General features: G+C 40.7%; 2 protein-coding genes across 4 annotated transcripts; one reads left to right on the forward strand and one right to left on the reverse strand.

Moving 5' to 3' along the window:
• The first annotated feature begins 20,137 nt into the window (after nt 1–20,137).
• Nucleotides 20,138–44,088, forward strand: LOC117449883 (hyaluronidase-1). The gene is made up of 7 exons (XM_034087788.1): nt 20,138–20,216; nt 32,287–32,940; nt 34,626–34,874; nt 35,523–35,669; nt 35,947–36,033; nt 36,254–36,478; nt 42,571–44,088. The coding sequence occupies exons 2-7, from the start codon at nt 32,344–32,346 to the stop codon at nt 42,973–42,975; spliced, it is 1,710 nt and encodes a 569-aa protein (XP_033943679.1). The 5' UTR covers nt 20,138–20,216; nt 32,287–32,343; the 3' UTR covers nt 42,976–44,088.
• A 57-nt stretch (nt 44,089–44,145) lies between these two features.
• borcs6 (BLOC-1 related complex subunit 6) lies at nt 44,146–54,734 on the reverse strand. 3 transcript variants are annotated; one of them, XR_011643602.1, is made up of 8 exons: nt 54,572–54,734; nt 52,788–53,389; nt 52,304–52,490; nt 51,985–52,167; nt 47,866–48,029; nt 47,682–47,765; nt 45,531–47,381; nt 44,146–45,050 (listed from the first exon to the last, which is right to left on the reverse strand). XR_011643602.1 is itself a non-coding variant. In XM_034087233.2 (7 exons), the coding sequence occupies exons 1-7, from the start codon at nt 54,729–54,731 to the stop codon at nt 47,256–47,258; spliced, it is 1,500 nt and encodes a 499-aa protein (XP_033943124.1). In that variant the 5' UTR covers nt 54,732–54,734; the 3' UTR covers nt 44,146–47,255. The 3 variants fall into 3 exon arrangements, 2 of the variants coding, with proteins under 2 accessions (XP_033943124.1, XP_033943121.1); XM_034087233.2 differs by having other exon boundaries at nt 44,146–47,381; nt 52,794–53,389; XM_034087230.2 differs by having other exon boundaries at nt 44,146–47,381.
• Between the last annotated feature and the right edge of the window lie 12,795 nt (nt 54,735–67,529).

A 67,529-nucleotide genomic window follows, 5' to 3' on the forward strand; every position in this document is an offset into this window, starting at 1 on the left:
ATTCTTGTTTAAGAATATGAGCATGTCTACATGCTCAGCGGTGAGGCGGGTGCGGAGGCGATTCACAATCAGGCCAGCTGTAGAGACGACCCTCTCAGCTGGAATCTGGGCATAAGATGAGGTTTGAGTCTGCGTGATCTGCGTGTAGGGAGGGGCAGCAGCCATATCATTGGCTAGAACTAGCTAGATCTGATGGATTTGGACATAAACACGAGTGAAGTATAACCGGACGCGAGAGAGAGATCAGCACCTGCAGCTCTGCCCGCTGTGAGGGACCAGGTGAGCGGAGCAAAACACACCTTTAGACCTAACACATTTAGCTATGGCACTGTCGTATACATTGAATTATTCCATTTGATAATATGTAATCAACTTAGGCACCCCTCCCAAAAAAGAAAAAAAAAATGCATGGGAACACACACAAATCTTTCCAGCAGTAGCATACTGTATGCATGAAGCACATTGTTTACAACATAAGGGCGAAAAATATAAAGCTTTCAAAGTTTGAAACTCAAACAAGTTTCATACACAACTGCATTCATCAGCAAGTATATAAACACTTCACAACATAATCATTTAATTAAATGTTATGTTGTCTTAGATTCATTTGATCATTATATGTCCCCATCAGCCATCAGATGATGTGATGGGTGTTTTTTTTGTCATGGATGGTTCTGTGTGTCTGTTAGTTGATAGGTTGCTCAACCGCTTGGGACCAAACGAAAAATGTCAGCATCTTATACGATGGATTGCCCTACAATTTTGTACTGACATTCATAATCCTCAGAGGAGGGATCATACTGACCTTGGTGATATCGACTAACTTTTATTTCTAGCGCTTAGGTTGACATTGATCAAACATCTCAACCACTATCGGATGGAAAGCAATGGTGCAAATGTATGCTCATGTCCCCTCAGGATGAATTGTAACTGCTTTGGAGTGTCCATCATCAGGTCAAAGCTTTCATATGTCCAGTTCTTTGTTTTGTGAACAAAAACTTCAAATCTAAAGAAATTCCCATCGACCTTGGCTATTCTAGTGGTATTACATATCAGAGGGAAAACATGTCAGAACATGTATTTTGTTATCCTTGACATCAAAGTAAAGGTGTATCTGTGACAGTGCCACGTTTCTGACTGTTTGAAATAAACCAAAACTAAATTCCTAAAGTTCAAACTGCATTGTCCTCGCTTGGTTTAATGAATTAAACTCATGATGTAAAGTTGAAAAATCTCCTTCAGATTCACTCTAACATGCTCGGTCTAAGCAGCGTTAATCCTTTCTTTCAATCTGTCTGTCACTTTTTCAATTTAATTTCTCAGCTTGAATCGCTGCACTGGCAACCAGTGGAAACACTGCCAAAGTGGTTTACGAAATGTACTATTTCTGCCAGCCTTTCTTTCTCTCCCTCGCCATTTTCTCCTCTCCCTCCGGCTTACCCCCTGCCCCCCCCCCCCCTCCTCCTCCTCCTCCTCCTCCTCCTCCTCCTCCTCCTCCTCCTCCTCCTCCTCCTCCTCCTCCTCTGCCGTCCCATCATGAAGACAGCGTTGCGTTGCGGCTCTGTGCTCCTAAAGAGCTGAAACTTTTGGCCGGGGAAGCGGTGAAATGGAAAAATGTAATCGCATTAAGAGAAAAACCTTCTCTTTTCATTTGTAAATTCCTGGGACCCTCTTCCATTCACCACCCCCCCCTTCTTTTTTTTTCCCTCTCTCTCTCTCTCAGAAAAAAAATTAGAAAATCAGAAAACATCCGCCGAGACCAGGGGTACTCAAATACAAATCTTAAAAGGTCCAAACAAATTTTTTCAATAAGACAAAGGTCCGTTTATTACGGTCATTCAAACTTTTAAACAATTGTCTTAACACGAGGTTGCAAAAAAAAAAAAAATCTGTATGCAGCAGTTTTCATTGTTATTGTGGCAAAAAAGTATTTAGTCAGCCACCAATTGTGCAAGTTCTCCCACTTAAAACTACTTCAACTATGAGAGACAAAATGGGGGGAAAGAATCCAGGAAATCACATTGTAGGATTTTTAATGAATTAATTGGTAAATTCCTCGGTAAAATAAGTATTTGGTCACCTACAAACAAACAAGATTTCTGGCTCTCACAGACCTGTAACTTCTTCTTTAAGAGCCTCCTCTGTCCTCCACTTGTTAATTGTATTAATGGAACCTCTTTGAACTCGTTATCAGTATAAAAGACACCTGTCCACAACCTCAAACAGTCACACTCCAAACTCCACTATGGCCAAGACCAAAGAGCTGTCAAAGGACACCAGACACCAGAAACACAATTGTAGACCTGCACCAGGCTGGGAAGACTGAATATGCAATAGGTAAGCAGCTTGGTGTGAAGAAATCAACTGTGGGAGCAATTATTAGAAAATGGAAGACATACAAGACCACTGATAATCTCCCTCGATCTGGGGCTCCACGCAAGATCTCACCCCGTGGGGTCAAAATGATCACAAGAACGGTGAGCAAAAATCCCAGTAACACACTACGCCGCCAGGGACTCAAATCCTGCAGTGCCAGACGTGTCCCCCTGCTTAAGCCAGTACATGTCCAGGCCCGTCTGAAGTTTGCTAGAGAGCATTTAGATGATCCAGAAGAGGATTGGGAGAATGTCATATGGTCAGATGAAACCAAAATAGAACTTTTTTGGTATAAACTCAACTAGACGTGTTTGGAGGAGAAAGAATGCTGAGTTGCATCCAAAGAACACCATACCTACTGTGAAACATGGGGGTGGAAACATCATGCTTTGGGGCTGTTTTTATGCAAAGGGACCAGGACGACAGATCCGTGTAAAGGAAAGAATGAATGGGGCCATGTATCGTGAGATATTGAGTGACAACCTCCTTCCATCAGCAAGGGCATTGAAGATGAAACGTGGCTGTGTCTTTCAGCATGACAATGATCGCAAACACACCGCCCGGGCAACGAAGGAGTGGCTTCGTAAGAAGCATTTCAAGGTCCTGGAGTGGCCTAGCCAGTCTCCAGATCTCAACCCCATAGAAAATCTTTGGAGGGAGTTGAAAGTCCGTGTTGCCCAGCGACAGCCCCACAACATCACTGCTCTAGAGGAGATCTGCATGGAGGTATGGGCCAAAATACCAGCAACAGTGTGTGAAAACCTTGTGAAGACTTACAGAAAACGTTTGACCTCTGTCATTGCCAACAAAGGGTATATAACAAAGTATTGAGATGAACTTTTGTTATTGACCAAATACTTATTTTCCACCATAATTTGCAAATAAATTCTTTAAAAATCAGACAATGTGATTTTCTGAATTTTTTCTTTCTCATTCTGTCTCTCATAGTTGAGGTATACCTAGGATGAACATTACAGGCCTCTCTCATCTTTTTAAGTGGGAGAACTTTCACAATTAATGGCTGAATAAATACTTTTTTGCCCCACTGTAAGTGCTTTGTTAGTAATTATATCGCTCGAGGTGGAGTCGAAAGAGATAAGATATACTTTATTGATCCTAAGTTGGAAACATTTGCGTTACATCAGCATGTGTAACAGTTGTAAATATGCAATGGTGTTTATTTGTAAATCATTTAGTATAATCACACAAATTCTGTGTTTTATATTTAATAATTCTGTGTTCTTTATTTATTGATTGTTCAATACCTGACAAGGCCGGAGATGAAAAACTTGGGTCGCAGGTTCCTCAACAGTGCATTACAAGACATCTATTATTATGTGTGTATACCTCCACCATTAAACTGTCATATTCTGCACATTTCTTATACTATCTACATGCATCTTATAAGAGCATAATACATATGTATAATATCAGTTAAAATAAGTGCTTAAACATACAGTAGTTAACATTGCAGGAAAGCAATATATTAGTACTTTGTCAGGCTTAATATGTATACCCCCAAAGCTTTTTTCTTATTCAAAATAAGACCTTAACCTAAAGTATAGTTAATGTTTAAATAAAGTCTTATTAGTTTGTCTGTCTGTGTCTCCTATTAATATCTAATAATAAAAATAATACATTTCAATAACGTGCTTTAACCACCAGGTGTCCCTTTCTATCAGCTGTGCACCGTTATGGTGTACATATACCAATATACCGATTGGATCAAATATAAAAGTCAGCCGAATTAGTATTGATACTGCAAGGAGAAGTATTGTGTGAAGAGAAATTGAAGATTTTGTTTGGTTGCTGATATATTTATGATCCACGTGACACATCACATATTCAGTTTCGGCGGCAGTTATTCCTGTTTGTCTAGAAGTCCTCTCATCAGGGCTCTATAAATAGCAAACTACGGCAGATATGTAATATTTAATGCAGCCGAACCGTGTATTACAATGCCGTTATGTGATGACCTTCAAAGAGAAAAGCAAGCACACTCGGAATAAAGTATTATTTTATTTTAAAAAAATGTTTTCGGATTTCACATCAACAGGAAGTCCGGTTAACTATAATGTCTGTGCGCAACAATACCCCAACCCATAGATCCGCGGGTGAATATTAATCACCACATTAGACACATCCCTTCACATTTAAATTTACATTAAAGTATTTCGTGAGGCCTTCTAAAATGTTTTAAAATATAATTAGGGTTGTAGTGTGTACGGCACATCCATTAATTCCACAACCACACACATGGATTAACATCGATTTAATACATTAATGTCGCCTTTGTTTCTACTAAAAGAGGTGTCGACCAGCTGGGGCAACAAGAAAATCGGCGAAATCGAATGTGACTATTAAAAAATAAATAATTATTATATTAATATTGACAACAACAACCGACCGTCAGGGTAGCATTTGCCAGGGAGCGTTCTCATGGCGTCTATCAACGCTATGGGAGGTCTATGAAGGTCTATGGGACGCCCTGCCCGTTGAAAACTGACTTCCAAGGGCCCTGACCGTCCGTCAATATGTGACGGGTTGGGAGTGAGAACGTGTTGGCGAGAGAGACAGCCCTCTTGCTCGCTCACAGGAGTGTCAGCCTCACTCGCACGCGGAGTCTGTCTGCGCGCGCGTGAAAAGTTTCTGACAATTCGGGGCGGAGCCACTGGACTTTGATTGACAGCTGCCAGGAAGCCCGGAGTTGCCAGGTTTGATAAATGCCTGAACTACCAAGAGCCGAGGAGTGACAGCAGGAAGATCAGTTGGACGAGATTGAATGGTAAAGTTGTCCATAAAAAAACATTATATTCATAAAGTGGACAGCTAATATATATATATATATATATATATAAAAAAAAATGACACATTAATTCTAGGAGTGTAATACTTTTACAAACACTATAGTAATAATATGCATTCATTATGACAGTATCATACTATTACTAGGAGTGTTCTATAGTGTGTTCAAAAAACAACTACAGAAACACTATATATTATACTATATACTATTTAAAATAATATAGGAATACTACAAAGATCTAGATACATAGTATTACTATTGAAATATTATAGGGCTACTATAGCTAATAAAATGGCGCAACAGAAAAAACTATAGTAATACGATAGCTGGTGAAAAATACTACAGAATACTACAAACTTACTATAGGACACTATACAACTCTTATAGTATACTATAGTTCATTTATAGTTCATTTCGTAAGGGAGGTGCGTACAGCAGACAGTAGCTAGCAGTTTTTGACAGATACAGCCCACTCAAAAATATATTGTTTTATATAAAATTAATCGATATATTAGCTGTACACTTTACGAATATAATGTTTTTTTATGGACAACTTTACCATTCAATCTCGTTCAACTGATCTTCCTGCTGTCACTCCTCGGCTCTTGGTAGTTCAGGCATTTATCAAACCTGGCAACTCCAGGTTTCCTGGCAGCTGTCAATCAAAGTCCAGTGGCTCCGCCCTAAAGTGTCAGAAACTTTTCACGAGCGTGCAGACAGACCCCGTGAGGGGTTTAATCTGCGCGCGAGGGTCATTTTATGCGCGTGTAAAAGCACATTTTCCGCTCCTGAGTAGCTTGTTTTGCGCACTAGAATATTGACCAAAATCTGACTCCATAGAATGCTTCTCGTTTTGCGCCGTACCGCTCAAATGAAATCGCCGCCAGAGTTGGGTGTAACGTGTTACAAAGTAACGCGTTACTGTAATAATATTACTTTTGCCGGTAACGGAGTAGTGTAACACGCTACTTTTACAATTCAGTAATCACACTACAGTTACTAACATTGCCCCGACACGCGTTACTTCGTTACTTACTAAAATCATTCATAATCACACTGACAGACAAGAGGGGTTTCCGCCGCAGGTTTATATGTACGTAATCTACGCGACTTGCGCGTCCACATCTCCACGTGCAGTGCTGCATAAACATGGCTGAGTCAGCGATAACTTTCGAGGGGTGGAGGTATGCCCATTATTTTGAGTTTGTCCGAATAATAGACAGGAATGTGACGGTGAGGTGCAAACTGTGTCCAGGCCAGAAGCTGTTATCCACTGCTGTGAACACCACGTCAAACCTCAACAAACACCTGCAAAGCACACATGCTAAGGTGAAGCTAACGCACACGCTATTTGTTGTGTGTTTATATCACGGAGTCTGTTCTTCTTCTCTGTCATCCGGTTGTTGCCTGTTTTGAATGATGAATACACACTACCGCCGCATGCTGGTAAGGAGAGTTATTGCCACTCACAAATGCGCAGTTCGTACGTGCTCGGCGAGTAAAGTAACGAGTAAAGTAACGAGTTACTTTATGTAGAGAGTAACGAAGTAGTGTAATATATTACTTTTTTTTTAAAGTAATATGTAATATGTAATATATTAAAACAAATTTGTAACGACCCCATCTCTGATCGCCGCCAATCATATTTCCACGCTCGCGCCATGGCCGGGGTAGGGGTTACAAGACGTGCGTCTTGTGCTGCATTCACTTGCACTCGGACATTAGAGACTTTCTCTCATAAATGTCCGATGAGCCACAACTTTTCTTTCAAAACAAAGCTGCCAACTGGGGTGGCAGCTGGGGTAGGTGAAACTAGGCTACTAGCGTAACAGTACAGATGCAACTAGATGAGCTCTTAACTCTCGCTCTGACTTTTTTTTTTAAACACACGCATTTTTCCCACCTGCATTCCGCGAAGACCCGCCCTACTGTGCCTCTGATTCGCAGACTGTTGGTGGGGGGGAAAAAGGCTGACGGGATGCTGAATGTGATTGGACCAATGCGTTGACAGACACAGACAGTGGAACAGTCGTACATGCAGAGCGCTGTTTGCAGTGGACAGAGCGGAGAATTTTGACTCGTTGCGTTTTGGCGATGTCTCAAAGATAACACAGATGATACATATAATACAGATAATACATATGAAAAGTATAATTTGCTCAGAATCCAGAGACAGTTGTGGTTCGGTCCGGATCCGGACCAGAATCCGGACTTTGAGGATGCCTGGCCTAGACCAACACCCAGGGGCGGACTGGGGGGAAGAAAAAGTGGCCCGGGGATTAATTGACAGACAGGCCCACTTAATGCGCGGCATGTATCGGCCGGCCGGCGACGAAAGTATGTTACTTAACAAAAAACCCTATGCATTTTATGTTATTTTGGACAATTATTCATATAGTAATCACATTACCTGAGCCCTTGAGTTGCCTAGAGCAAAATAGTTACGGCATATATTTAGTGATTTTAATGTCAACAGATCATTGATGCAATAACATTTTGACCCAATTTGCCTGACTTGACACATGGAATCAAACTTTTTTTTTTAAATGTTGAAGTTAAATGCATCAATCTGGTGCACTTTGAGAGCAAAATTAGGGACTAAATCTATGGCAGTCAGTAGGGGCTTGGACTGTGAGCCGTAGGGTCGCCGGTTCAAGTCCCCGACCAGACCTATTTGGAGTGTGGACTTCTACTTGGAGAGGTCCCAGTTCACCTCCTGCCGTGGTGCCCTTGAGCAAGGCACCAGACAAAAACCTGCTAGCTAACTAGCCTAAACTCAGTAACAGAATGTGGGCAACACGTTCTTCTCCACAGCCGCGTGACCTCTGAGTCAGACATCACTTCCCCCTTTTCTATCCTACGGGTACAGCCGTACAGTCACTCCCCCTGAACCCTGTTGTAACAACATAATGAACTTTTTGGGGATGCAGCTTGGGATGTGAGGACATGGCTTAGAAAGGGCGTGTCGCCTTCTGTCCTGCCAGTGTTGGCAGGACATTAATTAAAATGTCGTACTCGGACTTCATTTTAAGGACATTTCGGCCAGGGGTGTAGAGCTATATTTGTTTAAGCACCGGATTGGCAAAACAGGAAAGTGTGTGCACCAGTCTGCCTTGATCTATGTATTCATGTCTGTGACTCTCACAGTATCTGCTGCCCGCAGCTGTTTTATAGAAGGAAAACCTCCTTCACTTCATGAAATCTCTGCAGCACCAGGAGGCAGCGGGAGGGTTAACTCAGCCTCTGAGAAGAGGAGCGCGCAGTGCCTTTCACGCACCGCCTTCACTGTGTTTACCTTCAGAATCATTAGAAAGGCTAAAGAGCGGTGTGGCTGACACCTCTACACACACACGATTTAAACGCAGACTTTTGTTCCTCCATGTTACGTTGTTATTGTTTCACTGAGCGGACCCGCACATTTTTTTCAAACGCTCCCCTTTTTGGTCCATCTGCGCGGTTTTGTGCCCTGCGATGATTCGGCTGTACCTTTAGTAATGAATATTAAATGTTATGAGGAAATCTTTCCACCAATAATTCCAATAAGTAATCCAAAATGTATTCACTTCAGGTTTACGAAAGTAACTGTAATCAGATTACTCGTAATTCAAATGTAACGCGGGCTGAATAGTTACTTGATTTTTGTATTCTGATTACGTAACACCGTTACATGTATTCCGTTACAACCCAACCCTGGCCACACCCCACTGGGCTGGGCTGGGCCGGAACACTTACAAATGTGGGTCGGTAGGATTTAGGTAAGCAAAAAAAAAAAAGGGAGTGGCCGGAACACTTACAAATGTGGGCCGGTAGGATTTAGGCAAAAAAAAAAGAATTTTTGATTTTTATAAACTTTTTTTTCCCGGTATTCCCAATGGCCAGTCCGCCCCTGCCAACACCCACACACACATGTAAGAACACACACTCACTCACTCACTCACTCACTCACTCACTCACTCACTCACTCACTCACTCACTCACTCACTCACTCACTCACTCACTCACTCACTCCCTTACTTTACTTGAGGATACACACACACACACACAGGGCCAGCCCTGACCAATTAGCTGCCCTAGGCAAGATTTTAGCTGGCGTGCCCCCCCCTCCCTCAAATACAAAATTAAAATCTATAATTGCACACAAAAACCGTTATTTAAAAAAAAGTCTCAAACGTGATCAACGTTTTGATCACAATTTATGTAAACACATATTTCCAAGGCACTCCTTTATAATTATTGGGATAAAACAGGTTTGAAATCATTCCAATGTATACTATAGGACAGTAAACCAGACCACTCTTCAAGAACTTGGAGTTTCAGGCTCTGCACTTTCCCTCCTCACCTCATACCTCAAAGACCGCACCTACAGGGTTACTTGGAGAGGGTCCGAGTCCGATCCTTGTCAATTAACTACAGGGGTCCCTCGGGGCTCTGTTCTTGGTCCCCTCCTCTTCTCCTTGTACACAAACTCGCTCGGATCTGTCATTAGCCCGCATGGTTTTTCATACCACTGCTACGCTGACGACACCCAATTAATTCTGTCCTTTCCCCGCTCAGAGACCCAGGTCGTCGCACGCATCTCTGCTTGTCTAGCTGACATCTCTCAGTGGATGTCTGCTCACCACCTCAAGCTCAACCTTGACAAGACTGAACTGCTTTTCCTTCCGGGAAAAGATTGTCCCACTCTTGACCTAACAATCAACATCGGCACCTCTGTTGTTTCCCCGACTCAGACTGCAAGGAATCTGGGTGTGATCCTAGATAACAACCTGTCCTTCACTGCAAACATCGCTGCTACAACCCGTTGCTGCAGATACACGCTTTACAACATCAGGAGGATACGTCCTTTAAAACACGTGGGTTTGCTATCCTGGCTCCAAAATGGTGGAATGAGCTCCCCATTGACATCAGGACAGCAGATAGCTTACACACCTTCCGGCGCAGACTGAAAACTCATCTCTTTCGACTCCACTTCGAGCGATACAACTATTAACAAAGCACTTATATACTAATAAAGGACTGGCTTACCTAAAGCCAGTTGAGTAGCACTTGAAATGTTTTTGCTCTATGAAACCTGATGTACTTATATGATTCTGTTTTCTTCAAGTTTGTATTTTGTTGGTCGAACGCACTTATTGTAAGTCGCTTTGGATAAAAGCGTCAGCTAAATGCAATGTAATGTAAAAAAATGTAACATCGTTTTAAACTGGAGAGATACAAAAATATGCATAAATAAAATAGTAAAATAAGATATGAATGAACAACAAAAATAAAATACGTTACATGTATTTGTTATTGGCTCTGGAGGGTTATTGGTTATGTTCACATACTTATTTAATTATTAAAATGTAAACCGATCTTTTTCATATGGATGTTTAGAGTTGTACCCCCAGATCTAGTCTCTAGTAATTCTGCTTAAAGTGCACCAGATTGAAGCATTTTACTTTAAAATGTTCAAACATTTCTTCCCGGTATGCCTGAGAAGGCAGATATGCTTGTTTTTCTCAACAAGAACTATTTTTGGGCTATATAAATAAACATTGATTGATTGATTGATTTTTAAATGGGGGGGGTTTCCTTTAAAAGTTGGACTGTTGCACTGTTGTAGCTTCAGTGGTCTCAGGTTACAGTTACATAGCAGTGAATATAAACAGACTGATTAATGTGAATATTACTGTAAACTAACCTGTGTAAAAGTTTCTCAAATAAATGTAATTTTTTTGGTGGAAGAAGCATGTATCATTTTTTTTACCCTGCCCCTCAAAGAATCGGAATTGAGAACCGTTAAGAACCGGAATCGAAAAGTAGAATCGGAATCGGAATCAGAATCGTGGAAATTCAAACGATACCCAACCCTATTTATGGGCGCTGTATGCAATATAGGCGTAGTTCTGTTAAGATAAGATAATCGGATGTACTTTGTTGATCCAAAATTGGGAAATTGTTTTGTTAAGAAATTTAAATAAAACTTTTTTTTTTTAAATAAAAAAAATAATATATTTTTTCTTTCCCCCAATTTTCGGCGCCCCCCATAGGTTGATGCGCCCTTAGCATTCACCTATACTGCCTATGCCAAGAGCCGGCCCTGCACACACGCGCACACACACACACACACACACACACACACACACACACACACAAATTCCTTTAATTTCCCCCCTAAACAGACAGAGATCAAAGACGTTCACTGACTCCTCCTCCGTCCCCTCCCTCCATCTTGCTTCCCCTCCTCTAACTCCCTTAATGTACCTTAACAGGTTTTCCTTCCTTCCTTCATCCTTATCTAAAGCCAGTTGAGTAGCACTTGAAATGTTTTTGCTCTATGAAACCTGATGTACTTATATGATTCTGTTTTCTTCAAATTTGTATTTTGTTGGTCAAACGCACTTATTGTAAGTCGCTTTGGATAAAAGCGTCAGCTAAATGCAATGTAATCCCTCCATGCTCTTCCTTCATCTTTTTTTCTCCTTCTTTTCTCTTTCTGTAACACAAAATTCCTCCTTTCTCAATTGCAATCTTTTCCTCATTTTTTCTATATTCCTCTTTCCTTCCCTTTTTTTTAGTTTCTTCAGTCTTATTAGAAGAAGCCTTGTTCCGGTTTCATGTCGTGTACACATCCACCTACCTCCGTGACAGGGACACACAAACACAGACAAACACACACACACACTTCATTCCAACATTACACCATTTCAACCTCTCTGTGGTTATTGACCTCTTTCTCCTAAACACACAGACATAAATACACACACTGCTTCCATGGGGACGAGCCACCTGAAGAGCTGAGGATTAACGGACCAGTTCAAACAGTGTCAAGGGCTGTTTCTCTCAGTCCCCTGTAGAAACCCCCTACAGTCACACTCACAAATAATACACGGATTGCATCTTATAGGAGTTTTCTTCCAAAATGAGACTTAACAAAAGTGAGATGTTCTGTAACGAAAGACTCTCCAACTGAAAATGTAGTTCACTGGGGATTGAGAGTTTGGGGTATTTCTCTACATCCTTTAAATCTGGAATCAGCAATGTTAATCTTATTCTTGAAATTATTAAAACGGAAAGCTTCCTGTTCCCTTGAAACCAACCTTGTATTCTAAGTTGGGGTCTTTATTTAAAAACGTTGGAATTTTTGAGGAACAAGCAGAACATATTCAGCAAGTGCCACTTTCTAAAATAAAACATGTTGCCATTTAAATGTGACTGTTGTCGGTGCAAGTTGTGAGTTGCTAGTTTCAGATACAAACACACAAGCTGCATTTTTTCCCCTCTGGTTTGTCTTTTCTTTTGTACGTCAGCTCTAAACTCTGCGGCTGGTGTCCCCTCTGAACCCGATGGTATCTATTGTGTGCAAAAAAGACCAGTTAGCTTCACATTCCTAGTGGATACTGTCACACTAAAAAGCACAATAGAGGTGCTTTCACACTGCAAATCTTTTAGTTCGGAGCCGCAACGTCAGCCAAACTGTAATATCACTCACTCTGGTGTGTGTGTGCGTGTGTGTGTGTGTGTGTGTGTGTGTGTGTGTGTGTGTGTGTGTGTGTGTGTGTGTGTGTGTGTGTGTGTGTGTGTGTGTGTGTGTGTGTGTGTGTGTGTGTGTGTGTGTGTGTGTGTGTGTGTGTGTGTGTGTGTGTGTGTGTGTGTGTTTGTCCCTGCTCTTTCATTGGCTTGCTCTGTCCCTCTCTCTCTGTCTGGCCATCAGAGGGAGCTCTCATGCAGCCTGATCACTCCAAACGACTCCACCTAAATGTTATTTCTATCACCATCAACTTGATGAACTCCTGCCATGTGTGTCTTTGCTGTCAGTTCTGCATAATGCATGTACAGTATATCTGAAGTAAAAAATGCCCAATTGAAGAAGAACACATTTTCCTAAACTGATCTGATATGAGAAGAGTCTACAACGCGCATTGACTTACTTTACATACTGCAGGAAGGAAATGGTTGAGCCCACATCCAATTATGCCTGGGCCAAGAATGACGTCCAACAGCTGTATTTAAGCCGTGCGATCACCTCAAACAATCACTACACGTTCAGTGCCTGCATATCCAGTTTGGAAATGTCACAGTCAAATCATTAGATTATTCCTCTGTATGCCTTTTGGAAACATTACATTACACCGATTCCAACATCGGTTGAGTTTTCACCAAAGATTGCAACTTACAATCTCTTTATTTGAATATCTACATGTGTTATGAATGCCCAAGTGACGAAGAAATTCAGGTTCCACCGATAGCTTTTCACTGTGATATGTGGTTTGATGCTTTTATTGCCCACAAAGGCAACCTGCATACCAGAACATTTAAAGACAAATGAATAAAGAGGTGGCTGCAGCATTGTTAAAGGCCAACATGAGAAATTGTCCAAAGGCAATTAATGTGTAAAAAAGGTGCTAGCAAGTTGAATACCTCCATATCTCCAAATCAATGCTTTGCACATTCCCTGTACAGCTCTTCTACTTTAAAGTCATCAACATGAATAGTACTTATTTTCTCTTTTAACTGTATAACATTTAGATCAATAAAGTATATCTTATCTCAGAGTTATTAATAAGTCAAGATTGGTTTGTTGTGAGTTGTCGACTGTTGGAGATATTGGCTGCATATATGTCTGTCTTATCTCTAACATGGTGATCAACCTTTGGAGATCAAAGCACTAAAATATACCTTTGGAAGACTCAACCACATTGTCACTTCCCATAAATCACACCTTGTTATGAGCGGTTTAATGTAGGGACTATTATTTTCTACCAAACTACACCCGCTAACCCATTGAGGCCATTATCTCACGTCGGCACAAGCACAACCTCAACCTCTCGTCCATTGTTTAGGATGATTCAAAGCTAATGAGCATGTTTTCAAGACGCTGGACACTGTGCACTCTGGGATGCTATAATAATTTGTAAAACCAGTATGACGTCACTCTTATTCCCTCTTGTCCAACTATCAGGAGTGTCCAATGTCAGATAAAATGTATTTGGGAGCAGGTTTTATCTCAGCAGCACAAACTGAGGCATCTGTGCAGCTTATCTGACAGCAATAACAGGAATCAAACATCCGGATCCCAGACACTGATATGTTGTCATCCGGCAATATGTGAATTGATTGAACTGTAAAAAACCTGCAAATATTCCTAGCTGCTCCATGCCTCCTAGCACCTTATCTTCCTCCTCCTTACTTAACCGTTTCCTGTCTCCTTATCTCCATTCCCCCCGTCCCCCGGTATGTCCTATTTCGATCCATATATGTCGGCTTTTGAGATCACCATCACAGCCATCATCCCCTTCCGGATCTGCTAAGCGGATAACCTTAGGGTATTGAAAGCATATAATCTGACTGGCGTGCAGAGTTGGGTGTAACGCGTATTTACAGTAACGCGTTACTTACTGTAATACTATTACTTTTGTCGGTAACGGAGTAGTGTAACGCGCTACTTTTATAATTCAGTAATCACACTACAGTTACTAACATTGCCCCGACACGCGTTACAGCGTTACTTACTAAAATCAGTCATAATCAAACCTCAACAAACACCTGCAAAGAACACATGCTAAGGTGAAGCTAACACACAGCTATTTGTTGTTTGTGTATATCACGTAGTCTGTTCTTCTTCTCTGTCTTCTGGTTGTTGCCTGTTTTGAATGACGAATACACACTACCGCCGCCTGCTGGTAAGGAGAGTTATTGCCACTCACGCATGCGCAATTCGTACGTGCTCGGCTGAAGTCTTTGCGGTGTGCTCCAGTCTGGTTCCAGTGCAACACATGGACAACACGCAGGAGAACACGCTGACGCAACAGAGTGAGCAGAGATAGACTGCGCAAAATATACAGATAGCAGGAGACAGAGGACAGCCACGGTCAGATAGGAAAACATTCGGGATCTGGATCAGTCTTATGCGACAATGGAAACTGAACTAAAGAGAACATTTGAAACTTTAGCAGTCTGCGTGATCTGCCTGCAGGGAGGGGCGGGCCGGCCCTGAGAGTAAAGTAACGAGTAAAGTAACGAGTTACTTTATGTAGAGAGTAACGAAGTAGTGTAATATATTACTTTTTTTTTAGTAACGACCCCATCTCTGCTGGCGTGCAGATGTGTGTTTAACCTAAAGGTATTGTTGGTAACCTATAATCCCTGTACTCCGGGATCCGTCTGCTCCACCTTCGAGGGGGCAGGAAACCTCCTCATGCCAAGATGACACAGATACCACAGGCTGTACGAGTAACAACACAACTACCCGTAACACAAAAGGCAACAAAAGCAGTGCCAAGAGGGATAACCACAAAGTAGACAGACTTAAACAGACACTGATGCAACACACAAGACACTCAATAACACATAATAGTTTACATACAAATACAGAAGTGTGATATGCTGTCAAACGTGACACACTGTATGTAATCACAAATGTTCTTGTAAGCAGTGACTTAATGGACGTCAACCCCGTCATTACTGAGGTGTCCTTGAGCAATACACAAAGCTGTTCAATGAATCAGAGTCAGCTATATTGGACAAAGGAGTACTATTATGTTCATATGTATGTGAAAAATGAGGTGAATTTTTAAATATCATAATAATGTTCGGGTGAAATTAAGTATTATAAAGTTTATAATACACATTAATATGTTATATTGTATACTTTTGTAATGTTATAGTTACACACTCGCCACCTTCACTCATACTCGTATTTTTGGTTTACCTCATTTGATTTGCAGAGACTGAGATTAATTGAACTGATTGCATTAGGTGGTTTCATTGTTTCGTGTTTTACATTTGTTTCATGTCCTGTCTGTTTTTTATGTATATACGATACGATATTACTTTATTTGTCAGATCAAGTCTGAAATTGTACTTGCGTCACAGCAGCTCCATGTCCAACATCAACAGACAAATATCCAGACACAATACATGAAACACAAACAACAAACATTTAACATAACAGCACAATCAGTGAGCGAAAAGCTGCTCAAAGAGCCTTCAGCGTGCATTTGATCTGGGATTTAGCTCTGTATTTACTGTGAGCATTGACTGATGCACAAAGGAGTGCTTCAGTCTGACTTTATTTATGCTATGTTTTTATACAGTTGTTGATGAGGCACTTTGTTCAACTCTGTTGTTTTTAAATGTGCTATAGAAATAAAATGGATTGGATTACTATAAGTACCTTAATAACAAAAAAAGTATAGATATTACAATAATATCATTGACGTTGATTATTTTGATACATTAAATCGTGTAGTTGAAAATTAGCAGGCAAGATCAGTCTTGCTAGATGTGTGAACATATAACAGGAATTGTCTTTCCTGCTATTTAAACAAATCTGATAAAAGTGCAATGTAAACCCAACAGATGCACAAAATGACCAAAGAGATAAATGCAATATATCTGTTGTGCAATGCAACAGCTACAAAAGCACTGATGCACATAGAGGGACACATTGTACAGTATATGACGACTGGAGGACTGAAAATAAAATGTGAGCACACAGGCGCAACACAAGCGCTGGCATTAAGACACGCAGGATCCATGTAAAGCCTGCTGCTCGGCATGTCGTGAATGCTTTTATCCAGAACTCCCCGTGGTGCAATGCATGTCTTTTGAGTTCAGGAAACCTCAGTGGGAATAAAATAAAAGGTTGGAAAATGTAAGATCCATGAGCATTAGTTGGATGCAGTTGCTGTGAGGAACGCTCTGAACTCCACAAACATACACACATCAAAAAGCCGACACACTCAGGGAATAATGTGAAGCTTGCCAATATTAAAAAAATGGTATAAGCGACTTTCAAAGTGTAATAAATCATTGCCATATTAATGTTGATACGCTGATATAAAAGAATGAGTCCATGACAAAGAGGATTGCCAGCCTTTATATTGCATTTTAAATTATACTAACTACATTTTAATGAATCTGCTGCAGAAAAGAATGGTCTTACTTTTAACAAACTAAAAAATAAAAGGCTACAAAAAGCACCAAGGGAATCTTTTAACAAGGAAGAATACATTCTAAGGAATAGACCAGCAGCGATGGAGAATAAAGGGGAATTTATAGAAAAAGCACGAGAGCACAGGTGCAATTCTTTGACCAGGTTATTAGCTTTTGTGTGCAGTGACAGCTCTAATGGAAAAAATGACAAGCAACTTAAAAGAGAGAGATGGAATGTGAAAGGTATGGAGCCTAAATACAGGACTGGGGTGGAAATATAGGAAGGAAAATACAAAAAGACAAAAACAATGAAGAAAAAGATGATGCAGTGAGGAATAGAATATAGGAAGAAATTATGCTGGTAGAGAGAATATAAATATGTGATTTGTTGCACAAAAGCCAGACATGGTGGAGCTACACTTTTCTATAGTGTCTGCACGTACACCAGTCTGCATGACAAATATAGCCCATATAAATATGTAAGCGCTGCCCAGTCATCCATTAAACCTGCAACATTGTTTAGCCTGAGTGATAGTGAGCTAAATGCATGACGGAAGTATTAAAATAACAGAATATAATAAAATAAGCTAGTATGGCAAGCTTATAATGGCAATTTAATATTCAGTTTTAACTTATCTAATGAAGAAAATCTAGATAGCAGTACACAATAGAAGAATGAGCATTTCGATTGGTAAACGGATTGCACATGAAAAAAGCTCACAGCAGCACCAAGAGAAACAATACATTGGGAAACTCTATACCGACACATATTATGCCAATTCTAGGTTCATATTAGTATTTTGTTCCTCCACAATCTGACATGTTTGCATATTCAAAAAGGTCTTTATTTTCTCATACTACCTCTTTTCACCCTCTGTCTGACACCAGAACCCAGTCTGCTCTGATTGGTTAGCTGATCGGCTCTGTTGTGATTGGTCAACAGCTGAGAGATGTGCATGCACAAAAATATATATATTACTAGAGGAAAGGGAAAACTTAAAAAAGCATAATAGGGTCTCTTTTAAGAGAGACAAGAAAATTCCGTGGAAAATTCAAAAATATCTTCCTACTAATCTAGATTTGTAAAATATACCTTCTCAAAATTGATATGCCAAATATTACATTACATGTTACTTGTTAGACGCTTTTATCCAAAGCGACTTACATACTCGATACTGTGGGCAATCCCCACAGGAGCAATTTGGGGTGAAGTGTCTTGCCCAGGGACACAACGGCATGCTGACTGCAGCGAGACTCCAACTTGCTCTTCCCCGATCTGAAGATCAGGGCACTGTCCCTCCTCAAATTAGGGACTAGTTTTATAGCAAAATCCCTTTCTTATGTTTTCCTGTTTTATCTTTAACTGAGCTTTTTTATATTTTATTAATTGCATGTTATTTTAGCAGGATTTGCTCACATTTCATAATCCTGCACTTGGGTGTTGACCATGGCAGGTACACTACCTCCCGCCAACAATCCTACATTTTAGGATCCTTCACATTTTAGAGGTACGAAAATAAACTTTGCGGAACTCTATATCTGTCTGACATTGATTTATAGGGTCTGAAAAACCAAAACTCTCTGGGGTAAACTACTGTGTGTATTTCGGAGGGAGTAGGAATGACTCAGCACACATTCTCCCATCAGTCAGCCACACCTGCTCCAAGCAATCCAATCAAATCTTAATATTAGATTTCAAATCCCATTTGGTTAGTCAACCCCTCACATATTCTATGTAAGTCAATACATCAAAGTACAGATGCTACATGCCGTTTCTACTCCTAAAACACTGACTAACAGAATGTATGAAAAATACTATAACTACATTATGGGTGGTTCAATTGGTCAAATGAAGAATGTAAAAAAAAAATGCAAACAATCTGAACATTTAGGATTTCCTACAATCAACTGTTAACCGACAATAGCCACACTCCTACAGTAAATTCTCAATTGGGGGGAGCACCCATCGCCAAGTGAGGTATTTCCGAGAATTCATCTGGACCTTTTAATCACCAACAGGTCAAAGTAACCGCTCGTGTAAATCCTCACGGGGGTGCTGGTGTGGTTCCAGCCTCCATAGTGTTGTGTAAACACTCGTGCTTTCAGCAGGCACATACATCATGTGTTAAGCAACAGAGTAAAAGGCAATCAAGTAGGTGGGCAGGAAATCAGGGAGGAACAAGAAGGAGAAGGTAAAAAGAAAGATAGGAAAGCGTAAAATGTATAGCGGTGTCACACCAACCCAGACGGTGCTTGGTGTTTTTAGTGGCTGCTGAGTCCTTGACAGAAAAGGTCAATATAGAACAACACAGAGTCAAGAGTGGAGGAAAAGAGATTAGGGAGAGAGGGATTTGGGAAGGAGCAGAGGAGCCAGAGGGGGAGGAGAACAAAAACAAGCAATGGCGGGATTAATAAAGAATAGAAAGATACAGGTCATTCAAATGTAACAGGATGAGGGAGGTACGAGAAGAAAGACACTGAGAGGTGTAGAGACTAAAGAGAAAAGAGACTAATGAAGAAGTAGAGGAGGGATAGAAGGAAGTGAGTGGGCGGAGGACAGGTGTGATCCTCCACAGCTCGGGTGTTTGTTTCGCCAAGAGCAGTAGCGGTGAAGCAGAGGATTATGGGATTATGGTCGGTGTCGATGTGAGTTGTCATGGCCGACACTGACCCTGCTTACCACCTCCCAGTAAGGAAGCTTAGCCTGGCTGTGAAGGCAAAGTCAGATACACACACACACACACCTGCCCACTTCACACCCTCAGCGCCTCTTCTCGCTTTTCTTTTATCCCTTTGTTCGTCTTCTCCTTCTTCCTCTTTCCCCACTGACACTTGTATCTGACTTTTAAATGCTCTTGTCTATTTCTGTCTCTATATCTCCCTCCATCTCGTTCTTTATCTCTGTCCTCCATATGTCAGGCTTCTTTTTGCTGCATGTTATACATGCACAGTTTATCCATGCCCGCACAAATCCAGCAGGATTCCTTGGTTTCTCTCTTTGGAAGAGTAACGAGTAAAACAGAAGAAAGAGGAATAAGAGATTGCCTTGTCAGGAGCAGTTACTCAAATAATGTCCAGACGGTGAGGAGTAAATACAGGAACAAGCCCGGCCTCGGTAAGTTTCTCTTGACTTGATATGGCGGTGGAACTTTCGTTATTTGATCAAATGTAATATAAGTAAAGTGATTTAGCCAGTGGTTTACGCAAAAAACATTAGAACAAGCAATATATAAATGACAAATATTGTATAATGAATAAAGTAGAGAAGATAAAATGCCAAATGAAAACATTGAATAGATTCACATCTGAATTAGATACATGATAACACAACAGCACAGATCTCCATATTTTGAATCAAATGCAATCACAATGTTTTATTCATGCCATCTGGTCAGGGACGAGCCTCATAATGAATCTGAATTTCCATTTTGTTTCAGGTCATTATTCTGTCTGAATCAATGAATACATATTCAGCCATTCAAAGGTCTGGAACCAGGCAGGAAGTTAACATATACACATACTTGTTAGGGAAACGTTTTCATTTTAAATCAGTGGCCTTAAGATATTGTTGGGTTTAGCAAAAAGTGTTTGCAAGTTCTTAAAAGAAGCATTATAGCCTGAACAGAATGGAATGAACAGCATCAAATAATATAATTGTTATTTTGATGGAGCTGTTCTGTGTTAAGTTAAAGGTTAGGTAAACCTATTTCTCAATGTGTTATGCTTTATCATAACCTTCCCATTTATGCATTATGCTATAATAAATTGCATTGACCGACATTGAATTTGAGTGGGCACAACTGCAGTCGTTATAAAATCTCTGCATTTTTGTTTATCTATTTAGGGGGCATTGCAAATTATTCAACAGGGACATTTAGCCCCATCAATGTTAATGTGCCAGGGTTAGCTCAACAGCTAATTTGCACCAATAGGGTACAAATAATTAAGACGTCTTTTCACTTTCTAAACGATAACCCTCAAATGCAAGGCAAGGAGTTTGATCTTATTTAAATAAATACTGTGAAACATTGACATGCAACACTGACTTCATGTCTGTGTTTTTATAGTTACTTTGAGTCACTGTTTGGAAAGGGCAACACAAACAGAAATCACAAAAATAATTAACTATGGCCCTAAAAGCAAAGTCAAATTAATGTCTTAGAAATTAAGAACTAAAAAACTGCTGTCATTAAAAATGCCATTAAAATAGAATTGTTTCTAATAATGGGGAACGTTTTCATATAAGGGTAACTGATATTGTGGATTTAAAACAAAAGATATATTTGAGTTAATCTTAAATCAAGAATGTAACTGTAACTGCATAAGTTTAACGTGTTTTATTCCTCACTCTCACCTCAGTGGTGTCAGTGGATGAACTGATGAACCTTTCTAGATAAAATCATGTGTCATAATTAACCCAGAATTGATCACAACTACATCCACAAAGGTTATCAAACATATCTGAGCTAAGCACTTCTGAACCTGCCATCACAGTTGTGAAGGCCAGCTTGACCTATTCTGTATGTTTTATACTATAGCATAATAATATATTGTGAAAAAAAGGACCACGGCAGAGAGTTGACAATTGTAAGAAATTGAAATTATGTAGAAAGAATTTAAGATATCTTATATACCCTGTCCAATGCCCTGCTATCGCTTTGGGGCAGGAGCTAACCCTAGCTGACATTGGGCGAGATTTCATTTCCTGGAGGCCATGATGATTCACAGCAAATGTCAGATGCTTTCTGTGGTTGTACCTGGCACTGGTCCAATTTGCTGGACAAAGAGAAATTATGACCTGACAGTGATGTGACGAGTGCTCGACTGACATCTCTATCTTTAGACTCCTTGGTGTAAAAATGGCAACAACCTGTGGCTCCTACAATTTACAATTCTTCCAGATGTTTTGATATCCATTTTCTGAGCAAACAGAAGCAACTATCGTCAGTGAGCATCAACAAACAGTACACACTGCAAACTCTTCACACACTCCTCAGGAAGACTGCTATATAATATATATTATTAACAATATAAAAGATAAGAGAAGTCTTGAGGATGTGAGGACTGCTTGTCTGCCATTAAACGTACTATAACCCCTAAACACTTAAACCAATGTACTATGTTTTGACTCGCGGTAGCATGGTTCTTTTCTGGGCATCAGACTGGAGTGACGCATTCATGGCTCTAATCTCAACCGATTCCACATCCTGATTGGACCCTTCCGTTGCTTTCTCTACAGAACTACAGCAACAGAACAAACTACAACGCAAACATTCAAAAGTAGAATATCAGTTATCTAGCCCCAATAAGGAGAAACTACTTCTTCCCTTCAGGCTTGTTTTTTAAACAAAACATGACCAAGTGCCCCTTTTTTCTTAAACGGTTTGAAACTAAAACACAGTTAGGTCTTTCAAAAAAACAAAGGTTTCACTTGACACATAACAGAAAAGGAGAACCAGTTTGTCTACAATGTAGCCAACCTCCAGTAGTCAATGTTAAAAATAGAAAGCAGCAGCCAAATGCGACCTTAAGCTCGCAGCTTCCCCTGCTATATTGGCACAGCGTGGCGGCTTTCATGGGAGATGAGCAGATACATGAGCTGTGAGATCAAAATGAACACAATAGACAATGAATTAACTGCAAATAGAAAGTACTATATACATATGCTTAATTTGAATCTTGGCTGAAGGACACCGTCAAAATAAACGTTATCTACAGAATGTTTGCGTTTCATAATGCATTATTCAGTGAATTGATTTTTAAAAGTGAACATCTTAGCGAGTGTGTAATATATAAACTGACCGGCTCCATAGTGTATAATGATTAAGGTTAAGGGTGTTTGCTGTGAGCTGCAGAGGCGGTGGGCTCGGGATCAGGATCAGCTCGCTCCAGACAGACGAGTAAACACAGACCAGAGGCTTTGTCTGAACAGATTAGTCAGCTGTTACGTTTACCACTCACCAGTGAGTGAGGGATCACAGACAGTATGATGCCATGGAAGTTATTGGAGTAAAACAAATAGCAGTTTCGGAACAGATTATAACTGGCAGGTGATGTTTGTAATATCTTTAAATTACACTCTTTATAAGGTAGGACAAAAAAATCATCAAACTCAATAAAAAATCTCTTTATATTTCACAGGTTTGGAATATTCAAACAATTTAAAGAAAACATTCTGCCCTATTTTTCTTTATGTTTTTTGGCACATTTTTTCATGGGAGACTGCCTGCAGACCTCCACTCTCAGGACAGTTCCGGTGCAGACCTCCACTCTCAGGACACCTCCACTGTCAGTACAGGAAGTGACGATTCTGACGCGTTTTTTCCCCGCCCACCGACGGACTCGTTTGATGGAAGTTTTCAAATCACAATGGAGACTCATCACGGAGGTGATGAGTCCGACCACCGTGCACTTTGGGTCGGCCTTGGTCAAGCCCTTTTGACCCCCCCAGCCTGGTTCTCGTAAAAGTTTTTTCGCTCAAATGACACCATGGAGATTATGTAATGGGAGTTGACAGGGACTCTGCCCGCCTCACTAGTGCTATTTTCGGACACTTTTTCCACTTTTCCCCGGTTTTATTATTTTTAGGTTATTTCACCCAGTTTCTACCGGGGACATTGCCCGGTCTCGGGTGTCCCCCCACGGCCTGTGTCCAGCCCCCCCCCCCCACCCCCCACACACTCCCCATATATTAACGGATTTTGACAATTGTTGTTGCATTTTTCTCCTCTCACTGATCGAATGGCAAACGCGACCCACTGTCGGAGGGCCTCCGCGCCGGCCGATATGAAGCGTGACCAAGACGCACCGTCCAGGGGTCCCACGGGTCCCGCAGCGGGGTGGAGGTTCCCAGCTGGAACCTCTCCACCTCCGCCGCGGTGCACCCGGCAAACACGGTTGTTTCTCGAACCTTCCACTGTTGTCTAGCGGGTGTAACTAAAATACAAGATGTCGTATTTATATATATAAATAAATATATCTATCTATATAGATATATATATATATATAGAAATAAGTGTCAGTGCTATTTTATGTTGTATTAGCGTGCATTTCCTGTTCGGAAAGTGGTGCTGTACTGAGAGTAAACAATACAAGGTGTCCCTATTTTTATATATATCTATATATACTTTATGTATATAATAAGTGTCAGTACGATTTTTTTTGTATTTGCGTGCATTTCCTGTTCTGAAAGTGGCGCTGCGGCTGTACTGATAGTAACTACAATATAAGATGTCCGTATATATGTGTATATATATATACATATATACATATGTATTATATTAAGTGTCACGATCCGATTTTATTTTGTATTTGCGTGCATTTTCTGTTTGGAAAGTGGCACTGTACTGATAGTGGTGATTTTATTTTGGAATTCTTAGCATGCACTTCCTGTACTGACAGTGGAGGTCATAGATATATATAAACACTAGATGGCTCATGGGAGATTTTCCAGCGTAGCTGACCGGCCGCCATCTTGCTACAGTCAACAGTTACTCTGATTCGCGTTATGGTAGCTGTTGTAAGGTGAGTGATCTGCACAAAAATACTCTTAACTCGCTGAAATCTTGACTGATTTACAAACGGTTTGGTTTATTATAAACATTATTAGCATTGGCTATGATACAGGATGCTTGGACATGTTGAAATTGCAGCTTTTCTTTGTGTATGTGGTTGTATTTATTAGCTGGCTAATAACAAGAGGCTGTCAGTGAGACCTAGTATTACAAAGTTCACCCAGCAACTTTACACCAGTGGGTTAGGCAGAACTGCTCTTTCTTTTCAACATAACTTAAGTTACACATGATTTCTTCCAAGTGGTTTGGCTTGTTAAAAACATCTTGCATTATGATACAGGAATTTGCTGGCTTTGTGTTTACAGAAGTACCTGACTATGCCGGACTTTTGTGCAGCCTACGGATGCTCCAATCGCCGCTGTCTGCAAACAAGAACCCGTGGGATCACCACATATGTTTATGTTTGCTCAGTCTAATAAACCCATAACATGGTTGTGAAAGAATACCAAAGCTGAGGCTGGACGATGATTGATTGTTAGTGTGCCATGTGTCACCGTGTGTCATATTGGTTTTGTGTTATACTGTATTTTATTTTATTGTGTGCAAGACACATTTAAAACAAATAACCTTGAACCTTGAAGCCCCATCTCTCCCCACCTGCTCCTGCTTCCTACATCCCCTCCACACCACACCAAGTTGTTCTTCTTAATAATAATAATACATTTATGTTGGGGGGCCGCCTTTCATAACACCCAAGGACACCTTACAGGGGCATAGGGGCAATATAGGGAACCATTTAAACAGTGGATTTTGTGATATATCAGCCGGGGTGAGTCAAGACAAACCACAAATGGACTACAGAAGGACACATGGTACAGTTTATATTATTCTTGGTCTTTTTTCAATAACATATTTCAAAGGTTCTGGATTTGTTTACAAATCTAGAAACTAAATACAAACTAGGATGATATGAAGATCTCATGTCAAAAATAATTGTGATAAATTAGACAGAACTGGCCTGTCTGTGAGCACATTTTATGTTGGTTTGGTTCTTCTGATAAAGGTGTGAATATCTAAATAATATACCAACATATGCTATTGTCATTAGTTGTGTCCCTGTTCTTCAAGCTAAGGCATTGCTCAATTAACAACTCTTGGTTTACAGAGTGGTAACATGAGACCGATTTTTATATATAAAATATAAATGTATTTTAATTTTATAATTTATTTATAATTTATTTTAAATATTGACAATATAATAAAATAAATGGAAATATATACACCGGCAAATATTTAATATAAATACCTTGTGTGTGTGTATAGCTATTGCTTTATCTGATTAATGTTATTTTCATATGAAAGTCCATGATTATAAATATGCAGTATCATAACTACATCTTTGATGTTTATAAAAAACCAAACCGTTTGAAAATCGGTTGAAAATTGAGCAAGCTATGGTTATTTAAATAGTAAACCATAATGTTATGAATGAGAGCACTGCCTGTAGCAAGATGGCGGCCAAGTGGCAACGTCGGTCTCCATTGGCCAGCAGCGCGGGTGAGCCATCTAGTGTTTATATATATCTATGGTGGAGGTGTCCTGAGAGTGGAGGTCTGCACCGGAACTGTCCTGAGAGTGGAGGTCTGCAGGCAGACCCCTCTCCATTTTTTACGTGATGGAATTAGAAACACTGGGATATTAGCAGTGCATCTGTGAACTCTGACCTTCTGGGTATTAGTGGATTATAATGTTGGTGTTCTCAAAGCTTATTCAACCATTCTGCGGAAGTCTGTGAGGATAAGAACGTACAAACGTTAAATACTTAAACTGGACCGAGGAGGAACATGTGTCAATCAACTGGATTACTGTAACCTATGACAACATTGCACATTTCCAAAAAAGGGTTACTTTAAAATAAAATGCTAATGTATGCATTGAAAGGGTCATCATTTTCTTTAATTATGTTAAATATTCATGTCTAGGTTTTTGAATCGAATATTAAACATAACTTGTGATTATGTTTCAAATAAAACGTCCCTGCACAACCTCACAGGTGTCCTCACTTTAGCCTGATAGGACCTTCAGGAGCGTGTGGGCGTGTGCAGACAGCACTTTATTGACAAATCTCTTGGTGACATCACAATTTCCAACATAGCACCATATGGTTATAATCAGCTGTGAGGGTGAGCAGAGCCTCTTATGGGGAAAGGTAAAGCTTTATGTGTTTTCATTTAAATGTAGTATATTTAATGTTACGAGAATTCCTTGGCATTTTGAGATGCACTTTGTCTGCACCACCAGTCTTAAATCAGTGTTTATTCTCTCTTGTAATGGCTTGTTAGAAGGCATGCCGGTGTGGAGAAAGGCTCCCTTGCTAATAGTCTGGCCTTTTCTCCAAAATGGGATCGGGTGTAGCAAAAACAAGATAAAGAAGGAAAAATGCTAAAGACCATTAAAAGGAGACATAAAAGACTCAATTTCAGGTTCATACTTGTTTTTTGGTTTCCTAAAGTTTAAATTCCATCATTTTTCTCATACTCAATCAATCAATCAATCAATGTTTATTTATATAGCCCAATATCACAAATGTTACATTTGTCTCAGTGGTCTTCACAGTGTGTACAGAATATCAGTATGACAATACGACACCCTCTGTCCTTAAACCCTCACATCGTACAAGGAAAAACTTCCAAAGAAAACCCAGTTTAAAGGGAAAAATGGGAGAAACCTCAGGGAGAGCAACAGAGGAGGGATCCCTCTCCCAGGACGGACAGACGTGCAATAGATGCCGTGTGTAAATTGAAAAGATAATACATTTGCAACATAGGTAGTCCAAATGTTTGGAAATGCATGTGTGTATAATAGGAAGATGAATCCATACTGGTGGAATGTATCTGTTTTTTACCCTCTGTCTGCTCTGATTGGCTTCAGAACTTCAAAAGTTGTTCTCCAGCCATTGATGGAGATACTCAGATGGGGGCAGTATATTCTATTCCATTTGACATATGAAGGGGAGGAACAATATTTTCTGACTTGAGGCAGCACATAGAAAACTAACTGGATTGACTTGTTTTACAGTTGGTGGGTTGGGAGCCACTCTATTTACCCAGATATAAGTGAAGTAAAACTGGAGGTTTTTTTCTAACATGTCCCCTTTAACCTGAGAGTTATGGGACTTTTCTGTGGTAAATGCATGGGGGAAAAGATTCAGAAAGAATATGTGGAGATAAATAACAAGACACTACCAAACAGGGCACTTAGGATAGCTAAATAGTTGGATTATAATGATAATTTCTTCGGCTTTTACAGCCATCTAGTCTCAACTCAATTTATCGATCCACCATCATCCTCAGACTGACAATTGAGGGAATAAGTTTAAAAATTATAAAAAAGAAGACTTCCAAGTCTTGGAGAATCTAAAGCAGAGATTATCATACTGTGAGACGCACCTTCACAAGCGGGCATGGGGGAGTTGTAATGAAGGTGTGGAGGAAGAAATTGTGTGAACAAAGATATTGAAAGGTTAAAGGGACAGGTGTGGTATTGTTAAAACTACAGGAGGTACGTTATTGCAGTTTGGCCATCTTACCAATGGTGTCAACAGTTGCAGTGGCGGTGACTAATGTTAACAAAGACACAAAACACATATTTATTACATTCAGTGTGACTTTCGCTTGCCAGCAATATCATCATCTCCTTTCCATTGGAAATATAGTTGCGTAAATCCACCGTTTACATCCAATCTAGAACATTTTGAAACTTAGTTGTCTCCATTTGGTAACTTTGGTACCGCAGGATTAGTCACATACATTACAAGACACTAAACATTTGTGACATTGGTCTTTCAGTTAATTAGCAACTCCGCAGTTTTCTTTTCCAGTTTGTCCTGCTTATACCGCCTACGCAAAGCTGCCACTCAGCCACCCACATCATTTACAAAGAAAAACAGTTAGTGTTGATTGCCGTTCTCATTATCTCATATCTTGTGCTGCCTGTTGAACTTGTGCAGAGTCGATGTTACTGTGGAACAACACTGTTTATTTCTCTCAGTTGGCTGAAGGCTTCGCTAATCAGGCCCATTATTGACAGCAACCTGTCTTTCATATAGAAGGGCTTTTCCTGTTTCTGTCTGTCAGAAAGCAGTCATGAGCAGAGCCTAATTTCAAATACTTCCTATCAAATTACAAGACAGGAAACAAAACCTCCATCCTGGAAAAACACTGATTATTTTTTCCAGTGATACATGATGATGTTTTCACCTTCTTTTCTCCTAAAATGTTGCTAAAAAGCCATCTGGATGTTCAGGATTTTATTCGTCAGTCCAAACTGCACTGTTTTGGTGTTCTGTCACTATATTTCTATGTCTTTCATTATCTCTAAGCGTAAAGTTGTATGATGCTAAGTGGAATACATTTATATATAAGCACACAATCATTCACTGGGGGGAAGAAACTGCAGAGCTTATCTTCAAAGTCTCAGTTCTCCTGCCTCTTCTGTGTGTGTTTGTGTTTAATTATTGATGCATTTACCTGTAGGCAGTACTTTAAAATAGCAGGCGGTCTATCAAATTGTTCGTTCAAACTTCAAAAAATGCATAACATTTTATAAGCTTATTGCATGATTTGCATAACAAATTGTCAACTGTCAGGTACCTCTTGGGGAGAAAAAGTAGAATATGTCAATCTGAAGTGTAGTGAATCCAAAAATATCAATTTTAAACATCAAAAATTCAAATTCAACAAAAATGAAGTACTCCATTAAATTACATTTCCCCCTTTATCCTGAAATGTATCTCTGACCGGATACTTTGTTGCTAACCATTATAAGCACTTTATTCATCATTATCTTCATTAGCTGACTGAGTCTCACATGGCTGTCAATCCCTTGACACTGAAGGCAAATTATAATGTGATGTGTCACAAATAATTTGTGTGATAATTGCTTCAGTTACACTATGCTAACAAACTGTGAGGTCTCTGAGAAACTCAAGCCAGCGTCCGGACGCAAAACACAAGACAAGTTGTTGTTGTTGGACAACTAATGTTACTGCAGAGAGGAATTACAATATATAACAACTTCAATCTATTCCTTGGTTCCTTTTTGCAATTCTTTATGATGGAAATGATTATGTTAGAGAAATCATGCAGTGTAACACACGCTGGGGTAAAAATCTTAATTATTTTACAGAGAAAATTATTTTATTGATAAAAGTACTAAATAGGACAGTAGTACTGCAGTAGTAGCGCGTGTCTTACACTTGATTATTCCACAGGCCTGGCTATGTGTGAATCAGTGCGAAAAGTCCTATAAGAAATATGTTATACATGCACAAATATACATATAGTGGGGCAAAAAAATATTTAGTCAGCCACCAATTGTGCAAGTTCTCCCACTTAAAAAGATGAGGCCTGTAATTTTCATCCTAGGTACACTTCAACTATGAGAGACAGAATGGGGGGAAAGAATCCAGGAAATCACATTGTAGGATTTTTAATGAATTAATTAGTAAATTCCTTGGTAAAATAAGTATTTGGTCACCTACAAACAAACAAGATTTCTGGCTCTCACAGACCTGTAACTTCTTCTTTAAGAGCCTCCTCTGTCCTCCACTTGTTAACTGTATTAATGGCACCTCTTTGAACTCGTTATCAGTATAAAAGACACCTGTCCACAACCTCAAACAGTCACACTCCAAACTCCACTATGGCCAAGACCAAAGAGCTGTCAAAGGACACCAGAAACAAAATTGTAGACCTGCACCAGGCTGGGAAGACTGAATCTACAATAGGTAAGCAGCTTGGTGTGAAGAAATCAACTGTGGGAGCAATTATTAGAAAATGGAAGACATACAAGACCACTGATAATCTCCCTCGATCTGGGGCTCCACGCAAGATCTCACCCCGTGGGGTCAAAATGATCACAAGAACGGTGAGCAAAAATCCCAGAACCACACGGCGGACCTAGTCAATGACCTGCAGAGAGCTGGGACCAAAGTAACAAAGGCTACCATCAGTAACACACTACGCCGCCAGGGACTCAAATCCTGCAGTGCCAGACGTGTCCCCCTGCTTAAGCCAGTACATGTCCAGGCCCGTCTGAAGTTTGCTAGAGAGCATTTAGATGATCCAGAAGAGGATTGGGAGAATGTCATATGGTCAGATGAAACCAAAATAGAACTTTTTGGTAAAAACTCAACTAGATGTGTTTGGAGGAGAAAGAATGCTGAGTTGCATCCAAAGAACACCATACCTACTGTGAAACATGGGGGTGGAAACATCATGCTTTGGGGCTGTTTTTCTGCAAAGGGACCAGGACGACTGATCCGTGTAAGGAAAGAATGAATGGGGCCATGTATCGTGAGATTTTGAGTGACAACCTCCTTCCATCAGCAAGGGCATTGAAGATGAAACGTGGCTGGGTCTTTCAGCATGACAATGATCCTAAACACACCGCCCGGGCAACGAAGGAGTGGCTTCGTAAGAAGCATTTCAAGGTCCTGGAGTGGCCTAGCCAGTCTCCAGATCTCAACCCCATAGAAAATCTTTGGAGGGAGTTGAAAGTCCGTGTTGCCCAGCAACAGCCCCAAAACATCACTGCTCTAGAGGAGATCTGCATGGAGGAATGGGCCAAAATACCAGCAACAGTGTGTGAAAACCTTGAGAAGACTTACAGAAAACGTTTGACCTCTGTCATTGCCAACAAAGGGTATATAACAAAGTTTTGAGATGAACTTTTGTTATTGACCAAATACTTATTTTCCACCATTATTTGCAAATAAATTATTTAAAAATCAGACAATGTGATTTTCTGGATTTTTTTTCTCATTTTGTCTCTCATAGTTGAAGTGTACCTAGGATGAAAATTACAGGCCTCTCTCATCTTTTTAAGTGGGAGAACTTGCACAATTAGTGGCTGACTAAATACTTTGTTGCCCCACTGTACATATGGAGGCAAGCAATGGGAAGTTTTGCCATAACATATTTGCTCCTGAGTTATGGAGTTGGCTACTTAAGGAAACCGGCTGACTGGAAGAAAGCTCAATTGAGATTTAAAATAAAATCTAGTTTGGTCGAGAAATAAGGTGTGATAAATGTGTGGAATTTATAATTACAAAAGGAGTATTTATTTGTTAAGAGAAGCCATGTTTGATGAGATTAACATTGGGTTAGCAACTTGGTTATGTACAAATGGTTCATGGATTTATGTTGTTTCTAATTTATTTAAGAAACAAAGTTTTTAATGTGCCTTTTTTATTCAACTATCATTTCTTCAACCAATCTCTATGTTTTTGGGCATGGAGAACTGCCAAGCAGTCACTGGTGTTGCAGCATGTCAGTGTAAAGCAAGATGAAGAAGATGAGTAGTTATAGGAAGTTTTCTTACTTTGGCCCCCTAAGATACACTTTGTCACAGCGTTGAACCCGATCCAACCAGTTTATAACCTGGACTACAACTGAGCGTCACTCAGTGAAATATTAACTACACTAAACGATTTCTCTGTGTGACTGGGGACACCAATGAGAAATCTATAATATGTCACAGATGTAACTACACCCACTTACAATGGGGTAAATAAAGTATGGTAGAGAAGATAAGAGCAGTTTAAGGGACAATTTAAAATCCTTTATCGTTCTATGGATAAAGGTTTGACTTCCTCTCTGTATTTTACAGGAACATGATTGGCTGTGAGGGCTTGAAGGGGTGAAATCCTGAGAGGTGGCCGCTCCAATGGCGTGGACCGAGCCACGGACGCGCCCAGACCCAAAGCAAGAACCAAAATTGACGCCTTACAATGGCAGGACTTTTCCATCAGCCATCCTTCAAGTGCAGCCTCCATTTTTACTGCCCATCCTTCTCCTGCTTGCTGCCTTTGCTGACCTGGGAACTGCCGGTCCACCCCAGCCAGCCCGTCCCCCTCTCCTGTCTGGACAGCCTTTTATCATCTTCTGGGGTATTTCTGACTCTGCCTGCTCTGGTCGGCCAGATCCAAGCTCTTATGGGATGGAACGGGAGGGCCGTGTGGCCGTTTTCTATGAGGACACACTGGGGAACTACCCTTATTTTATAGATAAAGACACACCGGTCAATGGCGGGTTACCACAGCACACACGGCTGGACAACCACCTTCAAAAGACACAGCAGGACATAGAGGCAGCTTTACCTGCCCCAAGGTACCTTGGGCTGGGGGTGCTGCGCTGGGCAGAGTGGGTTCCCCAGTGGTCAAGAAACAGAGAGAAGCAGGCGATGTGTCTAGAGGCATCTAGAAACCTGATGAAGAATTTCTTTCCGAGCTGGACCCCAGAGGAGGTCGAGAGGTGGTCACAGGTAAGACAAGTTAAGCATAATGGCCTATAAAATGGGTAAATGGCAGAAGAAGAAACAGCTATGGAGGTAAGGAACAAGGTAGGAAACACACTTGCAAAAATAATAAGAGGAAAGATAAAGAACATAAAAAGTCAGGTTGTCAGGTTATGGCTGTTATTGGAGAGCAAGCTTTCAAAGTTGTTGGTGGTTGACGGGGAAGAGTGTAAGATCTGGATGGAGGAAAACACTTCCAAAAGTGTTTTCTTTATTCAAAAAAACATCTTTGCTACACATACCTACTTTGACTAATAACATCACTATGTTACCATTTGCTTTTGGTTATTAAACTGAATAATCGGTATTATGTTGGCAATTATATTTCTTTCTGATGTGAGCACCTTTTAGGAGGAGGGATATGAGTAAGGAACAGAAGAAAGAAGAGTGACAGAATATAATTACTTAATGTGATGACTCACATGACAAAGTGTACGATTTTCTGAGAAGAAACAAGGACTCATAATTTACAACAAAGAGTAAAAACAGATTTACTTAGATTTTGTTCATTTTAAATGGTTTTATAAACAAGTAGCCTTTTTAACATAGTAGGTGTTTACATGTATGCAAATAGATGTTAAAATGCGGTTGGACTGGAATATGTCCAACCACAATTTAACATTACACTTTGGAAAACAGGCTCCTTCATATTCTTGCATTTAGAAGGCCGATACCATTATCATGTTTTTAACACATGTTTTTAGATCAGCATAAAGATTGGAAACAGGATGAGACAGGTAGCTGGGTTCTGTCCAAAGGTAGCAAAAATGAATAAATACCATGTTATAGTTTTGGTTAATTCATACAAAAACCAAAGTGTAGAAACACAGTTTCATGTACTGGACATTCCGGAGTTCTGTATTTCCAATTAAGTTTCCTAGCAAGTGGCAGAGACGCAAAGGGACTGTGCCTGGTCCAGAAATAGTCACCTTTACAACTCAGTTTTTCTATGGATTAAACAAACGAGAATTAGAGAGTATTAATTAGTGAACTTCTGCGATGCCAGTCCAAGATAACTATCCCGTCTATCGCCAATCAGTTTTGAGTCTGGGCGCGGTCAATAGTTTTAGGGTTTAAATGCGGATATTCAGGCAAACACCTGTATTTCCTGTGTGCAGTTGATTGTATTTAATCTGATTAGCAATTGTAGACACGTGAATGGAGTTGGAGTTGAGAGACAATGATTCGGCCAATGCCCTCTGCCTGTTATGCAGATGCTGTTATGCAGATGCAATCTGCATAACAGCAATAAGTCCTTAAGTCTTAATAAGTCCTTATATGCAATAAGGACTGCTTACCTGCATGTTTCCGGATGTGATTAGGTCATAGTGTTCGTGCTACAACCAGACTTCTCTCCTATAGATTACGTATTTAATAATAATAATAAATTATATTTATAAAGCGCTTTTCTGTAACTCAAAGACGCTTTGCAAATATCTGATATAGTGTTTTGTGTCAAACTATTTATTTAAACATATACAAAAATCCTGTCAATCCAACAGCTGTCCTGCTCACTGATTTTCAACATTTTCCAGAGCTTTCATTTAAATAAAAAAATAAAAACCAGAAGATTGAAGAGCTGCACGTTTTCAGATCACAAAAGAGGAAGTGTCCTGAGGGCACTGAAAAAGGTTCTATTGATCTTGTCACAGGTGGACTTCGAGGCAGCAGCGCAGGCAGTAATGACGGAAACTCTACGGGATGTCAAAAGGTTGAGGCCCAAAGCATTATGGGGAGTCTCCCCTTACCCCAGCTGCTACAGCGGGGATCCCGCCCAGACCATATTAGCCAATTACACCAGCCAGTGCCCTGCTACGGAGATGGCCCTTAACGATGAGCTTCTGTGGCTATGGAAACGATGCTCCGCTCTCTACCCTCTCTTCACCCTGGAGAAGATGCAGGTGGGTAACGCTAATGTGTTCTTTTGTCTATCATTTGAGATTTCTGTTTTCGGTAAAGAATCAACTGGTAGCCCAATTTTCTAGAATAAAATAGTTTGACCCTTGAGAGCATTGCAGTACCTTTTGGAGACTGGATAAACAAGTGAACAGTATGTCTTGCATGGACAGCGATACGATGTAATATTTTTCACCACTTCCGCAAACCATGCTGATGTCATCTGTAAAACAAGCAAGTTAATTTTCCTGCAAATTGTATGATGTGTGTTTCTTTGCATCATCTAAACAAACAACCACAAATAAATCTATTTGGATGAAGAAAAATGTGTTTAAAATAAAAGATTGAGGTCCTACCAAATAGTTCAGACCAAAGGCAAAGTCCCTAAAACGTTATTTAGTTGTACGCGCAAATACTACACGATTGCTGCATGACAGTTGCGCACGTGGCACTTCAGCTAGTCCGCCGAACATTAACAACGTTACTCAACTGCAAAAAGACTACTTGTAGTGTAACACCAAAAAAGCACATGAAAAACACCATGACTGGATTATCAGTGAGGACTTGTGAATTTGTCAAAACCATCATAAACCAACACCTTTGTAAAGCCAGATATTCAATACAATATATAAATCTGGCACTTTTTCTGATAGGGTGGTACCTCTGGAGCAAGGCTTTATTTGTCCAGTCAAATCAAAGAAGCACTACGAGTTTCGTCTCTGAGTGGGACGGCATTTGATCTTCCTGTATTCCCACTGATCAAGAGTGTCTACGCCTCTACTAACACTTTCCTGTCACAGGTGAGGTATTATTGTCCGGTATTTGATCAGAATCATGTTGTATTATAACAATAATTATTCTAAGAGGTTCTCAAATCTCTTGGAATATTGGAAAATAAACAATAAGAAAGGATTTTTGGATTTGCACTCTGATCTTCAGTGAATGAATTAAGGGTGAAATAAGCAGATTCCTCTGGTAACAAGTATAATGGTGTTCATACTAATACAGAGGATAGCTGAAAAACAGTGTGCTGTGTTTTGACTTTTACAGCTTCTTTGAATACTTTCTTTTTAACAGGCAGACCTGGTCAGCACCATAGGAGAGAGTGCTGCCATGGGAACAGCCGGAGTTGTCATCTGGGAGAGAAGTGAGACTAAGACGGAGGTATAAACCTATCCATTTGCATAAAGTGCATACAGTACACCCACAAATATCTCTGCACGTTTTTTCCAGCCACTGAGTATTATAAAGGATATAATGGACTTCAGCTTCTTAATCCATAGCTTTACCATTTTACTTACAAAAATGGCTTTATGTGGGCAAACAGTTTCTTCATCCAAAAGAAGTACAAATGTTATTTACGATCTACCCATCTACTTCTCAGAGAGAATGTCAGGACCTAGCAGAGTTCGTCCGTAAGGTACTGGGACCCTACTCCATGAACGTAACCACGGCAACTCTGCTTTGCTCAGCCTCTCTGTGCCAGGGAAAGGGACGATGTGTTCGTCAAAATCCAGAAAGTTCGGCATACCTCCACCTCCCGCCGCCCGCCGCCCTCACACCTCCATCTCCATCTCCATCGGAAGTGGTGGAGAAGGAGACAGAAAAGGTGAGAGAATGTGCATTTAAGGAAGATGTAAAGATGTATCCGTTCCAGATTTATAAAGCCCTGTATACTCTTATACTATTAAATTGCAGTGATCATTAATCCTGTCCACCAGCTTGATGCCCACTCGGGTTATGGCTCGTTCTCTTCTTGGTGGGGTGACTCTAAGAGCCTTCTGGAATAACTTTCAGTTTTCAGTTAATTGGCTACGCGTAGCTTAAGACTTTAGCAACTGTTCAATAATAAACCCCAAGTACTTAAAGAATATTATGATAACTGTATTTAGAGAGGAGTTCATTCTGGCTCCAGAGCTTTGAATTCACCCCCCAGTGTCAGTAGCAGTCAGTGCCTCTGCATCAGGAACAGCAAATGTGTTGTCTCTGTGTCCACTTAACATCATGACACAATTCCATCAGATTAATGATAAAAACCTAGAGGACATTATACAACTTCTGAAATCCTCCTCCTGCTGCCTTGATATTATTCCAACAGGATTTTTCAAAGATGTTTTGCCTTGCATGGCCTCAGATCTACTTCATATAGTAAACAAATCTCTTCACTCAGGTATTTTTCCACAGGCCCTGAAAACTGCAGTCATTAAACCGCTCTTAAAAAAGAATAATCTAGATGCTTCAGTAATGAACAATTACAGGCCCATATCAAACCTCCCATTTCTAGGTAAAATCATTGAAAAAGTTGTTTTTCAACAGTTGAGTAATTTCTTGCATTTAAATAACTGTTTCGATGTGTTCCAGTCAGGCTTTCGTCCAAACCACAGCACTGAGACTGCTCTTGTAAAGGTCTTTAATGACATCCACTTAAACACAGACAGTGGCAGAACTTCAGTGTTAGTATTATTAGATCTCAGTGCTGCGTTTGACACTGTTGACCAAAGCATATTACTAGACCGACTGGAAAAACTGTGTTGGACTTTCGGAAACAGTTCTAAATTGGTTGAATCCTACTTAAAGGACAGAACAACTTTGTTTCTATAGGTAAATACTAGGGCTGTCAGTCGATTAAAATTTTAATCGAGATTAATCGCATGATTGTCCCTAGTTAATCGCGATTAATCACAAATTAATCGCACATTTTTTTATCTGTTCTAATGTACCTTAGAGGAATATTTTTCAAGGTTTTTAATACTCTTATCAACTATAGAGTGGACAAATATGCTTTATGCTAATGTTTATTATCAATTTGAACAATGACAAATATTCTCATGAATATTAACACAACAACCTCTGAACATTAACAAATATTCGCCTCAATTCCAACCTGGAACCTCTCTCATACAATACAAATGGGGGGTGTGTGTGGTGTGGCGTGCGTGTGCGTGTGTGTGTGTGTTTGTGTGTGTGGTGGGTGTGTTGGATCGTTGGAGCTATGTGCAACTCAAGGCATATGCTCGAACGGGAGCTGGCCTGGACGCTGCAATCATGTTGCTGCAATTCATGAGTGGTGCTGACTTCTCCTACAATGTCCCGCTGTCTGCTTCCTGCATAAAGTCAAGTGCTCGGCGCAGTTGTGGCAAAATGTCGCTCCTCTGTTTCATTTAAACAGCTCCTTATATCCGTTAGCGCAGCTAGCTAGCACCAGATGCTAACAACAACAACAATGCACGTAAGGTCTCTCTCTCGCGCTCGCTCGGGCCACACTACACACACCCTCCCGGTCCTCCCGATGGCCAGTCGGTGCCTGCCGGTGAGCGTGGAAGTGTGGGTCTGCCACAAGTGGGCGGCAGGAGCGGGGCTGTGGGCATCAGCAGTGTGCTTGGATTAGATGGTATTTTAAACTCGATGCGCTCTGAAACTACGGGGCGGCCGAGGAAAAAAATACACATGCGTTAATCGCGTTAAAATAATTAGTGGCGTTCATTTTTTTTGCGTTATTAACGCGTTAACTTACAGCCCTAGTAAATACACATCTGAGTTGACAAATATGACATGTGGGGTTCCTCAAGGGCTCCATCTTGGGGCCTCTTCTCTTTAACATCTATATGCTACCACTGGCTCAGATAATGAAGAACAACAAATAAGTTACCATAGCTATGCAGATGACACACACATTTACGTACAAACTCACCAGGAGACTATGCTCCAATTCAAACACTGAGTAAGTGCATTGAACAAATCAATGACTGGATGTGTCAGAACTTTCTCCAATTAAACAAAGATAAAACTGAGGTAATGGGTTTTTGGAGCCAAGTCAGAACGTATAAAAGTTAGCGCTGAGCTTCAGTGTGCAATGTTCAAACCAACAGATAAAGCCAGAAATCTAGGTGTAGTCATGGACTCTGACCTGAGTTTCAACAGTCACATTAAAACAGTTACTAAATCAGCCTACTATCACCTAAAGCAGGGGTCTCCAACACGTCGATCGCGAGCTACCGGTAGCTCGCGGGCAGCTTTTCAGTAGCTCGCAGCTCGATTATCGATTATAGCGTAGTAACGGTGCTTCCTGATTTTTTGGCCGCGGCCGGACAATAAAGTGTTTTATTTTAGAATTGTTTCTGTCCACACAAATATACAATTGGTCCGTGACACAGAGATCAAGGAGCAGATGTGACAGCGGCACAGAGACACCACACACGGAGCAGTCTGCCTTTATCGAGCAGCACCAGTCAGAACCAACAGCAGAATGACCCGCTCTGAATCAGTCCGCATTGCTGCGGCTCAGAGACACAGGGAAGGATTTGTGTTTTTGAAAAACCTCGTTATTGTAATGTCAGGTTTTGGTGGGATTTAATCAAGTCTTGGATTGCAGAGTATGAATGTCCTCTTGCTATTTTCAGTTGATAAATACGTGTGCAAAGTTTGTGAAGGCAGGAGGAAAGCTTCCGCGATCACCGTCTCCTCTCCGTTCCTCCAAGCCCCGCCCCCTCCTACTACGACTCTTACTACTACTAATAAGAGTGACAGGCTGACAGTGACCCGATAGAAACTTTATTATTCACTTAATCACTGTTTGAGATGATGAAGCTAACTTAATCTCATACATTCATGGGATTCATGTAACAGTAAGACAGAGAATGTAAGTGTGCACCCACATGCACTATTTTTGTTTTTATAATGCTGTTGTAAATACTCCTGTTGTCTGCTGTGTTCAGACTCAAGTCATGTGTGTGATGCCACATTCAGGAAATTCAGTGTCCTTTTTTAACAGAAGACCGTTGCTAGAAGCTGCAGCTAGACTGCAGAAGTATATTAGCTTTTTGTTTTTGAGGATGGAAAAATGTCACACACATAGGGAGGCTAGACCTATACAATTGATTAATTATGGTTTATAATTTCACGTCAACACGAAGAAGAAGAAAAGATGGCTGCACTGTTCAGTGTCAATCCTGTGGAGATGGAGATGGAGGTTATAAATCTCCAAAATAATGTTCAGCTGAAGTCTCAGCAAAACTCACAACATTTCTGGAGCCTTGTACGCCCAGAAAACTATAAGAACATCACCAAGCAGCACTGAACACGTCTGCTTTACGTGGCTCTAATTGCCTTTGTGAAGCAGCTTTTTCTGGCATGAATGAAATGTAAATACAGAACAAGACCGACTGATGAACATGTACATGACTCTATTAGAGTGAACCTAAGTGGGTCCAGCATATACCTGTATGGTAGACTCCATGCAGCGCCAGTCATCTCACTAACTGTAAAAAAGAGTGAATGCACTTATTTTACACGTGCCATAAGATGCTTGCAAGGTGGTGATTAAGGCGATGTATTTACTATGTGGGCCATAAGAAGAAGTGAAAACATTGTAATTTGCTCTTGGACATGTATGTGAATCTTCAGTGAAGTACTTACTATGTTGTCCATATTAATATGTGAGAAATTGTCGTTTTCTTGGACCTTGATGTGAAGTTAAGATTTTAGATAAGCTTAAGGTATTGCAATTTCACACAAAAGTAGCTTAATTCAACTGATGAGTGCTATGTGAATACATGTAAGCGATGTGATGCAAGTAGCTCTTGGCCACTTTCATTTTTTCAAAGTAGCTCTCAGGTGGAGAAAGGTTGGAGACCCCTGACCTAAAGAATATATCTAGGATTAAAAGACTAATGTCACAGCAGGATTTGGAAAAACTTGTCCATGCCTTTATCTTCAGTAGACTCGACTACTGCAATGGTGTCTTCACAGGTCTCACTAAAAAATCTATTAGAAAGCTGCAGCTGATTCAGAACGCCGCTGCTCGAGTCCTCACTAACACTAAGAAAGTGGATCACATCACCCCAGTTCTGAAGTCTTTACAATGGCTTCCTGTGTGTCAAAGAATAGATTTAAAAATATTGCTGCTGGTTTATAAAGCACTGAATGGTTTAGGCCCAAAATACATTACTGACCTCCTGCTAAATTATGAACCATCCAGATCTCTCAGGTCTTCAGGGACTGGCCAGCTTTCTATCCCCAGATCAGAACTAACATGGTAAAGCAGCGTTCAGTATTATGCTCCAAATATCTGGAACAAACCTCCCAGAAACCTGCAGGTCCGCTGCAACTCTTACTACTTTTAAATCCAGGCTGAAGACTTTTCTTTTTGTCACTGCTTTAATTGAACTATTCATATCTTAAACTGCACTGTAACTTTATCCATGTATCTTTTCTTTAATGTTTATTTTATTAGCTTTTCTTTTTTAATGCTTAATGTCTTTCATTTTTTGTAAAGCACTTTGAATTGCCTTGTGTTGAAAAGTGCTATATAAATAAACTTGCCTTGCCTTGCCTTGATTTATCTGGCGTCCTGACACGAAACATTGATTCCTCGGTTGAAAAGCCATTGATCCAATAACCGCGAAGGAGGTACTGACAGCGTTGTCAAGCATTTGGGATGTTGAATATTAGTAAATTGGCTATGACAACTTTGATTCCAAAATGTATTTTTATTTCCTAAATTATTTGTAATTTTTCCTTTGCTCCTCTCCACTTTTAAAACTATGGCAAATCTAGTATGTTTGCATGGCTACGTTACAGTGTTGAAATAAAATGTGGTTATGTTCAGGCAAATACTTTGGTCCCCACTCAAATATTGGTAGACGCAATGTCCGACGAAGGATTCAAAACTGTTATTGTGTTATTCTCTCTGATATCAGGCCAGGTTGATTCAACATTATAATTATTTGTAGGCTGTCTTTTGTCTTGCTTTTAAATTGAGCAAACCACAGTTTTAGCTACATGTTGGCCTCTGGATTGTACAGTATGTCCTTAAAGGTAGGGTAGGTAAGAATGGAGAAACCAGCTCGAGTGCGCTAGGATTTGAAAGTACACAACCGAAAAAAATCTGCCCCTTCCTTCAGACTTCCTTACAGAGCCCCTCCACCAACACACACGTGACCAATGAGGGCACGAGATAACTTTGTGCACGAGATGGAAAGCTGACAGGCAGGTAGGCCATCCAATTATCTGCCGAGGCAGATAATTGGACTTGCTTTTTACAGTGTCACGGCTTCCACAGATGAAATATTTGTATATATGTATTGTCAAAGCACTAAAAGTTAACAAACCCATACAACGGTGAGATACAAGAGCCTAGTACTATGTGCTGAAAAGATGCAAGCTCCTTCATAAAATCTCTCAGTCTCGTTGACATCCCTCCCCTTTGCTACCGAAGAGTTGAAAGGTGTAGGAAGAGAAACATGTTCTCAACTTGTGTTTCGGTGTGAAGAGTAGGAAACGGAACAACTAATTTTAACTCACGAAAGATAAAGATAACCAAGACAACAGCAGTTGCCTGAGGATCTTCTGTGTTTGGACAGTAAGAAAGCAGCGAGGCAAACATTAGAGGAGATACAATGGATAAAGTTTAGCTGGAGCCCGGAACACAGGAACAAAGTGTTCCCTGGGAACACTTATCACTGCTTGTAAATATCTGGATGTACTTTGAGGATATTTAGTTGTCATAAAAAGTACAACACGATGTGGAGTCTGAATAATGTTATAACCGCAGAACACCATGACATTTGTTTTTCCTTTGAATTTGAGGCAGACTTTATTTATCCAATTTCATTTCCACAATGATATTATAAATGGTTCCTCTAAGAAAATATAATAATCTAAGAAACATTTTCTAATGTTGAACATTATTTTCTCTTTCAGGGAGAGGCAGAAAAAGCCACAGATCAGCCAGACTCAAACACTAAAGGAGCCGAACCAGACCCAGCGGAGATGTGGAAGAAGGACTTCCAGTGCCAGTGGTACAAGACCGCAGACGGGGAGGTCTCAGACCAGCAGTCCCCCAAAGACGGAGCGTCCGTTGGGGTTCAAGTAAAAGAAAAGGCTGAAGATGTAATGGGGACAACAAGAGCTCCTTCTACAAGAGCTTCTACAACAAAAGGGGCCTCTGTGATTGAGTCAAGAGGAAGCAGTTCAGCTAGTACTGAAAGTCCATCGCCTTCCCTGGAAGTAACTACCAGTAGTTGTACGACTCCATCGAGTGCCCCAAACCTTACTGGTCTGCTGTTGCTGGTGGCTGGAAGTCTTACATGGAACTTTCAAATGTGAAGAAACCAGACTTTATCAGGAAGTTCTGGGTTAGGAATGCAATATGAGCCATTCTGAAGTGCCCTTGAGCAAGACACTGATCACTGCTAACTGCAGGAGTGCTGCTCTGTTCAGTACAACACCCTATGTTTAAAGCTGGAACTTCAAACATATCAACAATTGTGCCAAGAGACATTAGTGGTACAAACACTTGTCACTTTTTCTTTCAGTTTCTCCAGGCTGTATTTAATCATTTTCAGAGAAAGGAGATGTGACATATTAGATATTTATTGTCATATCGAATCAGCCATGTTTTACCGTGACAACAGATAAAGGAAAGCAGTCCGTTTGTTTTTTTTTGCACATTTTGTTTGTACATTTGTCTGTGCTTTGCACGTTTCTCTTTTCATTTAGTAGTTAAGTGGGATTTAAATGGGTGATGTGAGGTATATTTGAAATACAAGTGAACCAGCCCTTTAATCCGTCTTAACGAGTTATCGTTTTTTGTTCATTCCTTTTCCATTAGTAAGTTTGACATCCATATCTAGGACAAAGGACATATGTGTTAACATTGGCCTTCAAATGTTGCATATTGTCAAAAACATCCAGTTTGTGGCATCAAATATTAGTATTTTTTAAAAAGGTCCATTCACTTAACTGCAGCTCACTAGCTTCTTCTGCCTGAGTTGTAGCTAAATTCAACATGGTGATTGTAATTGAAATGTCAAAGCAGCAAAAGCAGAGGTGTAAACAATACCATTATTGATGGCTGGATTTAATTTAACTGATTCAGCTTCAGGGTCCTGTTGTGCATGCTGGCTCACTGTCACAGCTTACAGGGAATACAACAGAGCCATGTTATTTCTGACATTGTGCTTTTCCTGCTGTGACATCAAAATATCTTCTGTGAAAAAGCTTCTTGGTCTCACCAGCATGTAGTTATTGAAATTAAAATGTCTGTTTCAAAAGCAGTATCTGTTGATTAAAGGACATACATTCAGTTCATATATGTACATATGTTTGTAAGCAAGTGTTGTTTATATTTGTTACTTCCTCCATCACATCCTTCATTGCTTCTTGAGGCAGTAGCCTATAAAAAAAGTATAAAAATATAAACCCGGAAATGATTGTTTTTGCAGCTGATGTAAATGTATTTGTTATTTTTCAATAAAATATACACTCAAGACGAAGGGTATCTAAATCACTTTTAGTTACAGAAAGAAATATGTACACAGGTGCATCTGATTGTACAACAGAACATTTGTGTATCATACATTTATGAGATATGAACAGTGGCGAGCCGTCAGGGCCCTCTAGGCCCACCTAAGATATTCTACAAAATAATATTTAAAAACGTTAAAAAATATATTGGTTTTTTTTGTTATATTTTTCATTAGTTTTACCAAAATAACTTGATTTAAATTGTATTTAAAATAACATTTCCAAAGAAATAAATCCTTCGAATCTGCCAATTCAGTTTCTGTTTGAATGTGAAGGGTTAAATGAAAGAAGCTCCTGCGAGTTACTGTGAAGACGGGAGAGCTTGGTGGTCCTGCTGTAAATTCACAGAGGGCATAGTAACTGAATGAGAGAGTAATGTCAAATGACAGTACAATTGACCAATCATATCTTCCCTCTAAATAGGTGGGTTTTATTATCGCGGACTTTAGGACAAGTTCTGCCCGCTGTGAAGCTTTTCTTGATTCCATAGCAACAACAACTTCCTGTCAACAGCGTAAACTCACCTTCAAAATAAAAGCATGCCAAATTACACTTAAGACATACAACTGCAACGAAAGTAACAAACAATGCAATATCCTTTTCAATTTCAAAGAACACAAATTGGGTTATTTACAGGTGTTGTTTTGTGTGGTAGAGGGTCGCTTTCAGTTTTGCACCCCGGCCCGTTGTTTTGATATTCCGAAGTATACGCTGTTATACGTAATAACTCTTTTTTTGAGGGAAGGGGTGGGGGTCAGAGGGCTTAGGTATAAAAGTCACGGCTCGCCACTGGTTATGAACAAGGATATTTCCTGCCAGAGCTCAAGGATCCTTTCTCACGTGGAAAATCTACCAAAGGTCCACTGGACATTTATCTGGAAGAGAGCATTTACATTTTCACAATGTGGAGGAAATTACAGTTAAATCAAGGGAATCAGGATCAATATATTTTTTTATTGTGGGCTTTTAAGAGATGGTCATCTTCGTTTTTAATAATATCCCCGACAATTTTCACAAACTTTTGCCAAAAAGGTCAACTGAAGTGACAAGCAGACGAAGAGCAGATTTCACACAGAATTTAATTTGTGAAGCCAATCACATTATCTTTCCCCACAGAGATGAAAACACATTAACAGGTACAGAGCCAAGGTTAAAAAGTGTAACTACTCTGCTTTGCAGTATTGCTCTGATAAACGTTTTGTTGATGTAAAATCCCCAAATCCATCAGTAATACCTACAACGCGTACAATTATCTACCACCAGTGCAATGACAGACGTACTGCAGTATTTTCATTAAATTAAGTATAATGCTCCAAATAGTTTTTGGTCGGTTAAGTAAATTAATAAATACTCACTTCATAGAACGTGATAAGAGTCCACGTTAGTTCCCATGCGGAGGCTCTGTCCCGACTCCAGCGCCGTTTCCCAGATCCTCTTTTGTTCAAACAATCTCCTCAGTGTTGAAGAAAACAAATGCTAGGACATGCTGCACAGACATGTAATGCTCGCTTCTTTTTGACTGTTCAGTACAGTCAGAAGCCTCACTGATTACATTTCATTTACAGGATTTTCGCCCCTAGGTTCGAACACAAACCTAGGGGATGAGATATAAATAAACAATGTTCCAAATGAAGGAATCCACCATTTAACAGAAGTACAGTTACAGCCACAACCTAAAACGGAATATTATTTGGTTGAATATTGGCCACATTTAATAGATTAAAAATGTGTTTGACACCGAGTTCTTCTAATACAAAATATCATTTCTTTCCATTGACTAATTCAAAGCTAAAACAACACAACCCAATTAATGACACTGAGCGGTTTGTTAGCTACCTCCATGTCTGGAAATTCAATTCGATTTTCAATGGTTTCAGTTGGCTGAATTTATCAGCATTGCACAAATAGTTTTTTTACTTTTGATGACATTTAAAAGTCAAATGAGTACCAAGAGCTTTTCAAACATTTAAAGCCACTGTTGTCGGCTACATGAGATATTTTTCCAGTTATGTGCTTGAAAACAGCTTGCATTGGCGCAGAGGAGGAAAGTTTCAAGGCCAAATGACACATGGCTGGTAATAGCTTTAAATTAGGAAGGCAGACATTTGAATTAAAGGTTACCGGTTTTTAATTGATAAATAGTCTGAGAGAATTTAAGTAGAAAACACTTTCATGACCTTCGACTAGTAACTACCTTCAAGCAGCATTTGAGTTAGAACTCCAAATGCTACAGGTGGGCTGTTCAGTGGCAACCTGTGAACAAATCTGGCTGTACTGGTCTGTTCATAGTGACACAGAGTAGCAGTGTAGTTGAAAAAGCATGCACACTGAGAAAAGCGAATAAATAAACATTTAAAAAGACAGACAGACAGACATGATGCTTCCCTCCCCTCATTTAGCCCGCAGTGAAAGAATCTGATCTTTGTTGCATAAGATTAAAAAATAGACTTTCTGTTCCTGTGCAAAAGTCAAGTGTCTTCTGAGCAGTTCATACTGGCCTCTCCATATGAGAAGAGAGTGACAGAGAGAGAAACATCGCCCCCATGTGGGGAGGAACGACTAGTGCAATCTGAACGAAGCGGGCTGGACGGATAATGACACAAAATACTCCTCAGGCTGTAAAGTGGAGAAAGGCAGCACTCAGCCACACATACTCAACGTATCTGTTTGTATTTGTGTGTTTTTTCCACAGGTATGTGTTAAGGAACTTGACCAAGTGTCCCAAAAGCAAGTAAAATTGTCAGATTTAGTTTTGCGAAACCTTCATAAGGGGAAGTGTGGGTGCTCTTTAAAAAAAAAAAAGAGGATTAAGCTCGGCCCGAGAATAAATCAAGCGCTATTTAGTCAATCTCACGAGACAAACAACTTCAAATGATGAACAAGCGGAGGGGCTATGATGGCCAATCATCCAGAATTCCTGGTGGCAATGGTTCCAAGAATCCAGAGGTGCACTTAATCCCACTGCAGTGTGTGTGTGCTACCTGCAGGAACGTGTGTTTACTTGCAGATGGCCTCGCTCAGGATGTGCTTGGTGTCAGATCTTTGCAGGTGGAGTGTGTATTCGTACCGGACGGGCGGGGTTACTTGCAGATCACCTCCAGGGCGTCCAGGGTGCGTTTGATGTCCCGGATCTGTGCAGCCAGGGTGTGTATGGGCTGCATGGAGCGGTCCAACTCCTCGCAGCGAGCCATCAGTGTGTACATGCCCTGTTGGAAGGAACACACAAAGCAAGCGATAAAAAAAGATGATGCCTTATAGACAGCACCATATGAGGATATTATTCAATGAATGAAAATGTGATGAATAAGTGTGCTCAGTTCTGCCTTTCTTTTGCTTTGAGTATACGGCACATTGCTTCTAGAATTAAAGTAAATTATTAACAACATTATTCTTATAAAGAATTAAGATAATGTTTTAACCTCTTTTGTAGTGAAAGTGTATTATTTCGTTCTGTTAGAGCCTTTTTTGTCAATGGAGAAAACACACACATACACACACAGTGTCACCTTTATGCTCATATCCACAGACTCCCCCAGGCTGTCCACTGAGTCCCTGTAGGTCTGGATGTAGCCCACACTCAGAGCCGTCATCTGGATGAACACACAGATGTACAGAGTTACATTTGTTACACAAATCCAATAGTGAGCGATGACACTGAAAAGAAGCCCAATGCATTTTATACCAACTCACATTCTGGATGGTGCCATTGAGGCTCCGCATCATCATCTCCACGCTGTGCGACACTTCCTGGGTGTGTCTCTCAAGATCCAATAGGACAGCAGGATCAATGGGGGGGATGTCTGCTGGTCTCCGTGACGACCCCCGGCTTCGGTAAATGGGACCGGAACAGTCCGCTGGTAAGAAGAAATTACAAAATGAGGGGGCCTATTATGCTCAATTTAAGGTTTCATATTTTGATTTTGTGCCTCTACAGTGAATTACAAAGCCCAGTCTGCTCTGATTGGTTAGCTGGCTGGCTCTGTTGCGATTGGTCAACCACTAATAGATGTCCCGTCCCTTAGCCTATCACATACAATGTATTGGAGAACTAGCCAATAGAAATGTGAGGGTTACATTGTGATGTCACTATGTCACAGAAGTTAACAAAGGACTACAATGGAAGCGATTCAGGAGTGGAGGGAGTTGTGGGTCTTTGCAGACCATTCACATGCACAAAAACCTTTATAACACACTACAAGAAAGAAAAACCCAAAAGAGCATGATAGGAACGCTTTAGAAATGACAAGAAAACTAGGAAAATAGATCAAATAAAAACACACACACACACACATAAAGTCAAAAGAATCTGATTAATTATTCATATTTACTGAAACAGCTGCTCTGCCAAAACAGAATAAAACAAATCATGGCACTGAATTAAAAGAACAGATGTGCCTTGTTGCATTTTGGAATACACACAATAGAAGTGTCCCAAAGGAGGAAGACGCAGGTTTCAGTCCAGTCCAAACACAGTCTGAGTCATGCCTCCTAATTGAATCAGCAGGTAGAGGGAATGAGCTGCCACAGAGGGCGTATTGACTGTGTCGCTCTGTTTAAATTGAGTGGCCAGTTCACCTGACCCTCCAATCTTTCCTCTGAGTGAAGGACAGCGGTTCAGCGTCTTTCTCCTGGAAAATGTGACCGGACAGATGGCTGATAATGGACCTGCTGGACTCACAGACAACCTGCTGATTTTATAGACGTGATTTTATAGACGTGATTTAATCTCCGACGTTGCAGTGAATGTGTGACCTTTTCAAAAACCATCTCTGTTTCAGTTCCTCTGGGCCTCTGCTGCTCATTAAAAAACAGACTGAGGCTAATTTAATCCACCAGGAACAAGTGGGAAGAAGGAGAGAGCAAGGGCAAACGGAGTTCATCACAATTTAATTATTCAACTAAAAATGTCACAGAGAGAGGACTCTAAGAAATGATAAGACTCATTTCATTCAATAACCTGAGATTTCCTTGTTCAAGCAAAGGTTTCTCCTTCAAAAAAATCCCTTTTTATGTCCTTCAAATTGTATGACACTAGAGGTCAAAGAGCCACTTTAAAATAATATAATGATGTAGTCTACTTAAACAGTGTCTCTCAACCCAGACTTTGCTGAATAGGTCGCTAAACTAAAACCTGCAGAACAAAAGAGAGACACTAAGACTTTTTCAGTATAAATATGGCACCAAATAGTTTGTGGAAGGAGGTTCTTAACATGATTAACCAGATAACAAAACTGAAAATCCCTCGTCAGCCAAAGTTGTGCATCCTGGGTATTTATCCAAAAGACTTTGTTTCTAAGAAGAGTGAGCGTGCACTTATAGACTTGTGTCTTTTACAAGCTAAGAGGGCAATAGCTATAGAATGGAAAAATGTGAACAAACCTAGTATGAATAAATATTTTAAGGATCTGTCAGCATGTGTGTCGCTTTAGAAAAACTAACATACATTACTAAAGGAAAGCTGGCAGTTTTCAAAAATATCTGGGGGAGCTTCATGGACTTTCTTACAAATAATGTTTGTTACCTACAGGGTTACTTGGAGAGGGTCCGAGTCCGACCCTTGTCAATTAACTACAGGGGTCCCTCAGGGCTCTGTTCTGGGTCCCCTCCTCTTCTCCCTGTACACAAACTCGCTCGGATCTGTCATTAGCCCGCATGGTTTTTCATACCACTGCTACGCTGACGACACCCAATTAATTCTGTCCTTTCCCTGCTCAGAGACCCAGGTCGTCGCACGCATCTCTGCTTGTTTAGCTGACATCTCTCAGTGGATGTCCGCTCATCATCTCAAGCTCAACCTTGACAAAACTGAACTGCTTTTCCTTCCGGGAAAAGATTGTCCCACTCTTGACCTGACTATCAACATCGGCACCTCTGTTGGTACCCCGACCCAGACTGCAAGGAATCTGGGTGTGATCCTAGATAACAACCTGTCCTTCACTGCAAACATCGCTGCTACAACCCGCTGCTGCAGATACACGCTTTACAACATCAGGAAGATACGTCCCCAGCTGACCCAGAAAGCGACGCAGGTTCTGGTCCAGGCTCTCGTCACCTCACGCCTAGACTACTGCAACTCCCTCCTGGCTGGTCTACCTGCATGTGCCATCCGACCTCTGCAGCTCATCTAGAATGCAGCGGCTCGTCTGGTCTTCAACCTTCCTAAATGTTCCCACACCACGCCGCTCCTCCGCTCCCTTCATTGGCTTCTGGTAACTGCTAGAATTCACTTTAAGACACTGGTACTTGCGTACCATGCTGCAAATGGATCTGGCCCTTCCTACATCCAGGACATGGTTAAACTGTACACCCCAGCGCGTGCTCTACGCTCTGCATCAGCCAAAGGACTCGCTGCACCCTCGCTGCGAGGGGGACCCAAGTTCCCATCAGCAAAAACACGTGGGTTTGCTATCCTGGCTCCAAAATGGTGGAATGAGCTCCCCATTGACATCAGGACGGCAGAAAGCTTTCACACCTTCCGGCGCAGACTGAAAACTCATCTCTTTCGACTCCACCTCGAGCGATAGAATTACTAACAAAGAACTGCTAACAGAGCACTTATATACTAATAAAGGACTGGCTTATCTATAGCCAGTTGAGTAGCACTTGAAATACTTGGCTCTATGAAACCTGATGTACTTTATGATTCTGTTTTCTTCAAGGTTGTGTCTTCCTGGTCGAATGTACTTATTGTAAGTCTCTTTGGATAAAAGCGTCAGCTAAATGCAATGTAATGTTATGATTAATAACACCAAAGACCGGCGCGGGAAAGAGGGCAACGGGAATACGATTCTACAGTGTAGTAGCCCACGTCATATTCTTTCAGATTTTTGTTCTGTATCATCTGTATGCTGACCTGTGTTTATTTACATGCCTGTTCATTTGATTTTATACTGTATCTGCCACCTAGACTGACCATGTATGTCAAATGTTCGTTATTTTATTTTATGTATGTGTAATGTTCGTTATTGTATGTATGTGTAATGTCCATATTTGAAAACTTCAATACAAATATTGTTTAAAAAATAAATAAATAAATATGGCACCAGATAATCTATCTGATTGAACAAGTCGCAAACATTTTGATGCTTTTTTTGCAACTTCCATTCAATTGTGTTTGCACTGTTACCACAAAACCAAATGTCATGTAATCATTCAAGGTTACGGTCCAACCAACAAGCTTTTGACTGTTATAAAGTTGCTGCACTGATCTTCAAACAAAGCTATGGTGAGTTCACAGTGGACTTCTTCATGGACTCCATATATCTCAGTCATACATCAGTATCACATCATCCTCCTTAAAGTCATTCAGATGATGAATGTCAGCATCACTTCGACAGCCACAGCGATTCATTCGGTAAGATTGCGCATCGATTCTCTGTTACTGTTTTTGGGTAAGACATGACCAAAGTTATAAATAAATGATGAAGAGTGGCTGACTCGGCGTGTAATCCTCTGCAGGGAAAAAGTGTCTGTGTATCTGACTGCTGTTTCAGCCCCACTGCCTCTCCAAATGCTATTAACCTGTGAAAAACATTTCTGAAACCTCAATTTGAACAGTTCATCTGTTAGACCCTCCTGAAAAACACAGTAATGAAAGCAACGTACAAAGAGGCAACACGCATATCATCTATGTCAATCAGTATATATACTGCACGAACACGCGTTCTTAGCACAAATGTACATGTAAACAGTACATGAAATACACTTACATTATTACACTTCTCTTCACACTTACAGGAGTTCTAAATCCTTTCCATATAAGGATTATTATAATTCACGTTTAAGGTTCTGCCTCAGCTTCATACTTACAGTCGCTGCAGTCCAGACTGGGCTTGGAGCTCATCTTGATTTTCTGCTCAAGATTCTTGCAGATGAAGTGAGTCAGATCCCCCTCCTGGTGGACCGTCCCCTCTAGCTCCAGAGCCGAGGAGATGGTGGCCCGTCGGCCCTCTGACTGGCCCCCTCTGCCCCCTCCCCGGGCCCCCAAACCACCTGAGGAAAAAACGCAAACAACGGATGGATACAATTGTAAAAATGTTCCAGAAATGACTGATTTCCAAATGTTTATGTTCACTTACATACACTAACGGGATGAGCCACACTGCAACACACACAACATCAAATCTACCTCCACACGATTGGCTGATTTCATCCAGGCTCTTGCTGTCCTGCATGCCCCGGACGTTGCGTACCCAGACCTGGGCCATGACGTGGGGGGGGCAGGGGAGTTCGTCTGAGGGAAGAAGAGGAGGCGGGGTGGAGGAAGAGGACGAGGTGCTGGGACCAGGGGCGGAGGAGGAGTAGTGTCGTGAAGACTGAAAAGCAGGAGAGGAAGTAAAGAGGAACGGTTACATTTCTGCTTATTCAATGATGCTGACAAATCACTATGAAACCAGCTTTAAAGCTTCACATCTCTTCTCTATCATCCTTAAGCGTTAGAGTTATGATCCACTCTTCTTTAAAGCCAACAGTTCATTCCTAAAGGCTCTAAAGCATTTACTTAAATTGACCTTTGTTCAGGATGAGTTCATTACATCTCATGACCGGTATTATCTCTTAAATCCATCTGCTCCTGCTGGTACATGTAATCTGCTAAAGGACAATATAATCACCTCTACCCTTGTTCTCCCTCCTGCTCGCTGATGAATCCACTTTTTTTCATTCTTCTCATCTTCCTCTTCATCCTGTTTCTCCTTCTCTCCATCTTCCTCTTCGTCTCGGCTGTCGGTGTCCGTCTCCCTCGGCTGTCTGTCCGACTTGGCAGGGCCTTTTCGGGGAGGTAACTCTTTGAAGTGTGCTCGCTGTGCAGGGTCCCACAGCAGAGCTGCACCAGGAGGCCCTCCAGTGTTAGAGGCCTCATGAATATCTGTGTCTTTGGAGCCAGATTCGGAGTCCTCTGAGTCTCCTGTGCACGTGGCAGCAGGGAGGGAGGCGTCCGGCTCGTCAGAAGAGCGTAACGATAAACGAGATGTTCTACCATTATTCAATGTCTCTGAGTCCAAGCAGCCTTCGCCATCGTAAACTTTGTTCTCCACTTCTACGTGGTTGTCAGTGTCCTCTGATCCCTCTCCAGGACAGGGCACTCTGCTGCCCCCGCATTTCACTGAGGTCGGATCGTGAGGGCCGTTTTCTGAAGAGATGGGGGCCACATCCCCATTAGCTGTTTCTGGCACGTCTGTGACAATCACAGGGGAGAGACTCATCCCTCCGCCTGCTGGGGGAGGGATAGAGACTGTTAGACATTATTACATCTATATTGAATCCATTATCCAATTAGGGTAGAGTTACCATACTTCTATGAACCACTGCTTAATAGGGCCGCTGAGTATTATGGTTATAAAGGACCACTGCTAATGGTATCTGAGATGTAATACTCACTCATTTTTAACCCTTTCTCTGTTACTGGATCAGGGATAGAATAAAGGAAACATTATAGTCTGCTGCAAGAGAAGTTTATTAACACAACTTTTATATTCTTAAAAAGGAAGTGTTGGGAAACGAATGTAACCATAACCTAACAATGCTGCGGTTCATGAATTGGCATGCCTCTGGTTTATCATTAAGAAAATACATGAAATCAAATTGGTTTTAAGTCGACTATACTCCATTTTAGAGCAGAGAGAAAATGTGACCCTTGCACAATGTAATTGCTCCTGAATTTCCCCCTGACACCGTTTTAGAAAGCTGAACCTGTTTTGAATATTTACTGGACATTGTGGTACTCATTGCTGGGGTGTGGCAGTTGTTGGTATTCTTTATGTTTATTGTTCCATCAGTGTTTATGAGGCCCTGTTGGCTAGGTTACATTTGAAAAAGAGATTCTACTTTTATTTAGCTAAAGTAACGGATATATCGGCATACACCTTATCATTGTGTTCCATTGTATCCTATTAATGTCATTGTGGTATACACTATTGAACCACAACAGTAGCTGTTGTATGGACAGGTTTATGGATTACAGTTACTTTCGGTTAGGTCTGAAATGACGTAATAAGGTTGCTTAGCTTAGCATTAGCTTGGACTCAAACTTACTTGTTGTTTACAGTAGCTTGCATTGCATTTTCAAGCCTTTAGTAAACAACGCCCCTGGAGGTTGAGCAAAGGCAAGTGGGTCAAGACTACAGTGCGAAACAAACAAACAGGAACAAAGAAGAGAAGAAGACATAAAGGGCTGCCTGCCAGCGTTGAGGAAGTTGATGTGCTGCTGTCATTAGCCGCCTAGCACGGCTAACGTTAGCTGTCCAGGCCTTTATACCACAATGCTTTGACAGCACGTCTTCTATTTTCGCACACTCTTACACGACAACACGAACCTTCTTGTAAACAACGCTACGTATCTATTAATAAGGTTATACAGTAGTTGCAGAGAACATCATTTAATAAATAAAACACTCACCAGTGTAGTTCCTGTTCCGAAAAATGTAAGCAACAACCGAGTCCGACCAGCAAATCCCCCCCCACGAATCTGAAGGGAACAGTTCCGCCTTGCAAAAATAAAAGCGTTTGATGCAAAATAATAGCAATCTTCTTGTGTGCATGTTCATTTCTATTGACATAGCAGTATGTAAATCAGAACTAACTTTTACAAGTGCAGCTCTGGTTTGTGCTAAGCAACACTAACTCTCTCTTGCTTTGGCTGAGTGTATCTCTATCCACACCATGAAGGTTCATCCTGCATGTAACTCTGTTCTCCCACAGATGGAGACAAACACCACTGTACCTCAGAAAACATCCTTCCAAAGGATATTTGAATTTTGGTTATTTCATATAATAAATGTAAAGACGCAGTTTCTGCTAATGGTTTGAATCTGACCACTTGGTGAGGGCAGTAAGAAGGAAAAGAAGAAGACTTATTGGATATATCAAACTTTTTTAATTAGTTTGAGTGAAAGCTGTATCTCTTGTTATACCTTTTACAGATCCTGTTTTGATTGTGTCTTAATGTAATTTTAAGTTGCTCGAACAGCCAATTTGCAATTAAATATGTTATCCTCTCTTCAAAGGGGGCAAAGTGTTGATTGCATGCTGTTTATAGTAACTGTCTTTCAGACACATTCTGCTCAATTTGTAAGCTCTAAGAAGGTATGATGACCATTCAAGACTTACATTCTACAATGACAACATTTCAATGTAATGAAAAGCTGGGAATTAATAGAATCCCGAATAGACTTAAATATATAAATATAAATTAATACAGTTAACAACATGATACTTCTTTGAAGATTTTCCCAGAATTTACCATTTTGGAATATGATTGTTATGTATTTAAACATAAAATCACTTTTTGCGACATTATGCTCAAAGTATGGTCTTACAAATAGTCTTCCTAACAATACCAGTCCTTATTAAAGTCAGTTTCCTGTCTACAAAAGACAATCAGGATAAATGTGTGTAATTGAATCAGAGGCAACACTGCTGTTCTTATGTCTCATAAACCATTGATGAAACGTGCTTGAAATGATTTGAATTGATGGTTCACAGACTGGATAGGGGGTTTAAATAATGAGAAGGTCCTGGCTCTGCTTGGCTTTTCCTCCAAACTGGAAGCTGGGCAGCCTCTGTGGTTTTCAAACCTTTAAATTGGACAGAAATGACAAACACTGCTGCTGCAGAGGAGAGAGGATTCAAAAACCACACTGTTACCACATCTAAAGATCTCGTAACATTTCTAATCTAGCCCATCCATGCAGGCCAGCTGCTCCCTCTCTCTGTGGTGATTTGGCTTTTTTATCTCATTTGTTCCTTCTGCTTTTGTGCCAGACATCAAAGTGAGAGATATTTACCTAAAGGCAATTAGACCTTTGAAATAAGCGAATGATTTCCAGAGAATAGCACATTTAAAAATCACTACGACCGTCACCACATTTTAGTTTTCATTGTGATGAGAATACTGGCAGAGGGAAGCTTTTAAAGTAACCGCCACCAGAAAGGCACCATTTAGGAAAATGAGGCTTGCAAAGCAAAGTGAAAGCATGTGCCTTCAAACAGATGCGGGGTTTCCATAATAAAAGCTGTAGACTGCATGCTGCACTTTATTAACCAAAATAACAGTGACGGTCCATAAATCATATTCCTATTAATCACAAATATGAATTGCATAGCCGTTCAGGAGCAGTTCGGAGACAGTTTATCCTTCCAGCCACAAACACGGCTTTCTTGTGCAAAACTCATCAGCTTACAAAACCAGGAAGTATTCATGTTATATTAGCCAAACTTTAAACATCATTATTTTTGTTTAAATACCATAGATCAGTTTGACCTAAAGTGGCGTGTATCCGTGGTAAACACATTTAACTTTGAATGGAACACAGACATGAAAATGTTCTTTGTGTAAGCAACAGAAGGTTTCCACGGGTATTTCCAAATTCAAGACCATCTTCAGTATTTTTTTTTTGGGTATTGATGTCCAGTCAGGCTTGTGGTAGGAAAAAAAGGTTTAGCTTTGAATTGGAACTTCAAGGACATTTAGAAAGGTTGTTTTTGCTATTGTATATGAAAATGCAATCATCTAGAATGCTCAACCGGAAGATCCAGTGGTTACAAGTCAGGGGGAAGGACATCATCAAATACAGAAGTCTGTGGAAGTGTGTGCATACTCAGAAACCGTGAAGTCCTTAAAAAACGTTGAGGCATTTGACTGTAAAATTAAATCTCAAGCTTGAGCAGACAGTTTTATCCAGCGTGAGAGCATCACTGAAAGGGATACGGTGGTGAAGTGCACGAACCCCATCAAATGAGTCACTTTGTGGCAAACTCCAAAAGCAGCTCTTCCTGACTGATTGTTTCCTATACGCCGATTGTATTTGATGCATTCCAACCATGCTGTGTGTTTTTATTGAATCCTTTGGAGAGAACAGAACATTCCAATAAATATGAATCCATTTTGAGTCACCACTTCAGTACATTACATCACACTTCATTTAACAGATTTTATACAAAGTGACTTGCAATAAGTGCAATCAACTTTAATGATACAAACTCAGCAAGAAACAGCTAGTAACCTGAATGCTCATTTACTTCAAATAAGCCAAATCATTGTACAGTAAGTGCTGGTGCATTACTTTAAATGAGCTGAACCTTTTTGGTAATAATGTGTGGAGAAGATGGAGATACGTTTTGGAGGTTGGAGAAGGAATATTAGATTTTAAGATTGAAAGAAAGTGCTTTAAGCTGCAAGAAGAAGAGAAAGAGCAGAAAACAGATCAATAGGTGAGAAGGTCATCAGGGTATTTTGATTACTGCCATTTCCTTTCAGCTGCCGGTTGGGTCGGGCAAAAAGAGTCCAAAGAGTGTCTCAAAATCAGTAACAAACTGTCTTTAGGTCAACTCATTGAGTGCACTGGGACCTTTCTTACCTGCTTTACACCACTGCTGGTTCTCCATGATAACTGAGCTTGTGTCAGGTGTTACAGCCATGCTAGCAACTTTGTGAGACTGCGCTATGCAAAGAAGTGCTTTCATCTAAATGCTAATGCTAACACTGACAATGAAAAAATTCTGTTGAGAAGTGACGTTTGCCATCTCAGTTTGGTGTGTTGGCATGCTAACATGTGTTAACTAGCGCTTAACATAAACAAAGTAGAGACAAAGTACAGATGATAATGATAGGTCAGTGGCCTGAATAAAAAGTCAGATGATCACCAATGTCATCAGAATTTATCCTCTGGTGACCTTACATATCTGTACCAAATGTTATGGAAATTCCATCCAGTATGTGTTCAAATATTTTTGATCTAAAAGTGGTCGACCGACCGACCAATTCCGCCATTCCTCGAGTCAAGAAACATGTAGGCTCTTAAGGCAACCATTACAGTGCTGATACTGTGGTCAGGTTGGTAAAGAGAAACCAAAATGACCTCTCAGTAGTCAGTACACATAAAAGCTTGAAATTGTTTCCGTCCGAATGTAAACATGTGAAAAGATTAACTGTGTTTGGGCAGTGATTAGAACAAGTTTCCACTGCTCACATGCCAAAACAAAAATAGAATTTTCGAAAAGTACAGTTATGAGTGTTCTTCATGGTCTCAAAGGATAAATTGATACAAATGAGTTAAAAATTCAATGTATTTATTGAAATGGTGTCTAGTTTGCGCAACACACTCTCACTCCCTAAGCGTCCAATAGCGACGTTTGGTCAGTGTCCGTGGCGTCCAATTGCGACGCTCCTAGGCTCCTTCAGCGTCATAAAGGGACGCAAATAGCTTTCAACTGATTGCAATGTATTCCCATCTGCGTCGGGATTTGATGCTCATGGAAGCACGGCATTCGTTTGTGTTGGCTGCCCTTAAAGGCAATGTGAGCGTCCATTCCCATTGGATAACGGAGAATTGTACACCCGGATGTAAGTATTCCTCTTACTGTCGATTGATTTTACAGTGATATATGCACTACTCATCGACTAAAAAACACCAGATTATCCTTGTTAATTACACAACATTGATTGGCTTAAATTGTGTGCAATGCTTTGTATTTTTCCCCTTCGATTCGGAGAAACAAATATTTGTTCTGAGTAAAGGATGGCAGAAGACACTACACTACCCAGAATCCCCAGCTATCGTTTGGACTAGACCATGTGCTCTGTTTGACAAACCCCGTGATAGTCCTCAAGCTCTGTGATTGGAGAGTGTGCTCCGAGGGTTAAGCCGATTCTCGAACAGCACTTGAAATGGGATGGAACCATGGCAGACTGTCCAAAACTGGATTTGAACGGGTCCACCGCGTCCCCCCTCCCCCACCCCGTCCCCAGAACTACACATGCTGGCTATTCTGTTTCTCAACATGTTTTCTATCTATGGCACGTCTCTACTGGGAGTTGTAGTTTTAAAAGACGTTTTCGTATTTCCCATAATAAGAAGTTGCCAGTATTAAACTGTGTACATCCCTGGAGGTTTAGGGGACAGGAAACACTCACATTTAAAACATATAATTAATAAATGGGTGAAATTTGCTTGTGACGCTGCTATCGATATTATTTCTGTTATGTTGTGTAACTGTTTAATGGTGTTATCTTTATTGCTACCCCCTTCCCCGTCAATGTATAGTGTTGGTCCACAGCGCAAACATATTAGTTTAACACAATCCGCATCTAAAGATATGTTATTTTCCCCTGTGCAATTCCAGTCTCACATCTCAGAGCACATCGTCATTAACAAATACCGGAAACAGACCGAAAACATTTTTAAAAAATAAAATAATACCTTATTCCGAGTGTGCTTGCTTTTCTCTTTAAAAGTCATCACATAATGGCATTGTAATACACGGTTCGGCTGCATTAAATATTACATATCTGCCGTAGTTCTGTATTTACAGAGCCCTGATGAGAAGACCTCTAGACAAACATGAGGAACTGAAAACGTGACGTGGATCATAAATATATCAGCCATTAAACAACATCTTACATTTCTTTTCACACAATACGTCTCCTTGCAGTATCAACACTAATTCGGCTCACTTTTATATTTGATCCAATTGGTAGATAGGCTGTATTTACACCATAAAGGTGCACAGATGATATAAAGAGACACCTGGTGGTTAAAGCATGTTATTGAATTTCATTATTTTTATTATTAGATATAATACGATCCCTATAAAGTATATTCATTACTCGTTATTCTCTACTAATAGTTAATTAAAGACTGTATATAATGACTATTTTGCACATCCCGTTCAAGATTTCAAGATGTTCTAAGGTTTATTGACATATCATATAGGCCTACACAACTATGGTGTAGTTCTGCACTGAATGAAAAACTTGGGTTGCAGGTTCCTCAATAGTGCATTAGAAGACATCTATCAATATGTGTGCATACCTCCAGCAATGTCAACTATGTTGAAGCACTTATTTTAACTGATATTATACATAATGTATTATACTCTTATAAGATGTATGCAGATATTTCATCTCCGGCCTTGTCAGGTATTGAACAATCAATAAATAAAGAACACAGAATTGTTAAATATAAAACACAGAATTTGTGTGATTATACTAAATGATTTACAAATAAACACCACTGCATATTTAACTGTTACACATGCTGATGTAACGCAAATGTTCCAACTTGGAATCAATAAAGTATATCTTATCTTAAGCTGATCGATGGCTACTGCCATATTTGCAAAATGTGCCTCTGAACCTTGACAAGTGCATGTTTCAGGCTTATCAATTAATGTAATGTAATGTTATCAATTAACAACAGGAGGGGTCACAAACATAAGTCCAGCTGTTAAATAAAGCTCTTCTGACCTTAGCTGGCGTGTGGGTATATATATATTAATACTGCCCATTATGGGCACAAGCAATTTTCACCCATTTATTAATTATATGTTTTAAATGTGAGTGTTTCCTGTCCCCTAAACCTCCAGGGATGTACACAGTTTAATACTTGCAACTTCTTATTATGGGAAATACGAAAACGTCTTTTAAAACTACAACTCCCAGTAGAGACGTGCCATAGAGAACATGTTGCGAAACAGAATAGCCAGCATGTGTAGTTCTGGGGACGGGGTGGGGGAGGGGGAGGACGCGGTGGACCCGTTCAAATCCAGTTTTGAACAGTCTGCCATGGTTCCATCCCATTTCAAGTGCTGTTCGAGGCTCGGTAACCCTCGGAGCACACTCTCCAATCACAGAGCTTGAGGACTATCACGGGGTTTGTCAAACAGAGCACATGGTGTAGTCCAAACGATAGCTGGGGATTCTGGGTAGTGTAGTGTCTTCTGCCATCCTTTACTCCGAAAAAATATTTGTTTCTCCGAATCGAAGGGGAAAAATACAAAAGCATTGCACACAATTTAAACCAATCAATGTTGTGTAATTAACAAGGATGATCTGGTGTTTCTTAGTCGATGAATAGTGCATATATCACTGTAAAATCAATCGTCAGTAAGGGGAATATATACTTCCGGGTGTACAATTCTCCGTTATCCAATGAGAATGGACGCTCTCATTGCCTTTAAGGGCAGTCGACACAAACGAATGCCGTGCTTCCATGAGCGTCCATAGAAGCACATGGACATCCCGGAAAGCTGAAAATGGACGCTAAGGGCCCCCCCCCTTGCGTTGAAAATGGACGCTAAGGCCCCCCGCGTTGGAAAAAGCCGGCAGGGGACTTGACATAACGTCAACATAGGCCGACCTGGGAGTGAGGATGTGTTGCTACATCCACTGCACACATAATCTGAAATAACAACTCATATTTCTCGCATCAAATGACATCAAAACGCATTTTAATGGCCAAACTAACTTTAAAATAGGCATTTTCCACCGAGAATAAAATGAAGTTCGGCCATGTTTTCTTTTTCTGCAGGGAGAAATGTGAAGATCATGTGACATAGACGCCAGCCATCGGAATGAATAGGCTTGTTTGAGACAAGCAAGACCTGCGCAGACCTGCGCAGTTGCGATCAACGTCTTGCTAGTGCGTTGCATGATGGTTAGACATTTTGTCCGACTTGCTCTGGAGGCTCGCCCACATGAGACTTTGAAATCTCGCGGGACAAAGACGCCCGCAGCCTTGAGAGCGAGGCGAGGCGAGTTGACGCAGTTGCTCTCCACGAGCTGCGGAAGCGAAATGCTTGATGGGAAACGGCTCGCTGGTATCTCGAGCTGAGCGCTCATTGGCGGTTTTTACCACGTGCTGCTGATGAAACTCTCCAATTGGCTGGCAAAAGTGTGTTGTTGTTTTGTGTCAGTTTTACGTCGCCACATCCATTCCCATTTTTCATCATTGTTCCACAATGTTTATCATCATGAAATTAATATCTATATATTTTATACTATACTGCTTACCGTTTTCATACTTTATATATCTTAGCATATTCATACACACTGTTCATACTGCTCACAGGCTGATATCTAGTGTATGCATACCCCTCACTGTTTATTCATCATTCAATTCATTCTATATTTTATTCTGTAGATGGTGTACATTACTTTTCACTTTACTGCTTGTTGCACATGGTTAGAAGCTAAACTGCATTTCGTTGTCTCAGTACCTGTAATCTGTGCAATAACAATAAAGTTGAATCTAATCTTGAGCAGGAACAAATGTATTTACTTAGTACATATCTGACATTAACGATTAAACACATGTGTGCATTCTTTATAAATGCAAACCGAGTCAAGCCGACTCCGGAGGTGGCGGTATGCACCTTAAAGTTGTTTGCAATCCGCCAAAAAACCGAGAGAAGAAGAAGAAGAATGCAAAGAAGAAGATGAAGAAGAAGAAGCCGACTCGGAGCTGTCCGACTTCAGGCGAGCTTTTTGACACCTCCCCCGGCTGCGATCGGCTACTCTCGTCTACTTTCGAGGCGAGCCGCAATGTGTCTCAAACAAGCCTAATGGTGAAAAAAACGGGGTTTGTCAAACAGAGCACATGGTGTAGTCCAAACGATAGCTGGGGATTCTGGGTAGTGTAGTGTCTTCTGCCATCCTTTACTCCGAAAAAATATTTGTTTCTCCGAATCGAAGGGGAAAAATACAAAAGCATTGCACACAATTTAAACCAATCAATGTTGTGTAATTAACAAGGATAATCTGGTGTTTTTTAGTGGATGAGTAGTGCAGATATCACTGTGAAATCAATCAACAGTAAGAGGAATACTTACTTCCGGGTGTACAATTCTCCGTTATCCAATGGGAATGGACGCTCACATTGCCTTTAAGGGCAGCCGACATAAACGAATGCCGTGCTTCCATGAGCGTCAAATTCCGACGCAGATGGGAATACATTGCAATCAGTTGAAAGCTATTTGCGTCCCTTTATGACGCTGAAGGAGCCTAGGAGCGTCACAATTGGACGCCACGGACACTGACCAAACGTCGCTATTGGACGCTTAGGGAGTGAGAGTGTGTTGGTTTGCAAGGCTAAGGGTATTAGTTTGCTACAGCACATTTATTAAGGTATCCTTCCTCTTTGTCATACTTGTAGAATGCAGTAGAGAACAAATGTGTCATTCCAAACTAAATACCACAGTGCAATACACTCATTTATTTTAATAAATTGCTGTGATATCCTGTTTCTCAGACTTAAACACTATCATACCAATAGTTTCCTTCCTCGCAAGGTTTTACTCAAAAAGTGAAGCTCAACAGTAAAATAAATGTAAAGCCACAGTCACACATAGTTGAGCCTGTCAAGTAAGAAAGTATAATTGATGATATTTTAAACAACCAGCAGCAAACAATGGAGTATACTGCGGCTGACCCACAAGGGTTAGGAAACAGAGCAACTAAAGTGAAGGTTTGCTGGGGATCCGGCTTGATTGGAACGCATCTTTTACGCAGAAGATTGCTCAACATGTTACATGAGCATTAAATATTGTATGTGGTCACTTTGGCAGGGTTGGACGGTGGTTTGGTGTATGGTATGTTACTGTTTTGGAGTGAAGGTCAGCATGCCTTAGAAATAACATAGCTGGAATTAAATATATTCCCGCAAATAACTGTACGCTGATTTATGTCAAATCCCGTTTGTGCATCTTAACGTTATATGAGCTGGTCTCATTTCATTTCATTTCAAACCTTTATTTATTTATTTAGATGAATCCCATTGAGATCATTGTTCTCTTCTTCGAGGGAGACCTGGGGGGTATACTACGAAGCAGGATTTTCGGGACCAGGTTAGGTTGCAGGCTAAGAGCTCAACTCAGTGAAAGCACCGCCTGCTGACCAATCAGAGCTCAGTGTGCGGAGTTTAAAGCGATCAAGTCATATTACAGGAGAACGGAAATACAGAAAAACTGCCATTGCAGAAAAGACGGCCGGCAAAAATCACCGACTGTGTGAACGTGAACATTAATAGAATATCACCTCCCATCTTCAGAGCAATCTGACTATTATAACATTAGCGTTAAGAAAGCTTACTTAAATATCTACAACACTGAGTACACTGAGTGCAGACGTCCATGTGTCCCATTATCATTCATATCACATCATATCACATCATAATGTATCATATATCTCCTTATCTGAGTCAGCTGAGCCGTATCTGGCCGTGCAACACTCACAGTGTCACATACTGTATGCAGAAGTATTATTTTAAGCAACACATTAAGTTGACGAAACACTCGAGACAAATGTAATTAAAGTCAGATTGTGTTTTAGACGGGCAGTGATATCATAAACCTGTTAATGTACGCATTCAAACAATTTTTCTTTTGCCAGCTGTATTCACCTTGCAGGTGCAGCTCTGTGGCTTTGATCCTGGATAAAGTGTTTAAGTCATGGATGTTTAAAGTTTAACTTCTTCATATTTGACTAGTATTAAAGTTAACTTTTCATTCAGGAAGTATGACGCTGCACTGTCAGTATGCTTCTCCATGTTTGTGATTGGTCGAATGCTCCAAATACCACCCCTTTCATGTAAACGCGCACCTAACTAGATAGGAAACGGCTGGCTTGAGCGATCCACTTGATAACCAGCGTCGTAGTACAGTTTAGCGACAGCGCGTATGGTTAGGATTAGGCCAACCGGCTAACTCAAACATATCCAGGTTAGGTTGAACCAGCTTCGTAGTATAGGCCCCTGCTCAAGTAGTTCCACATGAAACATAAAAACATAAATAGAACAACAAAAGGACATCATACAGCATTGTTCTGTTACAGCTAAGTTTACTCTTGTTTGCATTTTCTGGGCTATTCTTTGTGTGCCTATTGTGCGAAACAGGACTTGTTCCTGTAGAAGAAACCTAGCCTAACCCTCAGCTTTTTAAGCAGGTTATTGACATGAAGTTTAAAAGTGAGACAATCATCAAGCCAGATACCAAGGTATTTGTAACAGGTAACCACTTCAAGGTTTATTCCTTGCGTAGTTACAATATCTAAAACAGGCTCTGGTGTCTTTTTAGCTTTAGAAAAGAGCATTACCTTGGTTTTCTCAACATTTAAAAGAAGCTTTAGTTCAGAGAGCTGAGTCTGAATAATGTTAAAAACAGCCTGTAATTTAACACCAGCCTCCTTAATGGAGGGACCTGCACAGTACATCACGGTATCATCCGCATAAAAATGTAAAGTAGCTTCATCCACATTTTCACCTAAACTGTTGATGTAGAATAAAAGTGGACCTAAAACAGAACCTTGGGGAACACCATTAGCAATGTTCAACCACTCAGAAGACAGCCCATCAAAATGAACACATTGGGACCTTTCAGAGAGGTAGTTTACAAACCACCCCACTGCATGGCTGGACATGCCTATACTGGCTAGCCTCTGCTTTAAAATGTGATGATCGACGGTGTCAAACGCTTTTGAAAGGTCAATAAATAGAGCTGCACAACTCTGCTTATTATCTAAAATACTCGCCACATCATTCACCACTTTCATTGTGGCAGTGATGGTGCTGTGTTTCTTTCTGAAGCCTGACTGATGTTTAGACAGGATGTCATTTGTACATAAAAACACCTTTACCTGTTCACTCACTAAGCGTTCAAGAACCTTAGCCAGAACTGACAACTTAGAGATTGGCCTATAGTTATTTAATAAGGTGGCCTCCCCTCCTTTTAGCAAAGGCAGGACATATGCTGACTTCCACAATTTTGGAATTGTGTTTGTGCTGAGGGAGAGGTTAAAAAGAGTAGTGAGAGGTGGAGCAATAACATCTGCAGCTATCTTTAAAAAGAAAGGTTCTACGTTGTCCGGGCCGGACGGTTTCTTAGGATCTAACTTGGTTAAAGCTTCACGAACAACATCAACAGTAAAAGGAGTAAAACTAAAAGGGTTTTCCAACACACATTTTTCAGAGTCACATACTGTAGTGTTCACAGAAGCAGAGTTAGTGACAGAATCAAATAGAGAACCGCAGGACACAAAATGCTCATTCAAGCAATTTAGCATAATAGCCCTGTCCGATATAGAGCCAGAAGCTGTGGTAATGCATGGAGGTAGCTCACTACGGATATCGCCGGTGGATAACGATTTAATGGCTTTCCAAAATGTTCCAGGATTATTCAGATTCTTTGTGGTTACTGACAAATAGTACTTTGATTTAGCACTTTTGATATTTGAAGTGAAGCTATTCCTTAGCTGCCTAAAATGCAGCCATTCTACCTCTGAGCCTGATTGCCTAGCCTTTGCCCAGGCCTTGTTTATCTCATGAAGGAGACTGGATAGTTCAGCAGAAAACCAAGGATTGTCTCGTCCCTTCTCTCTAAATTTACGCAGGGGTGCATGTCTATCAATGATCTCCATAAAACCAAGATAAAAATAAGACCATGCCGTTTCTACATCAGCACACAGATCGATTTCTCCCCAATCAAACCCAAACAGATCATGAACAAAACCCTGCTCCACAACATGTTTTATGTCTCTCTTAATAATAATACAAGGTTTAACCTTTTGAACCTTAGTGTCCCTAATTGTGGCTACAACACAGTCATCACTCAGATCATTCGCAAATACTCCCACAGTATTTATAGGGAGAATTAGTTAAAATGAGAACGTGCTGTCTTTAAACAACTCTCCTGTTATCTCCATCAGAACAACCTTCTGGATCCGCACCAGTCTGGTTTCAAGGCAGGTCACTCCACAGAAACTGCTCTCATTGCTGTCACTGATGAACTGCACACTGCCAAAGCAGCATCCCTCTCTTCTGTCATCATCCTGTTGGACCTGTCTGCTGCATTCGACACGGTGAACCATCAGATCCTCCTACGCACTCTCCAAGAACTTGGAGTTTCAGGCTCTGCACTTTCCCTCCTCACCTCATACCTCAAAGACCGTACCTACAGGGTGGAGAGGGTCCGAGTCCGACCCTTGTCAATTAACTACAGGGGTCCCTCAGGGCTCTGTTCTTGGTCCCCTCCTCTTCTCCCTGTACACAAACTCGCTCGGATCTGTCATTAGCCGGCATGGTTTTTCATACCACTGCTACGCTGACGATACCCAATTAATTCTGTCCTTTCCCCGCTCAGAGACCCAGGTCATCGCACACATTTCTGCTTGTTTAGCTGACATCTCTCAGTGGATGTCCGCTCATCATCTCAAGCTCAACCTTGACAAAACTGAACTGCTTTTCCTTCCGGGAAAAGATTGTCCCACTCTTGACCTGACTATCAACATCGGCACCTCTGTTGTTTCCCCGACCCAGACTGCAAGGAATCTGGGTGTGATCCTAGATAACAACCTGTCCTTCACTGCAAACATCGCTGCTACAACCCGTTGCTGCAGATACACGCTTTACAACATCAGGAAGATACGTCCCCAGCTGACCCAGAAAGCGACGCAGCTTCTGTCACCTCACGCCTAGACTACTGCAACTCCCTCCTGGCTGGTCTACCTGCATGTGCCATCCGACCTCTGCAGCTCATCCAGAATGCAGCGGCTCGTCTGGTCTTCAACCTTCCTAAATTTTCCCACA

Source organism: Pseudochaenichthys georgianus, chromosome 7 (assembly GCF_902827115.2).
Source record: "Pseudochaenichthys georgianus chromosome 7, fPseGeo1.2, whole genome shotgun sequence".
NCBI classification, from domain to species: Eukaryota; Metazoa; Chordata; class Actinopteri; order Perciformes; family Channichthyidae; genus Pseudochaenichthys; species Pseudochaenichthys georgianus.

Bases quoted from the DNA above. Each gene is read 5' to 3' on its own strand.
- LOC117449883 (XM_034087788.1), top strand. From the start codon at position 32,344: ATGGCGTGGACCGAGCCACGGACGCGCCCAGACCCAAAGCAAGAACCA. The intron at 36,034-36,253 runs GTATAAACCTAT...TCTACTTCTCAG, and splicing joins GAAGTGAGACTAAGACGGAG to AGAGAATGTCAGGACCTAGC. The intron at 36,479-42,570 runs GTGAGAGAATGT...TTTCTCTTTCAG, and splicing joins TGGAGAAGGAGACAGAAAAG to GGAGAGGCAGAAAAAGCCAC.
- borcs6 (XM_034087230.2), bottom strand. From the start codon at position 54,731: ATGTCAATAGAAATGAACATGCACACAAGAAGATTGCTATTATTTTGC. The intron at 52,168-52,303 runs GTAGATTTGATG...TTTTTTCCTCAG, and splicing joins AATCAGCCAATCGTGTGGAG to GTGGTTTGGGGGCCCGGGGA. The intron at 47,382-47,681 runs GTGACACTGTGT...TCCTTCCAACAG, and splicing joins CTGTGGATATGAGCATAAAG to GGCATGTACACACTGATGGC.